Source organism: Hordeum vulgare, chromosome 1H, assembly GCF_904849725.1.
Source record: "Hordeum vulgare subsp. vulgare chromosome 1H, MorexV3_pseudomolecules_assembly, whole genome shotgun sequence".
NCBI classification, from domain to species: Eukaryota; Viridiplantae; Streptophyta; class Magnoliopsida; order Poales; family Poaceae; genus Hordeum; species Hordeum vulgare.
In genome coordinates, this window is record NC_058518.1 from 356,382,209 (window position 1) to 356,454,297 (window position 72,089).

The window sequence follows — 72,089 nt, forward strand, 5'->3', positions numbered from 1 at the left end:
ATCTTTTACTCCTTTCCTATACTCTGGGTTCTACTCTCTCTTCTCTTTTGGGATAAATATTTTGCTAACTCTAACATTAGGTTCTCATAAATATTTCCTCCCGGAGAGCCCCGTATTCCAGACGATGGATTTATCCCTCAGAAGAACTGCATTTACTCTTCGTTGTTCTCTTGAGTTGTTGTGCTCATTGCTTCTGCAATTTTCCCTTCGTCAACCACTACGGATGACTACATACAAATGTCGTTCATAATTTCTTCTCCAATTGATCTTGTTTTACGCGATGCAACGAACTATCTTATCGGGGATTCGTCCATCATCACTTGTCATGGGTTTCGAAAGTTCTTCGACTTACTATTCGTTCTTCCGAAATCCTCCGTAGCCTAATGTTCATGGCCTTTCTCACCTGCTTACATTATGGTTAAATCCATATGACTAGCCGCATTCATTAAAATTCCGTGGTGAATTTTCCTGTGATCTTATTGATTCTGCCTTTGGGTGAATGCACACAATCATCTGATGATACTCATGAATTATCTTTCGGCTCAGACGTCCTTTCAGACGGAGCGGGTTCTCGACAAACCAACTTTGGTTGGCTGTCCATCTAAGTCCATTCAACCAACTGGTATTTGACTAGAGCATCTGTATATGATACACCAATCTGGAAATCTTAATTCCTTTGGTAGTTAAGTATCGATATTTTTCAGATGTTCTATAATCCGATGCCTTGCGTTTTACCCCCTATGACTGAGTACCGATACTCACATCAGATCATTTGTGGATTGCCAGACTCATTTGAGTTATTATCCGACGGCATCCTTTGCTTTAGAAAATTCTTGTGATTGTTTCCCCTGACACATGATGCCATTGGTAAATTCTGACTTCTCCCTCTGATAAGTTGTACCATACGCTTTGTCAGCCATGCCCTTCAAGCATGTGTTATTTATTCTTGAAGTTTGTGGTATATGTTCCTAAGATCCCCCGATGGGTTGAACCTGTGCCTTCCTAAATCAATATGACCCGAAGAGTTTTCACGAGTCTTACTCTTCTGGTGTTATGGCGGATATTCTTTCAAAGCTACAACCTGATCAAAGGCGAGGAATAAATGGCAGGTGATGCATTGATGAAGTGGGAGTCGACCTTGAACTCTGTGTTCATGCCCATGGAAACGACGTTGATCCTACCATAGAAACTTCTCGTATCAATAATCATTCATTCTGTGGTTTGAATCTGGTATCGGTGATCTTGTCCTTTGCAATCATGGTTCCGAACATGTTCTCCTACCTTGATTTCATTCTCAGACGAGTTGAAGTACTTGTCTTCTTCAGGCCAACACGCCGGTCCAAACCTTAAAGTTGATCTACCTCTGAGTATTATTCCTTGTAGCTCGAGGATATCGCAGAGCTATGGAACTTCTTGTGAGCTCCTCATCAACTATGATATTTTCCTTAATTCCAGTTGCCTCGTGTTTGAGTTGTTGGACACGCGAGTACATCGATAGCTGAATCGAGTACACATTGCGATTCAACAATTTTTAGTAATCTTCTTTGTTTACGAGTTTGTACTCGATCGTGTCATTCCAAGCTGTTAAGCTACATCATCATCGTCATGTTGGAGCTCGACCATGCTATCTATACCCTTCATCCCTGGAACACCATTCCAACTGTGCGTTAAGCTTGCATCGAGCTTTCCACATCATGTTCGTTGTCTTGAAAGGCAATCTCAATTCTAAGCTAGCAGTCTTATCTGTGTTTCCGACAACCTCTTGCTTCATCATTCCCTTGCTTGATGTCGTCGCTAAACGATTACATCTTCATGATATTTCTCGACAAATGTGTCGTGATCATCATCGGCATTCTGAGCTCTTGCAGGGTATCAATCGAATGCATGTTGAAAAATACCATCCTTGCCCCTCGATGATTGTATTATCATCGGCATCATTGTTTACCTTCCCTCCAACACAAACGTGTTCATGTTTTGTGTTGTCCCTTAAGTCCCTTACTATTCAGCTTACGTTATCTTCTACCTTGGAGTATTATTATCTTTTCTGTCAAGAATGTGGTGAGCATCATTGCACCTCTTAAGAATTCTTGATATAGTGATACTTCTCGACATCACCATTCATTTCTTGGTCCCGTGTTGTTTCAAACCGGAATACCAACAAGTGAACTCTGATGTGTGATTCCAATACTTCTGGCAACCTTGTTGCCTTGAGGTTAACAACTGATTGTTTCATTCTTAGTGTGTTGGGTGTTGACTAATAATTTTATCATTTGTCGTGCTACTCACTCAGTAATTGCACCCTTTTACCAATGTTTAATTGTTGTTGTTCCCTCGAGCATACGACATTATACCATTTGATTTGACAAATGCTATCTCTTTGATATTATAATTTTTGGCTGTCAAAATTTTGAGGGATTGTTGTTGAGCCCATCAGCCACACCCTCAACTTCTTTATGTTCCACGATGAAGCTCTTGAAATCATTATCCTTGTGCCTAGCTCATGAAGAATATGTGGATAGTAGAAGTGTATTTACCAAAGTTCACGTGCACTCTTTCCGCCGTGAATATGTGAAAGTTTTGTTTCGCTTCCTCTCGTGAAATACCAAATCATTCACGCATGTGCGAAGTGTTATATGTTTTGAAGATTTACTATCCTCACTCCATATAATTTCTCTTAGCACGCCAAGCTACTCACTGATTTGATCAAGGAAAAGAAGTTCTTTCATAAGAGCTAATCCAGACTTACACATGGAACCTTGTCATCCTCGATGATGGTTCCCAAAATGAGAACCCAGTTGCCTTTTGAGATAATAATTTCACGTGGGCACGAATGTATTGACATGGTGTTCATGTGTCTTACAATCGAACTCATGATTCAAGGATTGCTTGTGAAGTTCATACCCTGAGAATCTTGCATCTTCATTTTTCTTCTCAGGCATCTTGAGCCTGAGGTGTCTTGACACCAATCAGATCTGAATCTCAGGCAGATATGACGTTTGGGACATTTTCCCAATAATTATAACTTTGGCCTTTATGTAACCGGTACGGTGATGTCTTGTCTGGCACACCGGGCCGAAGGACCTATTGTTAGAAACTCTCCCATATGTAAGATTCGCCATCCTTTCATGTGGAAACTATATGACTTATTTCATAAGTTGACCCTCATGAATCCTCTTTGTGTGCCCATTGGCCCGACCTTTATCGGATGACCGTGTCGATGCTACCTCGAAGCATGTATGTGGTACTCCAAATTTCAACAGGAACATTGGAAGCGCGACGCTAAATTGTTCCTGATCAATTATCCAAACCGCATGGTATGGATAAACATGATGATTCTTCTTGCCTCTTTATCTAAATGGTTAAGTACTTGATGACATATCATGTATACCATACTTTATGTTTTCCTCGGGAATGGTATACTTTAATACTTGTGTGTGTGAACACATTCTCATTCCCATTGGTCTGTTTGACATTTCTTGTGGCATAACTTATCTAAGTAGTGTTAATTCCCAGTTTAGGTAGAAACCTTGGTGTACAACTCTGTCACTAAGACCGTGTTACTATTGTGGATAACATTCCGGTAGACGCCGCTGGACGAGAACTTTGCCTATTGGTCCGCCTCGTTTCAACGAGTAGGAAAATGGTTCTATTCGTCCCCCGCCCTTGGTACTGATGTTGTTGCAACATAACAGACAGGTTATCCTCTGGAAAGTCTTGCTACCAAGACAGTATAATATGTGACCCCTCTGCCTACTCTCGGCCCACATGGTGGACCCATAACCCAAAGTTCCACAGGATTGAAACCTGACTCTCCTGTACGTCTTTTGACTCCAAAGTATCCTTTGCACTTGGCTTTATATGGCATTCCAGGGCCACCGTTCAATGTATTGATCACTCTTCCGTCTAGATGTTGTCCAACATGCTGAAGATCAAGTCTACATTATCCATAAGAATCTGAAGACTGCTCAATCTCGTCAGAAGGGTCAGTATGACCGTCATCATCAAGATATGGTCTAACAACCTGGCAAAAAGGCTTATCTTCGTGTCACGCCAATGACAGGTGCAGATCATTTTGAGATCAACTGCAAGTTAGCTCCTCGCTATATTGGTCCTTTCACTGTTCTCGAAAGGCGTGGAAAGGTAGCTTATCAATTTGAACTGTCGGCGAACCTTTCTCAGGTTCACGATGTCTTCCATGTGTCTCAGCTCCGTCGTTGCTTCAGTGATCCTATTCGAGCAGTGGATCATGATATGCTGAGCTGCAATAAGGCCTCTCTTATAGAGAACATCCGGTCCGCATTCTCGACCGGGGTGAACGTCACACTCGTCGTAAAGTCACCAAGTTCCTTAAGGTGTTGTGGTCTAATCATTCTGAAGATGAAGCCACTTGGGAACCCGAGGATCATCTTTGTGATGAATACCCCGAGCTCTTTCCTTCTACATTTAATTCTTGGGACGAGAATTCTTGTTAGTAGGGGAGAGTTGTGACATCCTCGGATTAGGCTACAATAATCCCGGTAATTGAACTCCAGTAAACCTATGCAAAGGATGCCACGTCACCGTGTTTTCTATCGTTGATCTCGCGATTGTTTGACTCAGTTCAAATTTAAGACTTAAGTTTAAAATAAAACGAGAAAAGTTATAGGGTTGAAATAAAAATGTCGGGGGAGTTATATAAAATTTTTCCTAATGAATTATATAACTCAACCGGGCTTCTTAAGATTTATTTCAATAACCATATAATTAAAACAAGAAGCTATATATATTTATATAAAAAAAATAGAATAAAAGAAAGTATTAAATAAATATAATAAATGGTAAGATAATAATAAAAAAAAAGATAAAAAAAGAAACAACAACAAAAAACAAAAAAAGGGACCAACCCCCCCCCCCCCCCCTGGCCCAGCTCGCCACCACCCACCGGCCCAACAAGGGGGTCGAACCCTAGCGAGGACCCCCTGGCTCCCCTCGCTCCCCTTAGCCGCCACCAACCCCCCTCCTGCTCGCCTCCCACCCCGCCGCCAACTCCCCTCGTGGGGTGCCCTCCCGCCCCACCTAACCTGCTCGATCCAGCCCTTCCCCACCGAGAGGAACCTTCCTCTCTCCCTTTCGGTACGAATCCGCACGAGAGCCGGACCCCCCAGCCCGATTCCCCATCTCTCTCGGCCTCTCCCCCGCATCATCCCATTCTTCCCCCACGACATCCCTCCCTGGTCGAGCCCTCCTCTCTCTCTCGGTGCTCCACCCACCAACCCCCGAGACCAGGGCTCCCTCCCCTCGGAACCCCACTCCACCGCCCGATCCCCACCTGCACCTCCCTCGCCCCAGGTTCCCACCCAGAGCCCCCATCAATCACACCGGCGGGCCCCTGGTCACCCCGCCGATCAGCCCTCCCCCCTCACTCCCGTTGGCCCCAACTCCCGGGGACCAAGCCCCTTCCCGTCGGCCTCCTACCGCGGAACCACCCCCTGGCGGCCGACCGCCTCAGCCCCGTCGACCCCTTACTCCCGCTCGGTCCATGAGGGACCGGACAGGGAGATCCCCCTCCTCCTCGTCATGCCGGTTAGCCACCTCCGGGAGGCCTCTCCGGCAACGACCATCCTCACCGGCATCATCACAACTGCGCAGTCACCACCGTCACCGCATCGTCTGCCTCCTCGTCGTCACCTCCACCTCATGAGAACTCCGGCTTCACCGGGCCCTCTCGTCAATGTCGGTAAGCCCCTCCTCCGGCTCCTCCCACCATCTTCTTCCTCTCGCCGTCCCGGTTCCGTTCCGGCAGACGGCACTCCGATCCGACGTCGTTAGGTTCGTGTAGGAGATCGTGGAGATGTAGCTCTCTCTGTGTGAAGTTCTCTGTTAACACAGAGGTGAGAGTTGTGAGATGTGAAAAAGAGGAATAAAAATAAACAATGTATTTGCGTATGTATGTACGTATAAATGTCGTACGCATTTTGTATGTATGAGATGCACGATGTATGTATTTGTGTATATAGGTATATGAAGAATACGTTATTTGTATGGATATGTATCTGTGAGTAAAAAGGTGTATTTGGCCTAAAGCCACTTACCGATGGGGCCAACACACCCCGCTGTCTAGGACAAGGAGGCCCCACAACCTCTTTTAAAGACAATTGAAAATTAAAATATAAAAATAAAAATAATATTTTATTAAATAAATAGATATATTAGTTAATTAATTAATTGGGTAATTAGAATAGTTAGAGTATGACACGTGGGTACCCCACTAAATTAATCTGTTTAATTAATATTTAATTTTAATTAAAACTTGTGCCTATGACGTTGGGGACCCACTGGTCAGTTGACCAATCAACTGTTGATGTTAGCATGACATCATGTTGATGTCATAATTGCTTTTATTTAAATTATTTAAATCTGTTTTTAATTCCTAAATAATTATTAAAACTTTAAAAATTAATATAAAATAATCCATAAGTCAGATCAAAATATTTTCAACATGAAACCTGATCAACAGAACGAGGCGAACCCGGATACACGGTCCATTCGTCTGTCAGGCGTCCCTAGCATAGCAAACGTGGAACATTTCCATCATTTTCAGTCTGACCGGTAGTAGCCCGAGACCCGGAAAATATCGTCAGATATTCTTCCGACCCGTCTATGACGGATGTTGCTGCGTTAGCTCATGTCTAGCCTGCATCTTGCCATGTCATGCATTGTGTTGCACCGTTGCTATTATTTATTGTTTCTTCCCCCTCTTCTTACCGGTAGACCCCGAGACTGACGTTGTTGCCGGGTACATCTAAGACCCTACCGATCAGTCCTTTGCCGCAGAGCAGCAAGGCAAGCAAACCCCCTTGATCATTCCTATATCGCCTATGTCTTTCTTCCTCCTGCTTGCATTAGTATTTTGCTACTGTTGTAGTTAGCTCCTATATCTGATGCATAGCCTATTTTTTATGAACTGCTACTTTCAGTCATGTACCTTTAATATGCTTAGTATAGGTGGAGCAGTCATCCCCTCTGACCCCGTAGTACAGATGCCCCGCTTGTTTTCAAATCTCGATCCCTGATCGACGAGCCAGACCCGACACATCACACCCCCCCCCTTAGTTGTACGACGCTACAAGGATACTATCGGGTACCAAGGGTGACACCTCGCTAAGTACTCCTGATGATATCTCTGTAGTATAGCTAGTCAGTCGTGGTTATCGAGGGTGATTCCTCTTTCACCATTCCCGATGATGCCTCTGTCGTACAACCCTCAAGTGTGGGACCCCTGAGGGTGATTCCTCTAAGCCCACCTTGACGGATACATCGTTCGGAATCCAACGAGGGTGATACCTCGGATTCCCCCCGATGTTACAACCACACAGTTACTCGACCATGTTACTGGGATCATTGGTGATTAGATGTAAGACGGGTGGATTCCCGCGAGACTGTGTTGATGGCCGAATTAAAATGTTAATGGATTTGGGTATTTGATCTAGGTTGGTCGGAGACCTTTTTGCACTAACCGGCTATGCAGAAAGAGTTATGGGTACTCGGCCTCGCGGTATCAGCCGAAGCTTTTCAGATGTCAGCAATGTAGCGGCGCGCGCCCGAGTGGTCCCGAGATGCATCGTGCTTGTGATTAAGGGATGCTAGGACTGACGTCGGCCGCCCACGCCACGTGCAGGAGCGCGAAGGGGAACTGGGCGCACGAACCCTTTGTGCTTAGGAGTTAGACCGGCGGGCTGGCCTCTCTGATTAGTCATAGGTGGGGCTGCGACGTGTCGATATTCCAAGGCCGGGCAGGACCCAGAAAAGTGTGTCCGACCAGAGTGTTATCGAGCATGACGGGACATGTGGTGCACCCCTGCAGGGATGAAAATTAACTATTCGAATAGCCGTGTCCACGGTTACAGGACGACTTGGAGTTGTGCCCTGATCTTATACAACTACAATTGTTACTTAACTGGATATTTAGTTTGCCTCGGGATTGCTTCCTCGTAGGGAGTCGAGGGAGGATCTTTGGGCGTGACCTTACTTTAATATTGCTACAACAATAGGACTATTAATATTTTACCCCTGTTCTACTCTCGTCTATTGCTGCAAGACCCTGAAGATGCTAGTCTTCGATAGGACTAGGCCTTCTCTCTCTATTCTCGCATTGCTGCAGTCAGTCCACATATAACCCCCCTTCTTTGATACTGATGCATACTTAGAATAGATCTGATGTAAGACTTGCGAGTACTTTGGATGAGTACTCACCGCTGCTTTGCTCCCCCCTTGTCCCCTTGATCCATTTGTTGCGACCAGATGATGGAGCCCAGGAGATGGAGGTCCCCGCCGACGACGACTGCTACCACGACGGTTCCTACTACTACGTGGAGGCCGCTGATGATCAGGAGTAGTTAGGAGGTTCCCAGGCAGGAGGCCTCGCCTCGTTCGATCGATGTATCTTTTGTGCTAGCCTTCTCTAAGGCACCCCATGTTTTATATCTGTACTCAGATATTGTTGCTTCCGCTGACTCGTGTGTTTATCGAGCTTCCATATTCTAGCCCTCGAGGCCCCTGGCTTGTAATATGAAGCTGATATTGTTTTATTTCTATCTAGAGTTGTGTTGTGATATCTTCCCGTGGGTCCTTGGGTTTGATCGTACGCATTTGCGTGTATGATTAGCGTACGATTAAACCGAGGGCGTCACACCTCTAGCTGACACGTGCTTCCTGGCCGATCAGAGAGTTGGCTGCCTCGCCCCCAGTCGGTAGGTGTTTCCTAGCCAACCAGGGGACTTGGGCCTTGTAGAATTGTTTTGGTCATTCCTTCTGGGTTGAAGGTAAAGGAGCAGGCTCGTTGAGCCTACCCCGGGGTTATCCCCCCGACAATGAAGAAACCCAAGGTTGAATGCAAACCCGAGACTGAGTGCTTCCGTTGTGAGGGAAAAGGTCACTGAGAGCAGAACTACCCGAGATGCTTGGCAGATACGGAGGCTAGCAATGTCAACAAAAGTATATTTGATATACATGTTATTGATGTCTGCCTTACTAGTGCTCGTTGTAGCTCCTGGGTATTTAATACCGGTTCAATTGCTAATATTAGTAACTCGAAACAACAGTTGCGGAATAAAAGGAGACTAGCTAAGGGCGAGGTGTCGATGTGTGTTGGAAGTGTTTCCAAGGATGATGTGATCACCATCGCACAATCCATCTACCTTCGGGATTAGCGGTAAACCTAAATAAATGTTATTTGGTGTCTCCGTTGAGTATGAACATTATATTGATTTTGTTTATTGTGACATGACTATTCACGTAAGTTAGAGAATAATGGCTTATTATGTTTACATGAATAATATGTTTTATGATCATGCACCCAATGTGAATGGTTTATTGAATCTCGATCGTAGTGGTACACATGTTCATAATATTGATGCCAAAAGATGTAAAGTTAGTAATGATAGTACCGCTTACTTGTGGCACTGCTCCTTAGGTCATATTGGTGTAAAACGCATGAAGAAATTCCATGTTGATGGATCTTTGGACTCACTCTATTTTTGAATCAACTGAGACATGCAAACCATGCCTCTTGGGCAATATGACTAAAACCCGTTTTCCAGTGAGATGGAGCGGGCAAGTGACTTATTGGAAATAATACATTTTGATGTATGCAGTCCAATGAGTGTTAAAGCATGTAGTGGATATCGTTATTTTCTTGCTTCGCGGATGATTTGAGTAGATACGGGTATATTTACTTGATGAATCACAAGTTTGAAATGTTGAAAAGTTCAAGCAACTTCCGAGTGAAGTTGAAGATCATCGTGACAAGAGGATAAAATGTCTACATTGTGACCTTGGAGGTGAATATCTGAGTTACGAGTTTGGCATAAATGTAAGATAATGTGGAAATTGTTTCACAACTCATGCCACCTAGAACACCATAGTGTGATGGTGTGTCTGTATGTCGTAGTCGTGCCCTATTAGGTATGGTGCATACTATGATGTCTCTTACCGATTTGCCACTATCGTTTTGGGGTTATGCATTAGAGACAACCACATTCACTTTAAATAGGTCACCATAAAATTCCATTGAGATGACATCGTATGAACTATGGTTTGGCAAGAAACCTAAGCTACAATTTCCTAAAGTTTGGGGTTGCAATGCTTATGTCAAAAGGCTTGAGTTTGATAAGCACGAACCAAAAGCGGATACATGCATCTTCATAATATACCCAAAGGAACAGCTGGGTATACCTCTTATCTCAGATCTGAAAGCAAAGTGTTTTTGCTAAGAATAGGTCATTTCTCGAGAAAAAGTTTCTCTCAAAAGAATTGAGTGGTCGGATGGTTGAACTTGATGAGGTTATTGAACCATCACTTCAACCAGAGAGTAGTAGGGCGTAGGAAGATGTTACTGTGGCGCCTTTGCCAGTTGAAGAGGAAGCTAATGATGGTGATCATAAAGCTTCAGATCAAGTTACTACCAAACCTCATAGGTCGACAAGGACACATACTGCTCCAGAGTAGTACTGTAATCCTGACTTGGAGGTCATGTTGTTCGACAACAATGAACCTACGAGCTATGGAGAAGCGATGGTGGGCTCGGATTCTGACAAATGGCTGGAGGCCATGAAATCCAAGATAGGATCCATGTATGAAAACAAAGTGTGGACTTTGGAAGAACTACTTGATGGTCGTGAGGCTGTTAAGTACAAATGGATCTTTAGAAGGAAGACAAACAATAATGGTAAATGTCACCATTTAGAAAGCTCGACTTGTCGCAAAGAGGTTTTCTACATGATCAAGGAGTGATGAGACTTTCTCACTCGTAGCGATGCTAAAGTGTGTTGGAATTATGTTAGCAGTTGCTACATTTTTCAATTATGAAAACTAGCACATGGATGTCAAAACATTCTTTCTTTAATGGCTTCCTTGAGGAAAAGGTTGTATGTGATACAACCAGAAGGTTTTGTCGATCCTAAGGATGCTAAAAGGCATGCGAGCTCCAGCGACCAATTTAAGGACTGGTGCAATCCTCTTGGAGTTGGAATAGCGCTTTGATGAGTGATCAAAGCTTTTGGTTTATACAAATTTTATGAAGAAAGTGAGTGCGAGCACTATAGAATTTCTGATAAGTATATGTGGTTGACATATTGTTGATCGGAAATGATGTATAATTTCTAGAAATCATAAAGGGTCGTTTGAAAGGAGTTTTTCAAAGGAAAACCTGGCTAAATCTACTTAAAATATTGGGCATCAAGATCTATAGAGATAAAACAAGACGCTTGATAAAACTTTTAATAAAGACATGCCTTGACAAGATTTTGAAGGAGTTCAAAAGGGATCAGTCAAAGAAGGAGTTCTTGACTATATTGTAAGGTCTGAGTTTGAGTAGGAATCAAAGCCCGACCATGGCAGAAGAAAGAAACGGGACGAAGGTCATCCCCTATGCCTTAGCTATAGGCTCTATAGTATGCTATGTTGTGTACCGCACCTCGTGCGTGCCTTGCCATGTGTCTGTCAAGGGGTACAAGAGTGATCTAGGAGTGGATCACTGGACGGGATCAAAGTTATACTTAGTAACTAGTTGACTAAGGAAATGTTCCTCTATTATGGAGGTGATAAAAGAGTTCATCGTAAAGGGTTACGTCCATGCAAGCTTTGGCACCAATCCGGATGACTCTAAGTAGCAAACCAGATTCGTATAGTGGAGCAGTCATTTGGAATAGCTCCAAGTGTAGCGTGGTAGCAGCATCTACATTATGACATAGAGATTTGAAAAGTACACACGAATCTGAATGTTGTAGATTCGTTGACTAAAACCTCTCTCACAAGCAAAACATGATCAAACCCCAAAACTCATTGGGTGTTAATCACATGGTAATGTAAACTAGATTATTGACTCTAGTGCAAGTGGGAGACTGTTAGAAATATGCCCTAGAGGCAATAATAAATTGTTTATTATCATATTTCCTTGTTCATGATAATCGATCATTGTCTGTGCTATAATTGTATTGGATGGAAACTCAAATACATGTGTGGATACATAGACAACAAAGTGTCCCTGGTGCGGTCCACCGGCCAGCTCCTCGAGGACCCCCCAAATCCAGGACACCCTCAACAGTAGCAATCTTCCCTCAAGTGAATGACCTAAGGTTTATCAATCCGTGGGAGGTGTAGGATGAAGATGGTCTTTCTCAAACAACCCTACAATGAAATACAAAAAATCTCTTGTGTCCCCAACACATCCAATACAATGATAAATTGTATAGATGCACTAGTTCGGCGAAGTGATGGTGATACAAGTGCAATATGGATAGTAGATATAGGTTTTTGTAATATGAAAATATAAAAACACCAAGGTATAGAAAGTGTAAAACAGCGAGCAAAACGTTGTATAAATGCTTGGTAATAAGGCCTAGGGTTCATACTTTCACTAGTGCAATCTCTGAATAATGCAAACATAGTAGAATCATATGATCATCGATCAACGTGCAACAAAGAATCACTCCAAAGTTCCTATCTAGCAGAGAACAATAAGATGAAATTGATGTAGGTAGTTGATAACCCACAAGTGTAGGGGATCGCAACAGTTTTCGAGGGTAGAGTATTCAACCCAAATTTATTGATTCGACTCAAGGGGAAGCGAAAGAATATTCTCAAGTATTAGCAGCTGAGTTGTCAATTCAACCACACCTGAAAGATTAGTGTCTGCAAGCAAAGTATCAGTAGCAAAGTGGTATGATAGCAACGGTGCCAGAAAAAGGTCTGTTGACGGCAGACTATTCCTAACTTGTTGTATCAATGGCACCAGAAAAGTCTTGCAACAGGTAACAGCAAAGTAGCAAGTAACAGCAGTAGTGACAACAGTAGCGAGGAACAACAGTAGTGACAGCAGTAGCAAGTAACAGCAGTAGTGACGGCAGTAGCAGCAAAGTAACGTAGCAAGGACCAGTAGTAAAAGACTCATAGGCATTGGATCGGTGATGGATGATTATGCCGGATGTGATTCATCATGTAATAGCTATAACACGGAGAGATAAGTAACTAGCTCCCGTTCGTCAATCTAATGTAGGCATGTATTCCGTATGTAGTCATACGTGCTTAGGGAAAAGAACTTGCATGACATCTATTGTCCATACCTCCCGTGGCAGCGGGGTCCTAATGGAAACTACGGGATATTAAGGTTCTCCTTTTAATAAAGAACCGGACCAACGCATTAACACTTGGTCAATACATGAACTCCTCATACTATGGTCATCTCCGGAAGTGGTTCCGGCTATTGTCACTCCGGGGTTGCCGGGTCATAACACATAGTAGGTGACTACAACTTGCAAGATAGGATCTAAAACACACATATATTGGCGACAACATAATAGGCTCAGATCTCAAATCATGGCACTCGGGCCCTAGTGACAAGCATTAAGCATGGCAAAGTAGTAGCAACATCAATCTCAGAACATAGTGGATACTAGGAATCAATCCCCGTCAAAACTAACTCGATTACATGATAGATCTCATCCAACTCATCACCGTCCAGCAAGCCTACAATGAGATTACTCACGAACGATGAAGAGCATCATGGAATTGGCGATGGAGGAAGGTTGATGATGACGATGGCGACGATTTCCCCTCTCCGGAGCCCAGAACGGACTCCAGATCTGCCCTCCAGATGAAGAACAGGAGGTGGCGGCGCCTCCGTATCGTAAAATGCGATGAATCCTTCTCTCTATTTTTTTTCCGGGCAAAACGGAATATATAGAGCTGAGATTGGAGGCGGTGGAGCCTCGTGGGTCCCACAAGCCCTCATGGCGCGGCCTGGGGGTGGCCGCGCCGCCTGGGCTTATGGCCCAGTGGCTCACCCCCTCCAGTGGATCTTTGCACAGCTATTTTTCATTAATTCCAGAAAAATTCTCCGTAAATATTCAGGTCATTCCGAGAACTTTTATTTCTGCACAAAAACAACACCATGGCAATTCTGCTGAAAACAGCGTTAGTCCGGGTTAGTTCCATTCAAATCATGCAAATTAGAGTCCAAAACAAGGGCAAAAGAGTTCGAAAAAGTAGATACGACGGAGGCGTATCAACTCCCCCAAGCTTAAAGCCTTGCTTGTCCTCAAGCAATTCAGTTGACAAACTGAAAGAGACAAAAGAAAAACTTTGACGAACTCTGTTTGATCTTGTTGTTGCAACTATGTCTAACTCATATCCAGAGTTTCAACAAGATCACAAGCAAATCACATAAGCAAATGACATCTAGGTCTCACGGTAAACTCATATCAATGACATAATCAACTAGCGAGCAAATAATAATAAGCCTCAAATGTCAACACTTCAATCAAAACAACATGAAGCAGTACGAATAGATGGTATCTCGCTAGCTCTTTCTGAGACCGCAAAACATAAATGTAGAGCATGTTCAAAGACCAAGGGCTGACTAAACATTGTAACTCATGGCAAAGAAGATACAGTCACAGTCATACTCAACACAGTTAAAAGCAAAGCATAAAAATGACAAAGGTGCTCTCTGATTGGTGCTTTTGTAAGAGGAGGATGACTCAACAGGAACATAAATAGACAGGCCCTTCGCAGAGGGAAGCATTGATTTGCAGAGGTGCCATAGCTCAAGCTTTGAAAACAGAGATAATAATTTTGGGTGGCATGCTTTCATTGTCAACACAATGACTAAGAGTTCTCAACATCTTCCATGCTACACATGCTATAGGCGGTTCCCAAACAGAAAAGTAAAGTTTTGACTCCCCCACCACCAATCAATCACACTCCACGGCTAGCCGAATCCTCGGGTACCGTCCATACCAACATCAATCCTGGGGGAGTTTTGTTTGCAATTATCTTTTCGATTTGAGCATGGAACTGGGAATTCCAATTACCAGCCCCTTTCTCGTGATTGATAGTGAATAAACACATATCGAGGATAACACGCCTAGCATGGAAGATACTAATAGCCCCCGGTCACTACATGAGCGGTTCGGGCATGCAAAACAGATTATTTCTTGAAGGTTTAGAGAGTGGCACATGCAAATTTACTTGGAACGACAGGTAGATACCGCACATAGGTAGGTATGGTGGACTCATATGGAACAACTTTGGGTTTATGGAAGTGGATGCACAAGCAGTATTCTCGCTTAGTACAAGTGAAGGCTAGCAAAAGACTGGGAAGCGACCAACTAGAGAGCGACAACAGTCATAAAAATGCATTGAGATAAACCAACATTGAGTGCAAGCATGAGTAGGACATAAATCACCATGAACATGAATATCATAGAGGCTATGTTGATTTTGTTTCAACTACATGCGTAAACATGCGCCAAGTCAAGCCACCTGAATCATTCAAAGGAGGATACCATCCTATCATACTACATCATAGTCATCTCAAAAATCATGTTGGCAACCAAGGCAAACCATTATAAGCTCCTAGCTAAGTAAGCATGGCATAAGCAACTATGATCTCTAAGTTGTCATTGCAAACATGTTTCTCTCACAACGAAGCTGAACTAGGAACAGTGAGCTAGTCATATTTACAAAAACAAAATAGATCGAGTTCATACCAGCTTTTCCAGGCTCAGTCACTTCATCATATATCGTCATTATTGCCTTTCACTTGCACGCCCGAATGATGTGAACAATAATAGGAGTGCTCGTGCATTGGACTAAAGTTGGAATCTGCAGGCAAACACAAAGGAGAAGACAAAGTAATATGGCTCTTTGAAAGCTAAACAGGTATGCATGCAAGAGCCACTAAACATTGTAAGCATTATCTTCTACCTTGGCCCAAAGAAAAAGAAAACTATTTACATGGGAAAGCTCCCAACAAGCAAAAGAAGAAAAAGAAAATCTTTTTGGTTTTTCTCAAACTAGACAGACACACGAAAATAAAACGAGAAAAAGAAAATAAACTAGCATGGATGATACAGTGCAAAGTGTGAACACCGACGAACAAAGTGAAAGCATAAGCAAGAATGTAAAGTTGGTGAGAAACACGTACTCCCCCAAGCTTAGGATTTTGGCCTAAGTTGGTCTACTCCCAAGGAGGGAAATAACCAGCTCTGGGGTACTCCGGAGTGGACTGAGGATGCCATTGCTGTGTGAGCTCCTCTGGCTCCCACTGATAAACCGGCGTCTGGTACTCGACTGGTGGCTCTGGCACAGGCACCTGTAGTTGGGCTAAGCCCCAATATGCGTAGATGTCCGAGGGCATAATAATGTACCTGCCTGCATGAAGATTGAACAAAGAAGGAGAAGGCAAAGTAATAGTCTCACGAGTACCCTGACTAAATACCAGGTTATAAATCATCCTTTTATTTATATCTCTATCAAGAAAGTCATGGCGAACCATGCTATCGTAATCTAGATATCTCTCGGGAAGAAGAATCTCTTCTTCCTCGTCCAGTCTAATAAGTATCTCAAAGTGTCTAGCAAGACGAGTAGCATAGATACCTCCATAGACAACACCTTTAGAACGGTTCAGGTTCAACCTTTGAGCTACTATAGCGCCCAAGCTATAAGTTTTATCGTTATAAAGGGCTTCGCGCAGGACCGCAAGATCTGGGGAACTAAGTGACCCAGCTTTCCCACGGCCAATCAAACATTTTCCCACAAATAATGAGAAGTATCGAAGCACGGGAAAATGTATGCTAGCAGCTCTAGCGCAAGACACTCCTATCTCCTCTCCTACAACAATTATATCGATGAAAGCTTCCAAGTCCCCTCGACGAGGTTCATGAATATCCCCAACAAAAGGCAATTTGCAAACATTGCAAAAATCCTGGAGGGACATGCGCTGGGGGATATCATAAAGTTTAAACTCAACCATAGGAGGATTCTTCCTTGGATAGAAGTTAAAGCTTTGTACGAAGATATTAGTGACGAGGAGGTATTGCGGACACTTATCTTCAACGAAGGCGGTAAGGCTTGCGTTCTCCACCAAGTGATAAAAGTCCTCATAAATTCCAGCAGCGCGTAAGAACACGTCGCTTGGCCACTCGCACGCTCGAACTTCTGCAACTCGAGGGACCAGATACTTGGGCTTCTTCCCATCATCCTTGGGTTCACGGCTTGACGAGCCTCTTAAGAACCTCCTCATCTTTTACCTTTTCCTATCTCTGAAAATTTCTGAAATTTTTAGTGACTCTAAGGAAAAGTGAATAAGGCTCAACAAAACTCATAGCAACTACTCCCACAGGTGCCTGGAGGCCATATTACGCATCAAAACTACTTGGAACCAGCTAAAATTAGCATGCAAAGCTCAAGAACATGGTCACCAAGGCAGCAAAAATACGCAAAGTATAAGGCACTGCAGCAAAAACTAATTGGACCAATGGAGGAGTCACTTACCAAGGAGTAATTTCCCCAAAACAGTTCGGAGAATGGTGCTTTGAGCAAAGAGATCGAAAATCCCATCAAGAGGAGCAAGAACACGGGTTTGAGCTGCGAAACGATTTTTTCTGGAGGTAGGAGAACCAAATGAGAGCAAGAATGAGTGGAGGGGGTTCCTGTGGGCCCCACAAGCCTGGGTGGTGCGACCAGGGGGTGCTCGCGCCCCGGGCTTGTGGCCCACTGGTGCAGCCCCCAGACAAGCTCTTCGTCTCAGAATTTTTCAAAAATTCCAGAAAAAAACATACTTGATTTTCAGGACGTTCGGAGAACTTTTATTTTCGGGGTACTTTTCTACCGGACGCTAAAACAGAAAACAAGGAAAACTAAACTAAATCTATCATTTTTCTTCTAAGAAACCTAAAGTGAAAGCTCAAAACAGAGGTTTGTGACTCATTGATTCATCCATCTCATGGTCATAAAAAATTCATCAATGGGGTTGATCAAATCCCCTCGACAAAACTTTCTCGAATCGCAAAAGAAGACGAAGAATTTTCGAATAGTCACTAGGTCACCTCAATGGGGATGTGTATTTCCCCAACAAGCAAATCATACTTCATCTTAACAGGGGGAATAGGGCATTCAAAGCTCCCAATAAGAATCGATGAAGTTTTTTTGATAGCATTGATGCAATGTACTCGATATTGTTTCTTCGGAAAGTGCACCGCATGCTCATTACCATTGACATGGAAAGTGACATTGCCTTTGTTGCAATCTATAACAGCCCCTGCAATGTTTAAAAAGGGTCTTCCGAGGATGACAATCATGGCATCGTCCTCGGGAATATCCAAGATAACAAAGTCTGTTAAGATAGTGACGTTAGCAGCCACAACACGCACATCCTCGCAAATGCCGATAGGGAAAGTAGTTGATTTGTCGGCCATTTGCAGATAGATTTCAGTGGGTGTCAACTTATCCAGTTCAAGCCTACGATAAAGAGAGAGAGGCATAACACTAACACCGGCTCCAAGGCCGCATAAAGCAGTTCTAACATAGTTGCCTTTAATGGAGCAAGGTATAGTGGGCACACTGGGATCACCTAGTTTCTTAGGAGTTCCACCCTTGAAGGTATAATTAGCGATCATGGTGGAAATCTCAACCTCAGGTATCCTCCTCTTATTAGTCACAATATCTTTCATGTACTTAGCATACGGAGACATCTTGAGCATATCTGTCAAACGCATTTGCAGAAAGACAGGTCTGATCATTTCAACGAATCGCTCAAAATCCTCATCATCCTTTTTCTTGGATGGTTTGGGAGGAAAGGGCATGGGTTTCTGAACCCATGGTTCCCTTTCTTTACCATGCTTCCTAGCAGCGAAGTCATTCTTATCGTATCTTCTATTCTTAGGCTGTGGGTTATCAAGATCAACTGGTTCAATCTCCACATCCTTATCATTGTTAGGTTCGGCATCATCATGAACATCACTATTGATATTATCATTAGGCTCATGTTCATCCGAGATTGTGTTTCAGCATCAGAGACAGAGACATCGTTTGGACTCTCAGGGGTAACAACATCTGGGTTGCTAGCGTGCAAGTTCCTATCATCTTTCTTCTTTCTAGGATGACTAGGTGCATCAGTGCTAACTCCTTGAGAATCTTTTTTAATTCTCTTCGGATGACCCTCAGGATACAAGGGTTCCTGGGTCATTCTACCGCCTCTAGTGATGACTCTGACGGAATTGTCATTCAACTCATTGAGCAAGTGATTCTGAGCTTTAAGTACTTGTTCTACCTGAGTAGTAACCATAGAGGCATGTTTACTCGGGAGCTTAAGATCATTGACGTTTGTGTCCACACAAGCACTTAAATGACTAAGCATACGAGCATTCTGTTCCAATTGTCTGCTAACATAATCATTGAAACTCTTTTGTTTGGCAACAAAGTTATCAAATTCATCCAGGCATAGGCTAGCAGGTTTATCAAAAGGAATATCACTCTCATCAAACCTACGTAGAGAATTTACTTCTACTACCTGTATCGGGTTATCAAGACCATGGATCTCTTCAATAGGTGGTAAATTTTTGACATCTTCAGATTTAATGTCTTTCTCTCACATAGATTTCTTGGCTTCTTGCATATCTTCAGGACTGAGGGATAGAATACCTCTTTTCTTCGGAGTTGGCTTAGGAGGTGGTTCTGGAATAGTCCAAGCATTCTCATTGCACAAGATATTATTCAATAGGATCTCAGCTTGTTCTACACTTCGTTCCCTAAAAACACAACCGGCACAACTATCTAGGTGGTCTTTGGAAGCATGAGTAAGTCCATTATAGAAGATATCAAGTATTTCATTCTTCTCAAGAGGGTGATCAGGCAAAGCATTCAACAGCTGGACGAGCCTCCCCCAAGCTTGTGGGAGACTCTCTTCTTCAGCTTGAGCAAAGTTGTATATTTCCTGCAAGGCAGCTTGCTTCTTATGGGCAGGGAAATATTTTTCAGAGAAGTAGTAGACCATATCCTGGGGACTACGCACACAACGAGGAGCAAGAGAAGTGAACCAGGTCTTAGCATCATCCTTTAGCGAGAAAGGAAACAACTTGAGGATATAGTAGTGGCAGATCTTTTCCTCACTAGTGAATAGGGTGGCTATATCGTGCAGTTTGGTAAGATGGGCTACAACTGTTTCAGACTCATAACCGTGAAAAGGATCAGATTCGACTAGAGTGATTAACTCAGGGTCGACAGAGAATTCATAATCCTTATCGGTCACAAAGATAGGCAAAGTAGCAAACTTCGGGTCGTATTTCATCCTAGCGTTCAGAGATTTTTCTTTCCACTTGCGTAGTAATTTCTCAACATCATAGTTATCCTTACACACAAGAAACTCCTCAGCTATCTCTCCCTCCATAGCATAACGTTCAGGCATAACAGGCATATCAGGTCTAGGAGAGCTAGTTCTAGCAGGCAAAATAGCAGGTTCTACTTCAATAGTATCAGCAGTTTCAGAAGTATCATCACATCTAGCAGCGACTCTAGCAATTTGTGCATCAAGGATTGCACCTAGTGGCAAAGGAGTATCAGGCATAGCATCATAAGGCAAAGTAGTATCAAGCATAGCACCATCAGGCATAGTATCAAGCATAGCATCATCAGGCATAGTATCAAGCATAGCATCATCGGGCATAGGCGACATATCAAGATTTCTAGCGGGAGGTGATGTCGCAAACTTACTCATAACTGAAGGTGAATCAAGTGCAGAGCTAGATGGAAGTTCCTTACCTGTCCTCGTAGTGGAAGGCAAGACTTTAGTTCTTGGATCTATCGGATTCCTCATAGTGATCAGCAGACGTAAATCCCAAGTGACTCAGAGAATATAGCTGTGCTTCCCCGGCAACGGCACCAGAAAATAGTCTTGATAACCCACAAGTGTAAGGGATCGCAACAGTTTTCGAGGGTAGAGTATTCAACCCAAATTTATTGATTCGACTCAAGGGGAAGCGAAAGAATATTCTCAAGTATTAGCAGTTGAGTTGTCAATTCAACCACACCTGAAAGATTAGTGTCTGCAAGCAAAGTATCAGTAGCAAAGTGGTATGATAGCAACGGTGCTAGAAAAAGGTCTGTTGACGGCAGACTATTCCTAACTTGTTGTATCAATGGCACCAGAAAAGTCTTGCAACAGGTAACAGCAAAGTAGCAAGTAACAGCAGTAGTGACAACAGTAGCGAGGAACAACAGTAGTGACAGCAGTAGCAAGTAACAGCAGTAGTGACGGCAGTAGCAGCAAAGTAACGTAGCAAGGACCAGTAGTAAAAGACTCATAGGCATTGGATCGGTGATGGATGATTATGCCGGATGTGATTCATCATGTAATAGCTATAACACGGAGAGATAAGTAACTAGCTCCCGTTCGTCAATCTAATGTAGGCATGTATTCCGTATGTAGTCATACGTGCTTAGGGAAAAGAACTTGCATGACATCTATTGTCCATCCCTCCCGTGGCAGCGGGGTCCTAATGGAAACTACGGGATATTAAGGTTCTCCTTGTAATAAAGAACCGGACCAACGCATTAACACTTGGTCAATACATGAACTCCTCATACTATGGTCATCTCCGGAAGTGGTTCCGGCTATTGTCACTCCGGGGTTGCCGGGTCATAACACATAGTAGGTGACTACAACTTGCAAGATAGGATCTAAAACACACATATATTGGCGACAACATAATAGATTCAGATCTCAAATCATGGCACTCGGGCCCTAGTGACAAGCATTAAGCATGGCAAAGTAGTAGCAACATCGATCTCAGAACATAGTGGATACTAGGAATCAATCCCCGTCAAAACTAACTCGATTACATGATAGATCTCATCCAACTCATCATCGTCCAGCAAGCCTACAATGAGATTACTCACGAACGATGAAGAGCATCATGGAATTGGCGATGGAGGAAGGTTGATGATGACGATGGCGACGATTTCCCCTCTCCGGAGCCCAGAACGGACTCCAGATCTGCCCTCCAGATGAAGAACAGGAGGTGGCGGCGCCTCCGTATCGTAAAATGCGATGAATCCTTCTCTCTGATTTTCTGGGCAAAACGGAATATATAGAGCTGATATTGGAGGCGGTGGAGCCTCGTGGGCCCCACAAGCCCTCATGGCGCGGCCTGGGAGGGTGGTCGCGCCGCCTGGGCTTGTGGCCCACTGGCTCACCCCCTCTGGTGGATCTTTGCACAGCTATTTTTCATTAATTCTAGAAAAATTCTCCGTAAATATTCAGGTCATTCCGAGAACTTTTATTTCTGCACAAAAACAACACCATGGCAATTCTGCTGAAAACAGCGTTAGTCCGGGTTAGTTCCATTCAAATCATGCAAATTAGAGTCCAAAACAAGGGCAAAAGAGTTCGAAAAAGTAGATACGACGGAGGCGTATCAGTAGTAGAACCACCTCAAAGTTATTTTTTTGATCAATCTTTTGAGCTATTTCTATAAGTGCCATAAACATCCCTAGAGTTCGTAATAGAATAACACCCATGATACATATCAATCATCCCTAATGTCACCTAGATATTCCCATGTCACCTCAAGTTTCCGTGGGTAAATTATGCGACATGCATTAAAAAATTTCAGATCTATCATATTCAATCCAACACAAAGAACTTCATGGAGCACCCCAAGATTTCTATCGAGAACATAGTATGAAAACGTGCAATCAACCCCTATGCATAGATCCCCAAGGTCACTGGAATCCGCAAATTGATGCCATAACATATATCAAGTGAATCAGTTGAATACCCCAATGTCACTAAGGGTATCTGCATGCAAGACATACATTAAGTGTTTTCAAACCAAAATATTTAATCCAACATAACGAGATCTTAAAAGCAAAGATTCAATTCATCACAACAAGGTAGAAAGGGAATAATGTCATATGATCCAACTAGATTAACAAGGCCCGTGATACATCAAGATCGTGCCATCTCAAGAACATGAGAGAGAAAGATACTGAACACATAGTTACTCGTACATACCCTCAGCCTCGAGGGTGAACTACTCCCTCCTCATCATGGCCTCCGCCTAGATGATGAAAATGGCCACCGGAGATGATTTCCCCTCTCCGGCAGTTACTAGAAAGGCTCCATATGGGTTTTTCGTCGATACAAAGAGTTGCAGCGGCGAAGCAAGAGTTCTCTCTTTATTTCTGGGGTTTCTAGTATATATAGGATTTTTCAGCGTTGGAACCACATGGGCCCCACAAGCCATCAGGGCACGGCCTAGGAAGGGCGCCCTGTTGGCTTGTGGCCCATATGTGGCTCCCCTCCGGTGGTTCTTCAATCCAACATTGCTTATTTCCTCCTGGGGAAAAAAGTTTCAGACGATTCCGACAACTTTTATTTTCTTCATAAAAAACAACCCCGTTATAATTCTGTTGAAAACAGTGTGAGTGCGGGTTAGTTATAAATAAATCATATAAAGTGCATCAAAATCATATAAAAGTTTTGTAAACATAGACAAACATGGCATGAATACTTCATAAATTATCGACACGTTGGAGACGTATCAACATCCCAAGCTTAACTCCTACTCATCCTCAAGTAGGTTAATGATAAAAGAAATAATTTATGAAGTGTGAATACTAGCATAGTACCTTCAAGGAGCCGCCAAGATTTCTGTCGGAGAACATAGTATAAAAACTTGCAATCAACCCTTTGCATAGATCTCCAAGGTTACCGGAATGTGCAAGTTGATGTCATAATATATATCAAGTGAATTAATTGAATACCTCAATGTTTCTGTGGGTACCTGCATGCAAGAGATACATCAATTTTTCTCATATCTTGAAATACGATCTGCACAAAAAAGATAAATTCATGGCCTCGGACGATGAATAGCATCATGTGTTAAAAAGTCTCGGATTTATCTTTTTGTACGAGCCTCATTTCAATGTACTTCCTGTGACCCGATGCGTGAATCATCTTACGAAAATCAAATAATCTCAAAACACTTAAGCGTGGTTTATTAACTTCCACCTCGTTTCTTAATTTTTTGACATGGATAAAGTAATCAACCAATAAGAGACGTGAGACGTTTATGTTTTTAATGACTTGAGACTACCTAACAAAGCATGACATGGTTAGTTCATTGCATGCAATGATATTAATTAGCAAATGAACATTAAATTCTCTCGTTTTACTCTCCGTCTTAGGTCACGGTGTACACCGTAAGATAACTTATAAACCGAAGTAGATGAAGTATTTTTTCTAAAAATTTACACACATGTGTGTTACGTCCTTATTTATCTCTGTATTTGTTTTCAGATTTTTTTAAAATATAGAAATATGAATTATCATGAATTTTTGATTTCAAATTTAAAGACCATCATGAAGGCGGAGCTCGTCCGGTTTTAGCCGTGCTTCACAAAGGGGGTGGAGTAATAAACGGGAAAGCCACGCTGTCATTTCTGCTGTGAACATCTCTCATCTCAATCCCCGCGGATAAATACGCCCGCGTACAACTCACCTTCCCGTTCCCCTGTTAAACCCCACCGCACCGCACCTATCCCCGCATCGTAGCAACAGAAGAAAGAAAAAAAAAATCTCCTCCTCCTCCTCCTCCGCCGCCGCCGCCGCCGCCGCCGCAATGCAGCGCCTCTCCATCGGATCGCCGGGCTCGAGACCCAGCCTGGATGCCGCCCCCGCTGCGGCGGCGGACGAGGCGGACGAGAAGGCGACGGGGAAGGCGGCGAGGGCGGCCGCGCCGGACAAGTCCATCCACCTCGTCCCCCTCCTCACGCTCCTCTGCTTCCTCGTCCTCTTCCTCTTCTCCCACGACCCGGCCTCCTCCCCCGCCATCGCCGGTAAGCAGCCAGCCAAGCCTTCGCCCCGCTCCCTTTCCCTTTCCTTCGCCGGCCCTGCTCCTAACGCCGCTCGCGCGCCCGTGCAGATTCGCCGCCGGTCCTGGCCGTCACCGCCCGCTCCCTCGAGGCCACAGGTAGGCGATAAGACTCGCGACGAACCTCGCAGTCTCCGTCTTCCTCCTATTCCCCATCTCTTCCGTCGTTTGATTTTCTCTCTCTCTCATCTGTTCGTTCCTGCAGCGGAGACGACGCCGTCGATGGCGCGCGGCGGCGCGCACGAGCGGATGAAGGCGGACCCGACGCCGCGCCGCGGGCGAAGGCTGGGGGCGCCGCGGCGGTGACGGCGACGGCGACGGCGACGGCGCAGAATCGGGGGAACACGGGAAGTGCTAAGGCTGGCCCACGTCCGCGCAAGCAGCTAGCCGTTGGAACGTACGACGCGGTCCTCAGCGCGCGTCTCTTTCCCTTGACCCCCGTGCCGCGTCGCTGGTGGAGCTTGAATGGCCGCGAGCGTTCGTCTTCCTGTGGCCTCTAGAAATTGGATTGGTTTGGATTGGATTAGGTTACCAGCCATCGCAATCGTGAATCAAACCATGTGTTCATACCCCGTCGTCATTCTTCCCCCTTCGGTTGTTCACCTGCTATATTGATTCTGTAATTCTTTTCCGTACTATTGCTACTACTGATGATCACGAAATTGACGGATGGAATTCTGGTTCAGGTGCGTCGGATTGTCCAGTCGCTTTTGAACTTTCTCTTTTCCTTTTTTGCATTTTGGATTGAAATGGGACGGGGCAGGTAACGAGCGAATGAATGAGCTGGTCCCAGCTTTCGTCTTCGGGGCCAAAGCTGCCGCAGGAGATCACGAGGAAATTTATTGCTCGACAGCATACTGGACACTGGTACATTCACGTTGCTGCTGCTAGCGCAACTAGGGCCTGGCTGGATCGCCTTGGATTGGATTGGGCACACTGGCTCGACTTGAAGATGCACACAACTCGAGGCCTCAGGTGTAACGATGATATCCAAGGTGGGTACCACCGGCGGAGCTACAGTGGAGGCCAATGCCCTCCGTCTATCACTTTTACCACATTCTTAGAGACATTTAAGGCTATGTTTGGATTGTCGTTTCGGTTTCTAATACGTGTCTAGAAGATACAGACCTCGAATGGTCGTTTTGTTTTCAGCCCAAAATTGTTCAGCCACCGGTAAAATACAAGTGTAAACTAAATACCTTCGTATTTCAATACGACCATCTAAGCGCGGCCTAAGTGATTAAACTATAAATAATAAGTATCATAATATAAGAAAGTTTCTGACACGGGACAGAGGGAGGAGTAGCATTTAAGTAATTAAACTTGAAAATGATCATTCGATAACTATAAGTATGTGCATCTTTTACATGATTGTTTTTGGTGTAAGTAGGCGATAGCCCCGGTCACATTTGCAAATACTCCCTTCGTTCTTTCTAAAGGTTTTACTACAAAATTACGTAACGATGTATATAGACACACTTTAAAGTATACATTTAGGGCCTTTTTGATTCGTAGGATTCTTAAAATGCAGGAATAGAAAAAACGTAGGAATAGAGTGACATGTCCTTTTTTACACTACAGGATTTGAAAGTGTGTTTGATAGTACAGAAAAAACAAAGGAATTCTACAAAGAGGTTTGAGTGGATGAAAATTTTCGTCCAAAATGTAGTACAAACGAATCCTATGGAAAAAATTCCAAAGGATTTCAATCCTACGAATCAAACGATCATCGTAGGAAAAAATCCTAAGGATCCAAATCCTTCAAAAATCCAATGAAATTCCTTTGTATCAAAGGAGCCCTTATTCATTTTATTCTGTCATGTAGTCTATATTTAAAGATGGGCAAGTAGTTTTTACCATCACGGACCGAGGGTAGTAGGCAGGCAGGTGAGAATGCAAGCGGGGCGGGCTAGCAGACAATAGCATACTAGTACAAATGCAGTGTCAATTTTAGGCGAGTGATGAGCAAATTTTGGACTAATTGATGACTTCCGCGGGACAAAGCAGGCTGCCGCTTTGCCCCCCTACACGCACGGGTCCACGGATTAACGGCATCTCCATGAACACTAGTACTGCAAAGCTTCATCCGAAGCAAAAGCAAGCAAGAAAATGCAAAGGAATACGGCAAGTAACAGAAGCATGAAGAGATGCGAGTGGCAAAATCGTCGGTGGCGCCGGGGAGCACAGGCAACTGAGCAGTAGCCACACCACCAGATCCATACACAAGTGCTATCATCGGCGGCAGCAGCAGCAGCAGCGCACCCCATCCCCCCGGCAAGTCACATCCACCGACAAGGAGCTTTAAACATAAGAATGCTGGCTGCCGCTAGCTCAGGGAAACAACAACTTACAAATGGTGAATATATGGCACTAGGACCTACATGTGCATGGTAAACACAGAGAGCACGCATCAACCTAACACAACTGACCAATGAAAATGTGAACAAAAAATGGGGAAGGCTCCTCAAAATCTAAACACAACTGACCAATGAAATCAGCAAAATACGATTTATCTACGTTTTAGTGCGGCTTGCTATTATCTTCACTTGCCAAGCACTTTCGAACTACTGTTTACTCGTGATGACAGCCACATTCGCAAAAGGCACTTTCAGGTTCACACTGACATCGAACACCACCACTGGAAAAATTAAGACCGGCGCAAAACCAAGATCTTTTGACTTTTGTGGGCACTAGCAGAAAAGTTATTCTTCTGAAGTTTCAACTTTCAAATCATTACCTCTGGAATAAAATTATAGTCAGACCGTACATCCTCTGGAGTATCATGCTTGCCAATATATTAACAGAGCAATTATATCCTTTCCCTTACATTACTAAGCCGTGGGCCATGGAATCGCTCATACAGTATATTAAGAATAGCACCGCAAATTTGTGTTCAACAGGCTACAGAGGAAACAGAGGTCGATGGACAGGGGACATTGGTGACTACCACAGAACACTGATAATTTATAGCAATACCCCAGAAGTATCAGGGGTGCAAAGATAGCTTTAATGCGCGGCTCTGAGTAGAAAAACGGCCTACATTATTCTAAATTTCCAACTTTCAAATCATTACCTCTGGAAAAATCTTAGTTAGGTCGTACATTCTTATATCATGCTTGTCAATATGTTATCAATGCAATTTGTATCCTTCCCCTCACATTACTAAGTTGTGGGGCACAGAATAGATCATACTATGATTGGAAGATTGGTAATGGTAGGAACATTAGATTTTGGCATGACAAATGGGCTGGGGATTGTTCCCTTAAAGTTAGATTTTGGGACTTGTTTGATATTTGTAATCAACAAGATTGTGTGGTGTCCCATGTTTGGGATGGTACTGACCTGAGACTTACATTTAGAAGATGTGTAGGTAGGGATTTGATGAATCAGTGGGAGAGTCTCATTGATTATATTAAAAATTACCCCCTATCTAATAATCCTGATATACCTGTGTGGGTATTAGAGAAAAATGGGGAGTACTCAGTTAAGTCTTTTTATAAATGTATCAATTTTGGTGGTGTGGGGTCTCTATATGGAGATGGCTTATGGAAGGTTCTGTGTCCTCAGAATATCCATGTTTTTCTTTGGTTGTGTCTTTATAACAAAGTTCTGACTAGAGATAATGTGGCTAAGAGGAAAAGCATGGATGACCTCACCTGTCTGTTCTGTAATGAAGAGGAATCTATACAACATCTGTTTTTTAACTGCATCAATGCTGGGCATATTTGGTCTATTATTTCTGATTTTTTTAAGATTAGAAAGATTCAATGTTTTGATGATGTTTCTTCTATGTGGAAAGACAAAAAGAAAAGAACTATGCTTAATATGATCACTGCTGCCTCCTTGTGGAGTATATGGACTTTGAGAAATGATTTCTGTTTCCAGGGAAGATCATGGAGGGGTCTGGGCTGCGGCCTTGCCAAATTAAAAGGGAACTTGCAAAAATGGATGGTGCTCTGCGACGCTGCTCAAGTGGAGGTGCTGAGAAGGTTTATTTTGCTCCTGGACAAGCATCGAGGCGAGCTGCTTCGGATTGCCTGGAGGGATGAGTGATCTTGGCTGTAATAAATAGCGTTATTTCCTTGCAGACTTGTCCTTTGTTTTCAGTTTGTGGTAGTTCTTTGTATGGTCTGGCCGCCGTTCAGGACTTTACCTGTGTGTATCGCCTGATGTGTGGTGTGGTAGTGGAGCCTGGTTTTAGGCGTCTTTGAACTGTGTTCTATCTGCTTCATTATAAAGATGGGGCAGGGGGGGCAACCCCTTTCATTCAAAAAAATAGATCATACTAGTATGTATAGAATAACACTGCAAGTCTGCATTCAACAAGCCGCGGAGACGATATAGAGGCAGATGTACAGGGTGGGCGGTGATTACTCAAGAACACTGGCCATTTACTAGCAATATACAACAACAACAACAACAACAACAGCCAAGCCTTTTAGTCCCAAACAAGTTGGAGTAGGCTACAGTTGAAACCCATAAGATCTCGAAGCCAAGTCATGGCTCTGGAACGTGGATAGCTAACTTCCACGCACCCCTGTCCATGGCTAAGTCTTTGTCGATATTCCAAACCTTCAGGTCTCTCTTAACGGACTCCTCCCATGTCAAGTTTGGTCTACCACGGCCCCTCTTAACATTCTCAGCACGCTTTATCCGTCCGCTATGCACCGGCGCTTCCGGTGGCCTCCGTTGAATATGTCCAAACCATCTGAGACGATGCTGGACCAGCTTCTCTTCAATCGGTGCTACCCCAAGTCTCTCTCGTATATCGCCATTCCGTATCCGATCCTTCCTTGTGTGGCCACATATCCATCTCAACATGCGCATCTCTGCTACACCTAACTGTTGGATATGTCGTCTCTTGGTTGGCCAACACTCCGCGCCATACAACATCGCATGTCGGATAGCTGTCCTATAAAACCTGCCTTTTAGCTTGTGGCACTCTCTTGTCACAGAGTACGCCAGAAGCTTGGCGCCACTTCATCCACCCAGCCTTGATTCAGTGGCCCACGTCTTCATCGATATCGCCATCCTTCTGCAACATGGACCCCAAATATCGAAACGTGTCTCTCTCCGGTACCACCTGCCCACCAAGGCTAACCTCTCCATCCTCATGCCTAGTAGCACTAAAACTGCACCTCATGTATTCAGTTTTAGTTCTACTAAGCCTAAAACCTTTCGATTCTAGAGTCCGCCTCCATAACTCTAACTTTCTATTAACCCCCGTTCGGCTATCATCGACTAGCACCACATCATCCGCAAAGAGCATACACCATGGGATATCTCCTTGTATACTTGGGAGAAAAACAAAAGCCTGCTGTTATGGCAAAACCCCAGAAATATCATGGGTGCAAAGATATTTTTCAACCGTCTAGCTTTGAGTAGAAAACCGACCTATATTCTTCATTTGGGTCAAAAGTTAATCCGCTGCAACATCAAAGTGTACCGTGTTGGGCTATCAGATTGAAGATCAACTCAGAAGTGTTCAGGTAATAATGTGTTTTTAGGACATTCTCTTGTTTGAAGGATGAACAAAGAATTAGCAATTGGAATCACGTATTAGATGCATATAAGAGGAAGCCGCCAGCCAGGCATGAATAAGATCACAAACAGCTATGAAACAATCCCATACAAAAAGGATGACCAAGTTGACCAAGAAGAAAATATACCTTGCATTTTTTCTACTACCAGTCTATTGTATTCTAGGACAAAATGCCACAGTTAATCTCTTTTCTAAAGTTCAACTCACAGGCGATAAAATAGATATTGATACCACTATATATTGCTGGTCAAGACTGAAGATCAAAGATAATGAAAGTGTATGTGCTTATCAATATTTTACATTTTCACCTACAAAGTCAACACACTGTATCTCAAGATTTATCTGAGAAAAATTTTTGGGATCAATTTGCAAGGATTTGGTGCAAAAGGCACAAGTCATGAACATCATCATAACAATTGGATTACTTAAATGTAAAGCATAGCATGTACCTGAAACTGATTTAAATAAGTTATGACTTATGAGCAACAGCAGCACACTTGGGTCACCTAAATATCCTAGCATGTACTTGGAAATGATTTAGATGAATGCAACTCCAGGTGTCTGGAATCAGATGACAGCCCCTAGGAGCACAGCCTGGATGGAAAATCCTATAATCCCTAGCAGTTCCTTGTCTTCTTGGCCGCTTGATCCAACTCCGCAATTTTCCCCTGTTGCTGGGGCAGGTAACCACCTGAAAAGCTCATCCCAAGCCGGAAACAAACATAAACTCTTGTGACCGTATCACACACAATATCAATTCGAACAGTAATCCATAATCAACCATAAAATCTTATGCTGATTTTGAATTTGAGTGAGATTTATGGTGCTGTTACCTCGCTTGGAAACGAGGTTGATGCGGGAGCGCGGGGCGGCGAACATCCAGCTGTTGTCGTCGAGCGACCTGACCTCCTTTTGCAGCGCCTCCATGACCTCCGACTTGAGCTCTGCGGGGGAAGCAGCCAGACCAATTCCACTGCTTAACTGAGCGGAGGAGGTCTAAAAGGGGAAGGGGACTAGGGCTTGGGAGGTGCCGAGGGGGATGGATTTACCGGTCATGGCCTCGTCCTTGCGGTAGAGCGCGTCAATCGAGTCGGCGAGGTCGTCGGCAGCGGAGAGCGCGATCCCGCCTCCCGCGCTCGCCGCCGAGACGGTCGACCTCGCCGGAGAGCTCATCGGAGATCGGCCTCGTTTGAAACGCGGCGCCCTTCCGTGCGGGTGGGTCACTTGGTCAGGCAACGAATTATACGGCCCCGCGAAGTGGGCCGTGTGGATGGGCCATATAAATGGGCCGGGTTGCTACTGTAAGTGGGAAGCCATCTGTTCGTCTCACTCTCTCCATCCATTCCCCAATCCCCACGACGAGATCCACCCCAGGCAAGGAGAGAAGGGAGGAGAGAGGCCGGCGGCGGAGGCGGAGCAGGAGACGACCGGAGATGGTGCGGAAGGCGAAGGTCGAGTTCGACGAGAGGCCGCCGGATGACTTCGACCCGAAGAACCCGTATGGGGACCCGGTGGCGATGCTGGAGTACAGGGAGCACCTGGTGCGGGAGAAGTGGATCCAGATCGAGACCGCCAAGATCATCCGCGACCGCCTCCGCTGGTGCTACCGGATCGAGGGCGTCAACCACCACCAGAAGTGCCGCCACCTCGTCGACCAGTACCTCGAGTCCACCCGCGGCGTCGGATGGGGCAAGGACCACCGCCCGGCGGACCTCCACGGTACTCTACTCCCACCCGAGTCCTCCTCTGCCTGCAGGCTATGGTCTCGTCTGTTCCACTGGCTGATATGGTTTGGTTGTTTGGTGTCGCGCAGAGCCCAAGAAGGTGGTCGAGGTCGAGGAGTAGCTCGGCTGCTTCTCCTGCTGTTCCTGGAATGGACAGGTCAGGCTGCTTGCTTGTTATGCTAAGAAGAATCCTAGTTATTTTGTATGTGCGATGCAGCTTTCGGTGCCGATTAATCTTAAATAAATGTGTACATCACCCTGTTACATGCACTAACTTCAGATTTTTGTCTGGAACTCTGGATTGGTCACATTACCATGCTTAGATGGTTGGGAACCTGGGAATGGTGTAGTAGTAGAACAACAAACATTAGCACATGCATAGGAATCATTTTTGGTTTATAAGGGGTTTGAACAACTGGAAGGGTGTTTGTCTTGACAGCACGACTGGGCGTGCAAACTGTTCTTTCCAACTAGGGCTTGGGAGTACTCTGCTACTGTTCTTTCCAACTTGTATCGAAGTGGATGTTTTCCTCTTGACGGACAACAACTACTATGCTTTTCATGAAACGGAAATGAGGGGTATTAAATCGTAAAACTTCCCAGTGAAGTATCCCTCATTCAAACGCCTAGTTAATCGACTAAAGCCACATCCCAGAACAAACGTGGGTCAGAAAAGCGGATATGTGTGAAAGTGCAAGCATAGCCTCTCAACCTTATGTGTCCCCTCACCTCTCAGCCTCTCTCTACTGCTGTTGGCCTATTTCTTGCCTTGCCTGAACCTAATATCGAATCAAGACCTACATGAAGTCTGAAATTGAAAAACACGGGATTTTGACTTATTAAGGAAAGGTCTTGACCCTGGATGAACTTTCTCGGAAATAGTCTTGATAGTAGTGTGTGTAGTGATAGCTAGACAACTATTACCTCCGTCTCAAATTACTTGTCTTAGATTTATCTAAATCTAAGACAAGTAATTCGGGACGGAGGGAGTATTATTTTTGGTTCTTGTGATCATACTCCCCTGGATCAGATTATGATAGGTTCATAATTTTATGAGCCCTTGTCATAATTCATTGTTCACCAGAATAGTTGGTAAGCTGGATTGCTGTGGCACACTCTGCTACTTGGTCTGGGTAAATGAGTACACTTAATGTCTGAAAACACTTACAGGTTACTTTGTAACAGTTGAAACAACTAGAAAGCTTACTTCATCCCAAATTTGCCCACACATTATTAGGGGTGGGCAAAAAAAAACAAGAACTGGAGAAAGAAACTTCGGTTGCTACTTTGGCTAGCAAATGTCATGAACCGAATTTAGTTCGATGAGATCGGTTATCGAGCTCGGTTGACTGAACTAACTTAATTGGTGCACAAAGGCCCACGCAACTAAGCCCAGTAGACTTTCTAGTAGCAGCTCTACACATCCACGTGCCCGCTCAAAAACAGAATGTGACCACTTATCCCTTTTCCAGCCACACATCCCTTTGCCAGCTACACATCAATCCAAACATACGCCGCCTCCTAACCCTGATACACTCCAGTTATCAACCCGCCGCCGCAGCCACCATTTGCCCATGCACCTCGTGCATTACCGGCAATCGGCGGCTGGGCGACCCCCATGGTGCGGACGGCAGCCGCCAGCGACCATGACTACCTACGACAATCCTCCTTCATATTCGGCGACGATATCTTGCTCCTACTGTTCCTCCCCCAACCCCTTTGTGCTTTGGATATCCTGATTGATTCCTATTCGGCTGTTCCATTTTTTTGCTTATGATTTTACTCCAGTTTCTTCGAATAGATTGGATCCTCTTCGGTTAAAACCGATGACCAAACCGAATCATCGGTGCCAAAAACATTCGGTTTCGCATCTCTGGAGAAACCAATCGGTCATCAGTTATGGCAGTATCGAATTTCTTTGATGCCCGAAGAACCGGACCGATTGGTACGGTTAGACCGAACACCCAGTCCTACACATTATCCTGTTATCTAACTTACTTGAAGGACTGCTGTCTGAGTTCATTTGTTACCGATTCTTAAAGTCAATGTAAGAGACAGTAAGAGGATGTATCTGATTTTATACTGAGAGCATCATCTTCCACAGCTCAAGCCTCTGGCATATTCTCATGCAAGGAATTAATAAAGAAAATTGCAGAGCATAAGATGTTTTCTATATTTTGTTACCATCAGAATATTTTGTTGCACATATTATTGTTGCACATATTATTTTATCAGAGCATATTCTCATGCCTTTATTAAATATAGTTTTGTTACCATCAGAATGCAAGAAATTTTGTTGCACATATTATTTGTTATTCCCTCCGTTCACAAGTATAAGATGTTTTCTATATTTCAATATGGACTATATACGGACTGAAATGAGTGATCAAACACACTAAAATGCGTCTATACATCCGAATCAAAAAAAAGTTAAACATCTTATATTTGTGAACGTGAAAAAACATCTCCCTGGCTTTGCTGACCATATTTGAAATTTATCAAATGTTATCTATGCCGATTAATTTACCTCATCTGTTGGTAATTAATTTTATTTATTTTCTTCCTTGCAAATGCATTGGAACAAAGTGGAGCCGTGTCAGTATATTATTGTAGACCATAACACTGACCCTTCAATTTTTGTGCGCAGGTCTTCTCTCCATCGGAACTAAAAGGAGTAACTTGAACTGCTGCAGCTCTTCTCTTACCTCTGAAGTTGCTGATAGACCTTTAATAAATGATTATGTTGAAGGAAACATTGCTGTGTGGTGTCTGTATTTTTATTTTTTTGACGCTTTGAGGATTTAAGCAAATCCTTACTTGGACTTTCCCGCCTTGTTTCCAATTTCGTTCATACAAAAATTGTGTTTAGTTGTCCTTGCCTTTGCATCTTGATTTACAAGTGTACCAAAGACGGCTTTTGTTGTGCTGTACAAGTTCTTTCTATTTTGTCACTGTGCTGCTTTTCTATATCAAAGGGGCTGCACATTACAGTATTCACTACACGTCAAGTACAACAGTCGCAAAAAAAGAGAAATGGGTAGGCAACAGAAATTCATGTGCCTTGGTAGAATGCAAACCAAAGATTCCTGTAACTCGAGCTTCTAAAACAGAAGAATCATAAACAGACTTAACAATGCTGATTAACTGGTACTGATTCTGATGCAATAGGGAAGTACATTTTCCTTGACAATGCTTGATATAACTATTTCAGGTTAAGTATGTACATAGTGAAATGCTGAAAAAAGTTGATCACAACATGTGTTTCGTGCCAGCAACACAGAGAGGACATCATCTACGATAGGCCAAACAACGAAGCAAGCACCATTGCTCCGGCGGCATCTATCGGATTTGTTTACCCCAGTAGAAGTTGAATTTTCAGATGAACTCGAAGATGATACTGCATCATGTGTTATGTGTGCTCCAAATTCTAACCTCAAAACAAAATTGTACCTTATCCATATTATGAAATCATGAACGCCACTATTTCTACAGAGTGCAAAGGACAAAAAGAAGACCACAGTCCCAGTATTGATCAAATCTCTAGTGAAGGAAAATAGGACATCATTCAAAACATGTAGTTAGAGCGGCAGAAAAATGAAATATACAGTTGCAATGCAAAATGCTTATGCTATCCTGCTCACTTTTCCAACTGAAGCGGATGAAGATAGCAACCAAATACAGTACTTCCCTACTGTTTCCACACCCTCTAAAGGAAGTTAAGGCACTCGATCACAAAACATGAAGGATGCAGCTTGACCTGACGATAAGGAAAAAAGGGCATGCCAACAATCCCATGTTGCAGAGTGCAGATAAAACATTTAAGCACACTCAACTTAAAACATCTCACATTAGGAAGGAATAAGCAGAAAGCTTGCCCTCAGTGCAACTTTCTAACGCTTCAAATTGTATTACTCCCTCCGTTCCAAAATTTTGAACTAAAACACGCCAAGTACTTTGGAACGGAGGGAGTATTAAGCAGGAACTCATGTTTACATAGGATATCATATATGCAAATGATAACTTCTCCAGTAAACCAACTTTCAGAAACAGATAGTCAAGCATAGGGCAAATGACATCATTGCAGGTGTGTGTATATATATTTAACTCTGTGATCACATACGTAAAATTCAGTTTTGGATGATAGAATGAACTGGTTCCACAGACAGGAGTAACTCAAGTTTGCATTTCAAATGCTAAAAGTGAAGAGAATTGCATCACCCCTTTCTTTCGAGGAGGCGATAAAACTTTCAGAGCCCCGGTATCATTGCAAACATATTCATCATCCCGGTACCACTAAGATTTTGGGTTGCCATTCATCCAGTACTCATCAAGAAGAAAAGATTTGCACATCCAGAACAAATATCTTCTTCAGAACTTGGCTCCCGTTCCCCCACTTTTGTTCTAACTAAACCGGGTGAAGCAAATTACGAAGAACAGAAAGATACCTAAACAACCGGTATGACAGGAGCAAGGAGAGAGGATTTACATTGCAGGTCCTCCGCTTGCGGCAGGTTGAAACCCAAGTAAATCCAGAACCTGTTGATCCCCATCTCCCCATCCTAATTGGTTGCTCGTTATTCCCCTCAAGTCTTGTAACCATCCTGCCACCCCTCACATTTCCCCCAGACATGAAAGAATTGCAGGTCTGCGAGCAAGCTATGCCGGCCAAATCCATCTCATTTCACAACAGCATGATTGCTCTGCTCCTCCTCCTCCTTGAGGGCCACATCGTCCTTGTGAACCATATCCCAGAAGAAATCGGTGAGGACAATCTCGTAGCCAGGCATCTTTGCGTAGCCCGGGAAGTAGTTGATGTCAATGACGAGATACCGGTCCCCGGCACGAACATCCCGGATCATGTCGAAGTTGAAGAGCTGCAGGCCCAGGGCACGGCGGAGCCCGCCTGCGATCTCGTTGACGAAATCGGTGGGCGGCATGACGGCGTCCTCTAGCCGCATGTCCTCGTAGTACTCCTCGGCAGTGCGCTGATTGGGGAGATTGGATACCTGGGAGAAGGAGATGGTGCCCTCGGCGGCGGCGTCCTCGAGGATCTCCTTGGAAACGTCGGGCAGGCTGCGGCGCTTGACGCAGGTGACGTGGCCGCCGACGACGTAAACCTTGAAGATGACGCCGCCGTGGTTGACGAACTCCTGCAGGACGAGCGGCGGGCGGAGCTTGCGGAGCCCCTCTCGGTGGTAGACGAGGGACATCTTGTGCGACTTGGCGCTGCCGTCGGCGACGAGGGGCTTGGCGATGAGCGGGAAGCGGAGCGCGGCGAGGAGGCCCGAGTCGGCGAGCGCGGCGGCGTCGTAGACGACGACCTGGCTTGGGATGCCGAAGGTGTCGCGGCGGTCGGCGTCGCCGGGCGGGACGTCGAGCTCGGAGACGACCTGGAGCATGGAGATGCGGTTGTGGAGGCGGTCGATGGCGTGGGGCGGGTCGACGACGGGGACGGAGGGGTAGCGGGCGGAGAAGGCCTGGAGCTGGGCGCGCCAGTCGTGGCCGTAGAGCTTGTGGATGACGAGGTCGAAGGGGCCCTGGTCGGCGAGGGGCCGCGCGTCGTCGACAGGGACGAGGTCGACGCCGCGCGCCGCCGCGCGGGAGATGAGCGAGGGCTTGATGAAGCTGTTCTGCTTCTTGGGCGCGAGCGCGTAGCCGACGACGTAGCGGCGGCTGTCGGCGGAGGAGGCCTCGGCGGCGGCGGCGGCGGCGGCGGCCATTGCGGTCTGGGAGGGTTGGGAGGAATCGGGGGATTTGGATGGGATGGATAACTAAAGGTAGGGGAGGGATGTGATGCCCTCTCTTTTATAAACAGATCGATTCGATCTAATTCTCAGGTCAGGTCCAAAGAATCCTCTTCGTCTCCTCTCCGTGGACCGGGTCTACGCCCGAGGGGATGGCTGCATTTGTTAACATCGTACGATGCTAAGAGGGTGATTGGATACGTTTTAGTTTCATGACTAAAAGTAATGAGACTAAAACTTGCTAGCCTCATCCATGCTTGGATCTAAGTACTAAAGAGACTAAAATCAAGTTAATGAGCATTTATTATCCTTCAAACTCTTCAATCCAGAACTTGCATGAAGAGTTAAATGAGGAGAGAGAGGACTAATGCACATTTTAGTAGGGGTACCCCTGACTAAAAGATTTTAGCCTCAAGACTAGTTTTAGCCTCTCTTTATTCAGGGATGCTTGGAACTTTAGCCTTTTAAAAAGATTAGTTTTAGTCAGACTAGTTTTAGTCTCTTGGATCCAAACATTGCTGTTCTAGTTTTAGTCTTTTAAAAAGACTAAACCCTCATGGACCATCTCATCTCCTCTTTCTTTTGGGTGTTGGTTTGGTTAACCATTGTTGTTCTAGTTTTTTCCTTTCCAGGGCCTGTTATAGTCTCTTTCATGACAAGATGTCTTTCTTAGCACGACTAGATGTATACATACATATACTCATCTCTATAAACACATATGTATTTTATTTTTATGAAAGCATTAAGAAATTGAACTGACATATTTTGTCTTAAGATTGAAGAACTCACCACGGCTTAGACGCATACGCACATACAATGGTCCCAATGAAGGCACTTCATAGTCGATGAGAACATATCCTTCCACTAAACGAGCATTAGTATGAAATAAATCCATCAAAATGAAATCTCAATTCACAATGAGATGTTCATAGTTGCGCAAGAGAGAATTGTTAACATAGTAAGTTACTTATTTGCACAAGAGAGGATTGTTAACATAGTAAGTTACTTATTTGATCTAACTTTAGTAAAATAATAATTGTTTCTAGGTTATTTCAGCATTTCTAGGTGTCCAAATGAGACCTTGATTTAAATACATGGCTTTTCTTACTCTTTTCTAAAATAGTTTGGGCGCAATAATAATCTCAGCTTGGCTCCTTTGCATCCGAATCTTTGAAAAGGTTCACAAAAAGTACAAAACATTCCAAACATGATAATAATTACATCAAAGCTTCTCGACCACTGAATGACCACTATCGTCGTCAGAACGAGCCACGGATGCGGCGTTGTCGTTGCTCCCCTATCGAAGCGGGCATGAACTTGTCAATGACATTCGGTAAGTCTTCATGACGTGTCCCTAAGGACTAGTGTCGTGAAGCCGTAGTCATCATCGTTGAACCCTTGGATCCATGTGAAGTGTCTCACATTAGATCTCTGTCGTCGCACACGCACAGCAAAAAATCCTAACCCCACGGCTCCAAAAAATATGGCAGCCTTCTTTAGGCATTAATCAACTCAAACTTAAATGACATCACAAATAGTGTGAAACACATGACAAGGAAATACCTCCGGACCCGTCTACTTACTAATGTACACAACCACGACAACAGTGACATGTGGTAATTTTGCACAATTAGAATGGAAAATTTGAATGATACGAGCAATCATTTTAACAAACACTCCTTCCATTCTATACATAGGACCTATATGGGGTTTCATTAAGAAAATTATGCAATAAAGAATTACACCAATATATGCTTTAGAAGGTATAAATTTACCCCTAAAAAGGATGGTATAGGTTTAAAATGTTAATGAAGTAGTTTTGGAACTGCACTGACACCAAATTCAACATAAAAATATACTCATTTTGATTTATATTAATTGCCATTGAATTACATTGGAAAAATGTTTCTATTATCAAAAAACAATACACTCTATATAAAAGATTTCGAGAGAAAAAATGTATCTATACGACTAAGCGGCCGTCTCTTATCCCAGCAATAAAGTTTAGGTTCCTCATCATCCCATTGGCGCCCTCCCCGGTAAGCCTCATGTTCTATGGCCCTAGGGCCATGGAGGCGCGCGGTGGACCCCGGTTGTGCCGATGGGAAGGATCCCGCTTTTTAGTTCGTTAGGTATGTGTCATGCTCACAAAGGCGATGCGGGGATGACTCTGGGAGGATGGAATAAAGTTCTACCGCCTAGGCCTTGCCCTGATGATGCATCTAGAATCTAGAGTCATTGAAGGACGTGTCGATGGGAAGAAAGTGCATTCATGTGTTTCTAGGTTATTTCAGTATTTCTAGGTGTCCAAATGAGACCTCAATTTGAATACATGGCTTTTCTTGCTCTTTTCTAAAATAGTGTGGGCGCAATAATAATCTCAGCTTGGCTCCTTTGCATCTGAATCTTTAAAAAGGTTCACAAGAAGTACAAAACATTCCAAACATAATAATAATTACATCAAAGCCTCTAGACCACCGAATGACCACTTTCGTCGTCCAGAACAAGCCACGGATGTGGCGTTGTTGTTGCTCCCCTATCGAAGCCGGCATGAACTTGTCAATGTCATTCGGTAAGTCTTCATGCACGTGTCCATAAGGACCAGCGTCCTCAAGCCGTAGTCATCATCGTTGAACCCTTGGATCAATCTGAAGTGTCTGACATCAGATCTCTTCGTTGCACTCGCACAAAAAAAATCCTAACTTCACGGCTCCAAAAAAATGGCAGGCTTCTTTGGGCATTAATCAACTCAAACTTAAATGACATCACAAATAGTGTGAAACACATGAAAAGGAAATACCCCCAAACTCGTCTACTTACCAATGTACACAATCACGACAATAGTGACATCACTACACCACGGTAGAGCTTTCGTGACACACCTATGTGTCGGCATAGGGTACCTTTGCCGACACATAAGTTGTCGCTAACATCAATGCTGACAGAAGACGGAACAGTCGGAGGACTTGCTGTGAGCAAAAGTATTACCGACGGCTATTCACTTCCGAACACATTTTCAGTCGGCATACACCCTACCTATGCCGATAGAAAACCTGTCAATGTACACCCTACATCCGCTGACAGTGGGTCTGTCTGTACACACCCTACCTATGCTGACATATGATCACCACCTATGATGTCACTTACCATGTCTAGCAAGGTCTTGATGACGAGTTGATGGATATACTTCTCGTCCCTCGTTGGATACCCCAAGTGGAAGGTGGAGATGTAGTCAGCAGAAAATTTCCCTCACACGAAGACTGTAAGGTTTATCGAACCAGGAGGACTCTTAGGATCAACAAGTAGGTGTCTTCCACCCTGGCGCTAGCAGAAGACGTCGAACTTCACACACAACAAATAACTTTGCTTCCAACGAGTACAGAGAGGTTGTCAATCTCTCCGGCCTTGTAGTTTGCAAAGGATCAAAACACAAGCGGGAAGGTAATAGTGATTGCAATGGAAAAGTAAATGAAAGCGGTAAATGATGAAGGTGTAAACAATGATGGTGATATGGACCAGAGTCACATGATGTTCACTAGTGATGTCTCTCTCCCAAAAGACGATAAAAAACTATGCTTGGGTAAACAAATCACAGTTGGGCAATTGACAGAATTACGATCGCACCGTAATGCTAATTATGCTCCTTGATAGTTAGAGGTTCAATAGTAATGGGCAGTATGCCAAGACAAGTAGACCATTTATTCATCATCATCTACTTACTAATCATCCACCTTGCGATATATATCCAGAACATCTCTTCGATATTAAGTTGCGAGCCCCATCCAAAGTGTAAACTCAAAGCAACGGACAACTGCATTAACGAACTATACGTAAGGTAAACAATCCTTGCAACCCTGGTCACAAGCACCGTTGTTTTCTCCCTGGTGGCAACAAGCACATCCCATAGTCTCATGTTTTTGTCACTCAAGCTAGACATCGAGGGGCCCGAACCCACAATCATGCATAACGCTCTCTCTTGGAGTTACAATCTACTACTTGGCCAAAGCAATAAAAAGCAACGGAGAACATGCATGAATCACTAAGGAACATAATATAAAAGGATAATCAAATATATAACTCATAACAATCCGAACATAATCTCATAATCCATCGGATCCCAACAAACCGAGCATAGCAAAAGCAAGAGAATTACATAGATGCCTTGATCATGTAGGGCAGCTCACAAGGACTAACCATTGAAGCACGAGATTGGAGAGAAGACATCACATAGCTACTGGTCATGGACTCATGGTCCAAGGAGGACTACTCACGGCACGTTCATGAAGCGTCCATGGAGGTGGAGAAGCTCCCGGAGGTCAATCCTCCATCTGGCAGGGTGTCGGGAAGAGGTCTCCGGACGCTCCTGATCTTGGAAGCACTGCGGCGGCGGAACGATGGAGAAATTCACGTTTCCAGAAAGTTTGCGAGGGTTTCCTCTCGGGACCCTAAATATAGGCCAAAGGAGGGCACCAGAGGAGGTGGGACACACCCAGGCGACCTCCTGGCGCGGCCTAGGGCCTGGCTGCGCCAGCAAGCCGCCTGGGAGGCCCCTGGCCCCCCTCTGCCCCCCCTTCGGTGATCCGTAAGCTTCTCTTTTGCTGATTTTTTATATATTTTTTCTGGATTTTTTCGGGCTTCAGAAAATTGGGTAAAAGCCCGTGCAAAATAGACATCAGCAGACAAAAACTAGCACCGGGTGCACTGAGTTAGTAGGTTAGTCCAAATATGTGTAAAATGGTATAAAAGTGTAGCAAAACATATAACAATGTCACCCAAAAGATCATGGAACAATCAGAAATTATAGATACGTTTGGGACGTATCAACATCCCCAAACTTAATTTCTGCTCGTCCTCGAGTAGATAAATGATAACACAATAATTTTTGTGGTGACATGCTAACACACATATAAGAACTTCGAAGTAAAGCAATTCAAGTCAAGACAATAACAAGCAAGATTTTATATCTAGTATTGAATTTAGAAAAGTAAGAACATAAAGGTGCAAGAGCTCTCGCTGTCCGTGACTCGAATGTCTCCAAATGGTGTTTGCGTGCAAGAAGTGGGAGATGGGTTGAGATCATAAAATATATATTTTTAATTGAGAACTCAATCTACTAAAATTTCACACTTGGTCTCCTTTGAAATCTTATTTTGGCTCATCCCCAGACCACTAGTGAGGCACAAGTCAAAATGATCCTCTCCCTTTCGGTTTTGAGCACTCATGTAATGGATGAGCGTAAGCAAGATATGTTGGCACTTAGGATGGCAAATAGAATAATGATGGGGAAGGAAGACAAAAAGGTGTGAAAGTATCACATCAATGAGGACAACCATAGGCGAGAGAAAGCCAAATGATAGATATGATGTGAGGAGTAGGGATTGCTATGTAACGGATGCACATATGAGATAAGGTAAGCTCTCCAGTGGAACTAGTGGGGGTGCATCCAACTTGTTTGCTCATGAAGACCTAGAGCTCATTTGAGGAGGCTCATCATTGGAATATGCAAACGAAGTTCTATAGTGTAAGGGTCCCCACATAGTTATGCATGAATGATAATCTCTATGTAGTACCAATATAGCAATGGAGTACGAGTGTGGATCCTTCAAAAGGAATAGTAGTGTTGCCCCTTCTCTCTTCGTATTTTTTTTCTTATTCTTTTTCTCTTTTTATTTTTATTTTTGTGGCCTCTTTGGCTCTTTCTTTTTATCTCTCATTTGTCCTCTTTGGGATCTTTTGTTTTGTCCACTTTAGGATATTTTCCTTACTTAAGGGCAACACTCTATGTTTTACATGAATAAAAATAAAAATCATCACACTTTATAAGAAGTACTCAACATAAAGACAAGTGAAAATTATCATGATGTATGCAAATGTATGCCTCTGCCAGTGTAGCAGGATATCCAATGATACTAGCGTGTCATGTAGCAGTAATAAGGGCAAGGCCCAACTAGCATGAGGCTCTACGATCAAGAAAAAGCATGTATGACATGAAGATCAAGTCATGAGATGGTGGATGTTGCATGGCAATGTATCTCAGAAAGGTTATGGAAATGCCTTAATAGGTAGGTATGGTGGTTGTTTTGAGGAAAGATATAATGAGGCTTATGTATGACAAAGCATATCATGTCATGGGTTTGGATGCACCGGCGGAGTTTGCACCAACTCTCAATGTGAGAAATGGCAATGCACGGCACCGAAGAGGCTAGCAAAATATGGATGGTGGAAGTGCCAACAATCGAATACTCACATTAGTCCGAAGAACTCATACACTTATTATCGGTAACTCTCTATCTAGTTAGGAAATTCACAAAGAGACAAGTACTCCGAGGAGGAGTGTTTGGGGGTTTGGTTTTCCTTACGCATCCTTGACTCATGGTAACGTGAGGGTACTCCATATATTCCAACCCCTCCAGAGGTTAGCGATCAATTTAGTAGCTAGAGTTCTCAACTAATTTTTAGTTTTTGAAAAACACACAGATTTCCCAAAATACGACACTTATCACTAATAGGCTCAAGCTCTTGGCACCAATAGTCCAAACATTACTCAAATCAATACCTCAAAACTATTGCAAGTTACTACTATAGTTAAATAACAACCTCAATTACCTACTCATGCAAGACACACAACTCAGTGCAACGAGCCAACTCTCTAAACAAGACAAGCATGATAACTCAATAGAGTTCCAAAGTCAACCTAATTAATAGCTCTTAAAAATATAAGCATGAAAACTAAGAGCTAAGCATGGCAGTAGCTACGAAAAGATGAAGAACACACGAAAAAGATAAGCATGAAAACCTATGTTGTGTTCTAGAGTGGAATGGAGCGTGTATCTCTCCCAAACAAGGTAGGCTAGGTTCTGAATTGTTATTAACAGCAAGAAAAACTAAAACAAACTAAAAAGTAAAGAGCGAGATGCTCCAAGCATGGCACATATCATATGAAGTGATAAAAATATAGCATGGAGATGGACGAACTGATGATTGTTGATAGAGAAGGGGATGCACGTGGGGCATACCCAAGCTTAGACGCTTGAGTCTCCTTGAATATTTCTTGGGGTGCATGGGGGCATCCCCAAGCTTGAGAACTTGGCACTCCTGTATCTTCTTTCATCATCTCTCCATCACAGACTTGAAAACTCCCTTCATACAAAACTCATCATAAGCTGATTAGAGTGGTTAGTTCCCTTAATAAAACAATTCATTACCTGCTGTAAATAAAGATTTTCATGAAAAGCTACTGCTTCTTATGAATGCCAACAGGTTTTTGCAAATAAAAAGTAAGCTTAGGATTTGCAAAACAATGAAAACGCAAAATATGGCAGAATCTGTGAAAAACAGAACAACAGGAAGTAAATAATTTATTCGGGGCACTTATGCAACTCAAATAAAAAAAACTCACAGAGGATGCCAGAAATACAATTATATAGAGCATGTTGTCAAAACAATTCAGATCAAAAAGATGATCTGGTGCGTTTTGGCGATTTTTTTTCGTCAAGCAGACAGAATCTGTTTCTTGACAGCATGTCACAATTTTTGAACTTTCTTGCAATCAGAGGCTATAACTTGGCACAAAGCTTAAAAATAAAGATACAATGATGTTGCTACAGTAGTAACACACATCAAGACCACTAAAACAGAAAGCAAAAACAAATTGGGTTGTCACCCAACAAGCGCTTTCTTTTATGCCTTTGAGCTAGGCATAATGCAAGAAGATCAAGTGTTCTCAACTCCAAAAGAATGACTTGCCCGTGTAACGGACTCATAAGGTAACTTAATCGTATTTATAGGGAAGTGTTCCATTCCCTTTTTAAGAGGAAAATGGAATTCAATAATTCCCTCTTTCATGTCAATGATAGCACCGACGGTGAGGAGAAAAGGACGTCCCAAAATAATTGGACATGAAGGATTACATTCAATGTCCATAATAAGAAAATCAACGGGCTCATAATTATCATTGACAATAATAAGAACATCATCAATTCTCCCTAAAGGTTTCTTTATGGAAGAATCAACGAGACAAACACCAAAAGAACATGGATCAAAAGGTTTCCAATCAAGCATATCATACATTCTTTTGGGCATAACGGAAGCACTAGCTCCAACATCACACAAAGCAAAGTAAGAGATATTATTCATTTTAATTTTGACCATAGGATCCCAACCATCTTCTAGTTTTCTAGGAGTAGAAGTCTCTAGCTTGAGCTTCTCCTCCCTAGCTTTGATAAGAGCATTGGTAATATGCTCGGTGAAGGAAATATTGAGTGTACTAGTGTGGGGGTCCTTGGCCATTCTTTGAAAAAAGGTGATGACTTCGAAAAGACTACAATTGTCAAAGTCAAGGTTACTACCATTAATTAAAGTGGTAGTAATATCATCTAAGCTCATTCTTTTAGTAGTCTCTAAATTCATAGGACCTTCTTGTACTATAGTTGAGGTATTAGCATCACCATTAATAGGTCCATTGGGACTAGGAGTGCAATGGGTGCTAAAAGTTTTGAGATCCTCAACAACTAGTATAGTAGCAGTGGTAGTGTGTGTAGGAAGGCTCTCAATTATCTCTTCCTCTACCTTTTCTCTAGCCCATCTCTCTTTAAGTTTGGCTAGCATTCTTATGTTCTCATTAATTTGTACTTTGATAGCATTCATGGGTGTGGTGTTCCTTTCCTCAAGTGGGGAAGTTCTAATTTTAAGCATCTCTACATCATGAGCTATGTTGTCCACCTTCAAAGAGAGACTATCTGTTTTTCTAATTTCTCTTCTACACTCTTGTTGGAGGCTTTTTGAGAAGTGATAAAATCCTTAAGCATGCCTTCTAATTCAGAAGTGGAGTTTTTGGTGCTAGGATAATTGTTATTGTTCCCATAGTTGTTGGATGGGAACGGTCTAGGATTGCTACCAAAATTACTCCTATAAGCATTGTTGTTAAAGTTGTTCCTAGAGATAAAATTAACATCCACTTGCTCTCTTTCTTGAGCAACCAAAGAATTTAAAGGAACATCATGAGGATCAATAGGAGCTTGCTTAGTAAGTAGAGTCATGATCATGTCAACCTTATCATTAAGGGAGGAGATCACCTCAACAGAGTTTACCTTCCTACCTGTTGGAGCTCTCTCGGTGTGCCATTGAGAATAATTTGTCATCATCTCATCCAATAGCTTTGTGGCAGCACCAAGTGTAGTTGACATAAAGGTTCCTCCTGCGGCCGAGTCTAACGGATTCCGCGAGGTAAAGTTCAATCTTGCATAGAAATTTTGGATAACCATCCAAGTAGTCAAACCATGAGCAGGGCAATTCTTAACAAGAGATTTCATACGTTCCCAAGCTTGAGCAACATGTTCATTATCCAATTGCCTAAAATTCATAACGTTACTTCTCAACTATATAATCTTAGCAGACGGGTAATACTTCCCAATAAAAGCATATTTGCACTTATCTCAAGAATCTATGCTATTCCTAGGCAAAGATTGAAGCCACACTTTGGCTCCTCCTCTCAAGGAGAAAGGAAAAAAGCTTAAGTTTAACAATATCACCATCTACTTACTTATATTTTTGCATATCACAGAGCTCAACAAAAATGTTCAAGTGCAAGGCGGCATCATCTCCAGCACCGGAGAATTGATCTTTCATAACAAGGTTTAGTAAAGCAGGTTTAATCTCATAGGACGTGGCCTCAGTGGCAGGAGCAGCAATAGGAGTGCAGATAAAGTCATTGTTGTTGTGACTAGTGAAGTCACACAACTTGGTGTTTTCAGTGGAACCCATAGTAGCAGCAACAAGCAAGGACAAAGCAACTATTTTTTGTGGTTTTTGGTATAGGACTCTAAAGCAAAAACTAAAAAGCAAACGAACAAGACTAAAAAGCAAAGGTAAAAGATAGTGTACAATCTCATAGGAGTCCCCGGCAACGGCGCCATAAATTCGCTTGATGACGAGTTGATGGATATACTTATCGCCCCTCGTTGGATACCCCAAGTGGAAGGTGGAGATGTAGTTCGTAGCAAATTTCCCTCACACGGAGACTGTAAGGTTTATCGAACCAGGAGGACTCCTAGGATCAACAAGTAGGTGTCTTCCACCCTCGCGCTAGCAGAAGATGTGGACCTGCACACACAATAAATAACTTTGCTTCCCACAAGTACAAAGAGGTTGTCAATCTCTTCGCCCTTGTAGTTTGCAAAGGATCAAAACACAAGCGGGAAGGTAATAGTGATTGCAACGGAAAAGTAAATGAAAGCGGTAAATGATGGAGGTGTAAATAATGATGGTGTTATGGACCGGAGTCACATGATGTTCACTAGTGATGTCTCTCTCGCAAAAGACAATAAACAACTATGCTTGGGTAAACAAATCACACTTGGGCAATTGACAGAATTATGATCGCACCGCAATGCTAATTATGCTCCTTGATAGTTAGAGGTTCAATAGTAATGGGCAGTACGCCAAGACAAGTAGACCGTTTATTCATCAACATCTACTTACTGATCATCCACCTTGATGAAAAGGACGTGGATGTCGCCTAGAGGGGGGGGGGTGAATAGGCGCTTTAAAATAGTTAAGGTTTAGGCTTGAACAAATGCGGAATAAAACTAACGTTTAATATGTCAAGCACAAAACCTACAAACAACTAGGCTCACCTATGTGCACCAACAACTTATGCTAAGCAAGATAAACAACTAAGTGATAGCAAGATATATTACAATAAACAATATGTCTATCACAAAGTAAAGTGCATAAGTAAAGGGTTCGGGTAAGAGATAACCGAGGCACGGGGAGACGATGATGTATCCCGAAGTTCACACCCTTGCGGATGCTAATCTCCGTTAGAGCGGTGTGGAGGCATAATGCTCCCCAAGATGCCACTAAGGCCACCGTAATCTCCTCACGCCCTCGCACAATGCAAGATGCCGTGATTCTACTAAGGGACCCTTGAGGGCGGTCACCGAACCCGTACAAATGGCAACCCTTGGGGGCGGTCACCGAACCCGTACAAATGGCAACCCTTGGGGGCGGTCACCGAACCCGTACACGTGGAAACCCTTGGGGGCGGTCACCGAACCCGTACACGTGGCAACCCTTGGGGGCGGTCACCGAACCCGTACACGTGGCAACCCTTGGGGCGGTTACCGGTACCCGTACAAATTGCTCGGGGCAATCTCCACAACCTAATTGGAGACCCCGACGCTTCCCGGAGCTTCACACCACAATGATTGAGCTCCGAGACACCACCAAGCTTCTAGGACGCCAAAGCATCCACGAAGAACAATATCAAGGGTACTAAGTACCAAAGGTAGTAAGCTTCTCAACTTCTCACTTCCACGTATCACCGTGGAGAACTCAAACCGATGCAACTAATGCAATGGCAAGAACACACGAAGTGGTCAAGTCCCTCACACTCAAATCCCTCCACAACAACAAAAGCTATGGAGAAATATGAGAGGAAGAACAAGGAGCTCACAAAGAACTCCAAGATCAAGATCCAAGGGGTTCCCCTCACATAGAGGAGAAAGTGATTGGTGGAGATGTGGATCTAGATCTCCTCTCTCTTTTCCCTCAAGAACAAGCAAGAATCATTGGAGGGATTGAGAGTAATCAAGCTCTAAGAATGTCAACAATGGAGGTAGAACAAGAGCTCAACGGATGGATAAGACCAAGGGGGAAGAAGACCCCCTTTATATAGTGGGGGAAGGAATCAGACCGTTACCCCCACTTTCTGCCCGAGCTCCAGCGGTACTACCACTGGCTGCAGCGGTACTACCGCTGGCACTCGAGCGGTACTACCACCAGCTAGCGGTACTACCGCTCGCACTCCATCGGTACTACCGCTGGGCCCCTGGTAGTGCAACGGCACTACCACCGCCAAGAAAGTCTTCGCAAAAAGGTCCGTCCACGAACAACCGCTAGGCAGGCGGTACTAAGCTCCTGGAGCGGTACTACCGCTGACCAGGGGCGGTACTACCGCCAGCCAGCGGTACTACCGCTAGGCCCAGCGGTACTACCGCCAACTCTAGCGGTACTACCGCTAGGTCCAGCGGTACTACCGCTCGCCACTGAAACAACCATAACTTTCGCATACGAGCTCCGAATCGAGCAAACCCAAGCTTGTTGGATTCAGGACGACAAGGACGACAAGGGAAATCTTAAGACCATGCGGTTATGAAAATGCCAAAGATATAGAGATGTGAGTCCTCTATGAATCAAGAACCGGCAAAAACTCCAACATCGAAACCATCATAGTAGATGCATATGGACTCCGTTTTCGATGAACTCGAGCTTGTCACGAAGATGACCATAAGCTCTAAAACTCACAAAGAGAAACACCAAACAAGAACCAGGAAGTATGATGCAAGGATGCAAATGGTTTGAGCTCTCAACAAACGATATGATCAAGCTACTCACTTGAGAGCCCCCCTTGATAGTACAGCAATCTATCCTAACCAGAAAACCTATCAAGGGCAAACCTATACCTCGCACCTCGTCCTCTTAAGCTAGATGATGATGATCTTGGCTTCCTCAAGATGGACCACCTTTATTGATTGCGTTGGCTTGATGAAGACTAGTTGATTGCTCCCCCATACTCACTATGGGTGAGCCACTCTTCAGCATATCTTCACAAGTCCATTGCCACCACAATGGACAGCAAGCTTCAAATATGATATCTTCGTGCTGATCCACTTGAACTTGAACATCGCAATCTTGATGACGATCACAACTTGACGTCATACTTCATGGGTTGTATGAGATCTTCTCTTTGACGCAAGCCCATGGACACACACCTAACCCCCACATAGAACTCTCACGAAGACCATGGGTTAGTACACAAATACGTAATGGACAATGCTTACCATACCATGGGATCACTTGATCCCTCTCGGTATATCTTGTATGCTTTGTGTGTCGATCATCTTGATTTACTCTTTGTCAATGGACGGCAAGCTTCAAGCATGATATCTTCGTGCTGATCCACTTGAACTTGCACATCGCAATCTTGATGACGATCATAACTTGTCGTCATACTTCATGGGTTGTATGAGATCTTCCCTTTGACGCAAGCCCATGGAAACACACCTAATCCCCACATAGAACTCTCACGAAGACCATGGGTTAGTACACAAATACGTAATGGACAATGCTTACCATACCATGGGATCACTTGATCCCTCTCGGTACATCTTGTACGCTTTGTGTGTTGATCATCTTGACTTACTCTTTGTCAGAGATCTTGATCAACCATGTGTCTCTATGACCATTCTTTGGATAATACCTTGAATACCATCTTGGTCATCATATAAACTCCTTGAACCCAACAAATGGACTTCAAGAAGTGCCTATGGACAAATCCTATAAATGTAACTTAAGGCAACCATTAGTCCATAGGAATTGTCATCAATTACCAAAACCACATATGGAGATATATGCTCTAACACTTTAGATATCTATCCAGAACATCTCTCCGGTATTAAGTTGCGAGCCCCATCCAAAGTGTAAACTCAAAGCAACGAACAACTGCATTAACGAACTATGCGTAAGGTAAACAATCCTTGCAACCGTGGTCATAAGCACCGTTGTTTTCTCCCTGGTGGCAACAATCACATCCCCTAGTCTCATGTTTCTGTCACTCAAGCTAGACATCGAGGGGCCCGAACCCACAATCATGCATAACGCTCCCTCTTGGAGTTACAATATACTGGTTGGCCAAAGCAATAAAAAGCAATGGAGAACATCCATGAATCACTAAGGAACATAATATAAACGGATAATCAAATATATAACTCATAACAATCCGAACATAATCTCATAATCCATCGGATCCCAACAAACCGAGCATAGCAAAAGAAAGATAATTACATAGATGCCTTGATCATGTAGGGCAGCTCACAAGGACTAACCATTGAAGCACAAGATTGGAGAGAAGACATCACATAGCTACTGGTCATTGACTCATGGTCCAAGAAGGACTACTCACGGCACGTCCGGGAAGCGTCCATGGCAGTGGAGAAGCTCCCGGAGGTCAATCCTCCCTCCGGCAGGGTGCCGGGAAGAGGTCTCGTGACGCTCCCGATCTTGGAAGAGCTGCGGCGGCGAAACGATGGAGAAATTCACGATTCCAGAAAGTCTGCGTGGGTTTCCTCTCGGGACCCTAAATATAGGCCAAAGGAGGGCACTGGAGGAGGTGGGACCCACCCAGGCGACCTCCTGGCGCGGCCTAGGACCTGGCCACGTCAGGAGGCCGCCTAGGAGGCCCCTGGCCCCCCCTGTGGCCCTCCTTTGGTGATCCGGAAGCTTCTTTTTCGTTGATTTTTTATATATATATTTTGGATTTTTTCGGGCTTTGGAAAATTGGGTAAAAGCCCGTGCAAAATAGACATCAGCAGACAGAAATTGGCACTGGGTGCACTTAGTTAGTAGGTTAATCCAAATATGTGTAAAATGATATAAAAGTGTAACAAAACATATAACAATGTCACCCAAAAGGTCATGGAACAAGCATAAATTATAGTTACGTTTGGGACGTATCAGGTCTTCACCACTGCCGACACTTACCTTGTCTAGCAAATTATTCACCATTGACGACACTTACTCTACATGGCTAGGGGTGTACATTTGGTGTCACAATCTCAGTTGGAATGTTTTTTCCAACGGATAAATTATTGCGAAGATGGTGTACAGCCATAACAACAATTGGATATTGTTTCAATTCAAATAGTATACAATGCTCAAATTTTACCCACAAACAAGATGAATATGAACACACACTACATAAGCATAGATAATATGTTCACAAACATATATATTGATCACAAGTTCAAAAAATGGACAACCTTGACAAAGGAAAGTTTGTCCATCTTGACTACCATCCAGAAAACACAAGTCGCATAAAGGAACCACTATTTGCTGTTCTAAAAGAGTTTAAACACTAAATGGTCCAAAACACTTAAGTTACACCCATGACCACAAGATTTCTACTACATTTGAAGCACCAAATGGTCCAGAACACAAATAAGTTTCATGATCACAAGTTGGCTGGTCCAAAATACTGCAAAGAGGAAAATGCCACCTAACACTGTGATCACATCCATGCGCACTAGGTGGGTGAGTACGTGGAAATATTCCATATGATGTTAATGATAAGAGAATAATGAAAACATGCCCACTTGTAATCAGGCACTAGATCACTCATGTCGTGCGTTGCCACGCCCGTCAATTTGTACAATGAAATGATTAGAAATTTCAGAAATATATAATCACATGATACATTTTAAATTTCCATAAAAAGTATTGCAAACTTCGTTGACATGAGACTAATGCAAATAAATACGCATAATAGTAATAGTAAAAAATACGAACATAGTTGAGATGAGACTAATGCAAAAAAATTATTGCAAACTTCCTGCTTACTTGCCGACATGCAATCTCATAGCACAGAGCATTGTACATCACCTATCAACTGAGAAAACAGAATTTCAGAGACCGCATTATGAATTAAGAGGTGGGACTTATGATCAATATCTTATTTTCCAACTGTAGTTAAAAAACATCTTATTGTCCAACTCAAGATAAAAAATCAACTCCAAGAAACATCATATGTATGCTCATTTTCTTTGATTAAGAAGTAATATTTATATGCTTTCAAATATGCAGATGATATGGACAACCTACCATACTCGTGAATACTCGTTGTTGTCACAATGAGCCAATATGCTGCTAAGGATCCTAATAGACTTTCATTCGCGACCAATAAACTTCAAACCTAACAAAACAGTCACAGAAGTAGATACCAATATTAGCAGCAAATTACAAAACAGCCACACAAGTTTATATTTCTCGTTTGACTGCGCGTCATCCTGTGTGTTGATTATATATTTTCCCAATTATATGAAGTATAAAAAATGTTTTCACTGACATATTGGTATCTACCACGAACCATAAAATAGCGGTTTCTAAAATTTGCATACACCATACTAAGTATCTGATTAGTCTCTGCGCATTGCTTTCAGTTGTAATCAACTCGCATCTCATTACTGAGATAACAGGACACATTATTTGCGTCCATGCCTTTAGGGTGCAATACGAAAATGCTGGCCAACAGAAAACATGTTTCTACCCAAATATAGACTATATGAGCACAACAACAAATGCTACTACCAGAAGTAATTTCTAAACCCATTAGCCTATTACAAAGTACGGATCAACACTCAAATCATCATGCCAAAAATGTATACGTATAGTAAATTATTATAATTCATGGTGATCTATCAGCTGAATGCATCCTTTCCTCTTTGTATTGAGTTAACACACACGTACCAGAACTACCAAGCTAGAGGTCATCACAAGCTCTTGTACGAACCTTCATTCTCCAAGTTCATGGTCACCTGCCAAGACTCGACATAGATGCATGTTAAACTCCAAATCAACATGTCAATCTAACAAACAACCCAGATCAGTGGCGGAGCCAGGATTGAAGCAAACCCCAGTCCTAAAAGAACTTTGAGATGGAAGCTCTTTATACCAACAATAAATACCCTCAATTTACCTCATATCTACCAAAATACCACATGTGAAGACATACAATGTGGCTCAATTACACAGTAGATCTAGAATTTAAACCCAATTCTTATGGATCCTTAAATATGCAAAGCTACATGCTACATAGTATGAATTAATGTTTTGCATTAAGAGAAAAACACTCTTTCTGTCAAAAGAAAACATACTTCACTTGGATATGTAAAAAAATATTAGTAATGCTTTACTTGATAGAAATAGGTAAGTTCTTCTAGTGTCTATCGATTTCCTCTAACGAAAAAGCGAGCCGCTATAGCTTTTTGGCACCGTGCATAAGGTCAAGCAAACAACCCCTGTGAGCAAATTGAACATACTAAATACATCAAATCTGCATCTATTTATTTTAAAGTGGCAAAAATGAGTAGATCACAGATGTCGTTGTGTGCACATCAGTTTGAACCAGCAAATGCATTGTATGAAGTGGTCAGCAACTGTTTGAACTAGAAAATTTGTGTGCCTACATGTACTTTTTAGATATTGCAACAACTAATGACGTAATTATACCACTTATGAGTTGGCAAAAAAAGAAACTTGATATACCTAGGCTTAGACAACCACGTCTTGTCCGTGATGCAACCTTAATATCAAATTGGCCAATATCTGAATTTGGCCAGTGCGTTCATGTTAGCTTTGCATAGGTGATTGACAATCATTATTCAAGCAACCAATACACATTCTTGTCCGATTGTCAATTATAACAAGCAAGTGCATATGATTTAGGTGCATATAAAGTAATCTCATAAGGAGTTGATGCTTACTCAGGGTACATAAGCGGAGCTATGGGCGTGAAGTCCGGTGATGGGGCCCGGTAATAGCAGGTACGGCAGCGGCATGTTTGGACGGAGAGAGGGAGCCCTGCAGCAACAGGGTAGATGTGTCAAAAAAGGCAACATCAGAAACTGGAAGATGAACCTCCGACAACAGCAGGAGCCCGTGGAGATGGAGCCCGGGCAGCAACAAAAGCGGGAACCGGAAGATGAAGATTCGGCAGCAGCAGCAAGAGCCCGTGGAGATGGAGCGGGTGGGGAAGAGGGTGGGGCAGCCACCAATGGGTGGGGAAGGGGGTGGGGCGGCTGGGTTGTGCTGCTGTCATCTCGGGCGCGGGGCGGCTGGGTTGTGCTGCTGTCATCTCGGGCGCGGGGCTGGGTGCGAGGACGACGCTCAGGCTGGAGTCGTGGTGCTGCACGGCTTGCTGGCCGTCGCGGTGGGGGGCTGGGCGCGGGGACGATGGGCGGGGTGTGCTGGAATCGCCCCGAGGGGGCGCTGACTGCCGCGGCTGGCCTAATAGCGTCGCGGCTCTCGGGGTCCCTTGCGGGCTGCGCAACTGGCCGGGGGCGGGGGGAAGCTTGCGGGCGGGGGAGCGCTTACTCAGAGGCGGCGGCGGGCAGATTGGAGCGGGCGCGAGGGCAGCGGCGGCGACAGACGGATTGGATCGGGCGCGAGGGTAGCGCGACGGTAGGGAGGGCTTCAGATTTGGGAATTTTGCACGGGAAGGGCTATTTTGCACGAGGGATATTTTACACAAACAAGCGAAAATTTCGCGAGCACGCCGAAATCGCGCGCCATTTTTTTAAATCTTTGGACGATTGACACGTGTCCACCTACGCAGACACTTAACCCGTGTTCATACACCCTACATACGCCCACACATGTTAGGTTGCTATATATGTACCTACACCGACAGAAAATCTGTTAAGGCCAACGCCTATGCCGACACATAGCATGTCATTAAGCAATTGCTGACACACACATTGTCGCTTCGTGGTTCCTCACACTTAGTGTGTCAACAATATAGTACCTGTACCAACACTTGATATGAAGACAAAAGCTAAAAGTTACGCCGACGGTTACTTTGTGAAGATTAGTAGATATTTGCCCACAGAAGCGTGTCACATAAGCTCTACCGTAGTGTAGTGCATGTGGTAATTTTGCACAATAAAAATGGAAAATTTGAATGATACCAGCAATCATTTTAACAAACACTCCTTCCATTCTACACATAGGACCAATATGGGGTTTCATTAAGAAAATTATGCAATAAAAAATTACACCAATATATGCTTTAGATGGTATAAATTTACCCGTAAAAAGGATGGCATATGTTTAAAATGTTAACGAAGTAGTTTGGAAGTGCATTGAAACCAAATTCAACATAAAAATATACTCCTTTTGATTTATATTAATTGCCATTGATTTACATTGGAAAAATGTTTCTATTATCACAAAACAACACACTCTATATAAAAGAATTCAAGAAAAAATGCATCTATTCGACGCAGCCGCCCCCTCTTATCCCAAGAATAAAGTTTAGGTTCCTCTTCATCCCATTGGCGCCCTCCCCGGTACGCCTCATGTTCTATGGCCCTAGAGCCATGGAGACGCGCGGTGGACCCCGGTTGTGTCTCTGGGAAGGATCCCGCTTTTTAGTTCGTTAGGTGATGACTCTCACAAAGGCGATGCGGGGATGACTCTCACAAGATGGAATAAACTTCTACCGCCTAGCCCTTACCTCGATGATGCATCTAGAATCTAGTCATTGAAGGACGTGCATTGATATGTTTTCGGTGGATCTCACAGGATTTAGTCGATGCTGGTCTTCGATGATATGTTTGGATCCAGTTTTCGTTGATGTGTCTACAGGTTGGGTTATTCTTATCTACACTTTTCTTCATCGACACAGTTGATGTTATGGTGCGTCGGCCCCGTGGGCCTTAGCATGACGACCTTTTTATTGTGTAGTACAACAAGTTTTATCCGGCTTTGATGACAAAATGTCAAATGGGAAGCTCTATGGAGGCACACATCGTGTCGTTTGTCATCGAAATGGGGATGATGACGATGGCACGCCTTCGGTTTGTTCAAGTGTTTATAGTAATTGCCACATGTTCTCTGAACGTGATTGTAATTTCTTTTAATTTTAGTGTTCTTTTATACTGCCACGGCACATGCTCAATAGATTGGGTGTTTTTGGGTAAAGAGAATAGCTAAAAATATCTTTATACTTTTTCTGAACTTTATTACCTTGGAATTCTGTAGGGCCCGAACATTGAAAATGATGTTTGGCAGGTGGTGGCAATATGCCAGTAGATGTATGGATTTGTTGGATCTACTCCCTCTGTTCTAAATATTTGTTTTTTACAGATTTTATTATAAACTACATATGTATATAAACATAATTTAAAATATATATTCATTTGTTTTGATTTGTATGTAGCTTAGAGTTGAATCTCTAAAAAGACAAATATTTATAAACGGACGGAGTACCTTTTAGCATGATTGGCTCGATCATTAGACAGAAATCCTAAAACAAAAATGCTAGCGGAGTGGTTTGATTAGTCAAGCGAGGTCACTAGCACCACATGGAGGAGCAGGGGACTGGTCCAGTGGTGCACGAGGACGATTAAAGATGGAGCCGGTGCGCGTGGTCCTGGTCTACCTGAACCCCTCGTGGGGGTGCGCGACAGCTTGAGGCCGTTGGGAGACGTGGGACGCGCCGGGCTGACACGTGTCCTGGACGGACGTCTCCCAGCGCGGGCCTTAGGGTCCACGTCAGTGTTGACCTTTTCCTCCCTCGTGGGCCGCGCTGGCGCAGCCGTCCAGATGGCCACGGAGGGACGGGAACGAGGCCACGCGTGCGTCCCGCACCAGCCCTACGCGCCAGATCAGCGAGATCACGTGGGCTTCCTGCCTGGCCTGGCCCACGGGAATCCGCAGTGCAGATTCCGCGCTGATGACGAGGAGACCTGCAGCTGCAAGCAAAATTACCGAGAGGAAAGAGAGAGGGAGATCCCCCTCAAAAAAAAAAAAGAGAGAGAGAGAGAGGGAGATTTGCGCATGCATTGTCATTCGGAATCTTCTCGCATGTGTGTCAAATCGATTGCGTTTGAGTTGTTTACATCACCCAACAATGGCCCTCGGACGTACTGTAGCAGCGTCGTTTCGTAGAGAAGGAAGAACAATTCAAGACAAATAAAGAAGTATGGTAAGGAGTAAGGAGTATCTCGTCAAGTTGGGTAGGGAATCTTGAGCTAACCCATTTTCCTCTTTTTTGGCGGCTAGGGACTTTGACGCCCCAATCAAAATCAAAATGGAAATGCTGGGCACTTTTAGTTTAGCGCTCGTGGTTGCAGCTTGCGTCCACTGCGCTTTATTCCTCTCCCATTTCCTTTTGAAATTCCATTGAAGCCCACTGTGCCTTAGAATATATTCATTTTCCATCACTTTTTGAAACTCGATGTGCTTTGCATCAGAACTCCATCCGTTTCTAAATATAAATTCTTTTATAGATTTCAAAATGAAATATATAAAAAGTAAAATGACTGAATTTATGCTTCAAATTATATTTATGTGCATTTGTATGTTGTTTTTATTAAAAAAAATAAAAGACTTATATTTAGAAACGGAGGGTGTAAATGATTATTGGATAGTTGGAGCAGTCGACTGTTGATGTGTAGTGGATTGTGTCACTCACCGCCATAAAATAGTTTTTTTTTGCCGAAAAGCTTTCAATCTATTCATGACTATCATGGTAGTACAAAGAAGGGAGAGAATTTATGACGCATAAGTGCGGAGGCATTCATGTCGCGGTTGTCCGCTTTTTATTTTAGTTTTTGATATTCAAAGTTCTATATTTTCTAAACAAAAATTCCAAATTAAGTTACGTTTTTAAATTCATGTTTCTCATGACCAACGCTTTCAAATGAGATATATTTTAAATGTAATTGGAAGACTTTTGAAAAAATATGTTAAGTTTCATTGCTTAAAATTTAGTACGAGCGACCGATAAAAAACCATTATTTTATGTTTACGACTTACAGGAAATGTTGCTTATAATTATATCTCTGAAAGTGGTTAAAACTTGGCATTTAGATGCAAAAATCATATGTTTTAAATGTTGAAACTTAAAACTTATTGTGCCCTCGTGCGGGATTGAACTACCGCGGAATCATGAAGTAAAACGAGTGGGCGGCAGGACTTGGCAGTTGTGTGGCCCTACAAATTTCCGATACAAAAACACCAGAAATTGTAGACTATCTAACGACAACTACACACACTAGAGCGAGTCGGATGTGCGCCACTGTCATGGCCCTTCATCACAGGAGTCGGGCAACCCTTGTTTGTTGTAGTAGGCAGTTAAAAATCATCATGCTGACCCGAAAAGACCAACGCACCAGGACAATAATCATCAGCGGTGAAGAAAAATATAGATCGAAAAAATCCAACATGTAGACAGACAAATGAAAACAAGATCCAAGTGGATCCATCAAAGAAACACGCCGATCGAATCCCACGAAATCCGTCTGAGACAAATCCTTACATACTCTTCGACGATGCTAGAAGCACCATTAAGATAGAGGCTAGTTAGGAAGAACCTCATTCCATCTTGAGGAAGCCGCCGCTGCCTCGCCTTTCTCAGTCAGACACAAACCATACCAAAACTAAAAAAATACCTACACATAGATCCCTCCCGCCGGCAAGGATCGGGGTTCGCCGCGCCCCCATGGCCTTATGTCACGGGAGATGAGGCAACCGGAGGGAGGGAGTGAAAAGCCTAGCGTTAAGTGCCCTTGTGTTTGTGAATTGTTGATTTCTTTTGTAATAAATGCTTTTTTGTCAAGGTCCTAGAGCACCTACGATTGTTCTGTTGGAAATATGCCCTAGAGTCAATGATAAAATAGTTATTATTATATTTCCTGTTTCAAGATAATCGTTTATTATCCATGCTATAATTATATTGAATGAAAGCATAGATACATGTGTGGATATATAGACAAAACAATGTCCCTAGTATGTCTCTAGTTGGCTAGCCAGTTGATCAAGGATGGTTAAGGTTTTCTGACCATATGCAAGTGTTGTCACTTGGTAACTGGATCACATCATTAGGAGAATGATGTGATGGACGAGACCCAAATTATAAACGTAGCATGTGATCGTGTCATTTTGTTGCTATTGTTTTCTGCGTGTCAAGTATTCATTCCTATGACCATGAGATCATGTAACTCACTGACACCGGAGGAATACCTTGTGTGTATCAAACGTCACAACGTTACTGGGTGACTATAAAGGTGCTCTACAGGTATCTCCGAAGATGTCCGTTGAGTTAGCATGGATCAAGACTGGGATTTGTCACTCCGTGCGACGGAGGGGTATCTCGGGGCCCACTCGGTAATACAACATCACATATAAGCCTTGCAAGCAATGTGACTCAAGTGTAAGTCACGGAATCTTGTATTACGGAACGAGTAAAGAGACTTGCCGGTAACGAGATTAAAATATGTATAGAGATACGATGATCAAATCTCGGGCAAGTAACATACCGAAGGACAAAGGTATTGTTATACGGGATTATATGAATCCTTGGCACAGAGGTTCAACCGATAAGATCTTCGTAGAATATGTAGGATCTAATATGGACATCCATGTCCCACTATCGGATATTTACCGGGGAGTGTCTCGGGTCATGTCTCTATAGTTCTCGAACCTGCAGGGTCTGCACACTTAAGGTTCGATGACGTTTTAGTACAGTTGAGTTATAGGTGTTGGTAACCGATGGTTGTTTGGAGTCCCGGATGAGATCACAGATGTCACGAGGGTTTCCGGAATGGCACGGAAACAAAGATTGATATAGAGGATGGGTTCATTTGGTCACCGGAAAGATTTCGGGCATTACCGGGAGTGTACCGGGAGTGAAGAATGGGTTCCGGGTTTTCACCGGGAGGGGCCCACTCACCCGAGAGTGAGCCTAATAGTCCTAGCGTGGCGCACCAGCCCTTAGTGGGCTGGTGAGGCCAGCCCAAGTGGGCTATGGCGCCACAAGGAGAAAACCAAAGAAAAGAAAAAAAAAAGAGAGGGAGGTGGGAAGGAAGGAGTGGACTCCTCCTCCTCCAAACCGAATTGGAGTGGGAGTCCATTTCCTCCTTCGTCCGGCGCCCTTGGGGCTCTCTTGAGCCCCAAGTCTAGCCCCTCCCCTCCTCCTATATATACTAGATGTTTTAGGGTTTTTGAGACATAACTTTTCCACGTGCAACTCAAACCTATACCTCGTAGTTCTTCCTCTAGATCGGATTTCTGCGGAGCTCGGGCGTAGCCCTGCAGGAATAGATCATCACCATCACCGGCACGCCGTCACGCTGCCGGAGAACTCATCTACTTCCCCGTCTCTCTTGCTAGATCAAGAAGGCGGAGATCGTCATCGAGCTGTACGTGTGCTGAAATTGGAGGTGCCGTTCGTTCGGTGCTAGATCGGGACAGGTCATGGGACGACGGTGACTTGAATCACGAAGCTGTACCACTACATCAACCGCGTTTCTTAACGCTTCCCGCTTAGCGATCTACAAGGGTATGTGGATCCGATCTCCCTCTCGTAGATGAACATCACCATGATAGGTCTTCGTGTGCGTAGGAATTTTTTTGTTTCCCATGCAACGTTCCCCAACAAGTTATACTATTTTATGGCACTAAAATGTACATGGAATAAAATTTATAACATCTAAGAGTGTTTTTTAGAGTATCAAAATGCATATCTCCAACGGTTGCCCTAAAAGAGGGCATTTCTTCTCTAACAAGTGCCCTAAAAGAGGCAAGCTGCACGACATCCACACCACAATTGCATACCCAATCAAATAATATCAAACTCATCTCAAATCAATCTAAAACAAAATTAAAAATAATTTCATCAATCCACAACATTAAATTATTACATAATTCATCAAATCCATAACACAAATGCAACACAAATACAATAAAGTTCAACACATAATACAATAAAGTTCATCCACAATACAACAAATAGGAGATGTAACGAGGGGTGTTATTGCCCATATGACATGGCTAAACCTGGGCAAAAGTCGGGTCGGTCTTGTAAAGGCCCGACCTTCATTTTTCAAACCCGAGCCTGGCCCGAAGCCCGAAATACTCTCTTGAAATTCGAGCCCGCCCCAAACATTGTTTTGGGGTGTACACACATGCAAGCCCAACTTGAAGCCTGAAAGCCCAGCCCGAAACACAAAAAAAGAAGGTTGAGCCCGGCTCGGATTACCTTTCGAGTTCTAAAACAAGGTCCGAGCTCGGCCCGAATGGTAAGACCGACCCGGCTAACCCTGGTTTTGTGAGTCGGGATCGGGGCGGGCTGTCCATGCCCTGGTCTAGACATGCGAGCTGCTTCTGATATTTTCTTGAAGATTATTATGCATATGAGACTCTCTAATGTCATCGTACACTTGAATAAAACACTCGATTTGGCATGCCTTCTAGTCGACTCCACACATTGTCCTATGAGGTGAAAGGTGTAATTTAAATCTTGTCATCGATCGTTCTCAATGATCATGTTGTAGAAAATCACGCAAACTGTGACGATGCACCAAAGGACCCGATTAGAATTGTAAAGTCTCGAAAACCCTCTTCGCATCTTTTCTAGCTGCCGCTTAAGCATTATGTATTCCACTAGAATGCCATAGGCCATCATGCGCATTGCGCTAATGACCTTTTGAATAGTGGTATGCTCAAGCAATCCGGTGCAATCATGTTGCTAAAAGGACCAATCATGTTGCTTCATACAATTGTAAATGTGAAAAAAACAATACATAGACATTACAAACCGCCATCTACCTCTCTGGATAAACTAGATTTGGACAAAAATAGTTACGTATCAATCTTGTGTGAGCCCCTAGTCGTTCTCTACTCATAGCCAGAAACAAAAACGCCATGCTTCGACGTGTTGTTCTTGAGCATAATCACGAGTAAAGCAATATCCTCCTTCTCAACCAAATCATAATCCTCAATCAAGGAGGAACAACCCCAAAGAAAAGAGTCACATGGGTTCATCTGAAATACGAGAATCTTTATCAAACTATGTTTACGTGCATAACAAAAAAAAGCAATATAGTTAGCAAAATTTATCGTGTACAAATTTCGTCGAACACCTTGTGCGCGAGCAGGATGAAACCGGCCGAGTGCCCGTCGGAATCTAGATGGTAGTCATGCGAGCGATCAAATGCGTAGCGGGACCTCCTTGATGCGTATCGGTTAGGTGTTGCTCATAAATTCAACGACGCCGACCGAAGCAGTAGCCTCTCAGCTTGTTTGGTGCTCGCGAGCTTCGACTACCACTAATCCAGCTCCATAGGATGACAACAAGGTGTGGGGGCCATCAGGGACAAACACTCGTGTCGATAACTGAATCGGTCGAAAATTAGTACGCCAACAAATCCCAAATTGGTGTGGCGACGGGGACTCCGCTGGCTCTCCAGAGTCACGGGAAAGGAAGGGAGGGTGCGATGGGGTCGTGACGAAGTCAGGGGAGGGCGGATGAGCGCGTCCGTGATCTTCCCAATGAAACACATTGTTGACGATGGTCGGGTGAAGGTGCAGCCATGTCACATGAATTTTCTTGCGATGGTTGGCTGCTAACGCACAACTTGTTTGGTTTTACGGTAAAATCTCAAGTGTTGTCAAGCTGCACCACCTGATGTTCTATCTTGCAGCTGCCTTAAAATTAAAGATTTGTTTTTACATAAGGCAACTGTTGGAGTCATTTTTGCCCTCAGATTTTCAGAAAAAGTATGCCCTATTTTAGGGAAGCTATTGAAGATGCTCAAAGAGTTTTTAGCTTTTGGGGGCATTTTGAGTTTTTTTTTTTTCAAGTTCTGACCAGAATCCTATTTGGCGCCTCGTACATGGCGCACCTCACCCCGACTGGAACGGTTCGGCCCATTTAGCATCGTAGCGACAATTTTAGTCTTCTAGCTTTTTTGTTTCCGGTTTTAGTTACTTTTATCCGTTTAGGTTTATTTTGGTCATTTTCTCTTTTTATTTTACCATTATACCTTTATTAGTTTTTATTTTTCAAATTCTTTAACTTTTTCTAGATTCATGCACTTTTTTCTTCAATTTGTGAATGTTTTCAAGTTCATGAATTATTTTTAAAAGCATGATTTTCCCCGTACAATATGTGAAAAAAATCGGCGAACTTACTTTTAAATTTGCATATTTCTAAAAACTGTGTTTTTCTTAATCTGTGAATTTTTCAAACAAATTTGAAAAATTCATATTCATGGACCTTTTTTGCAAAGCATTGAGCTTTTCTTTTAGAGATCCATGATATTTTTCAAAATTTATGAACTAGTTTTCTAAATTTTGTGATTGTTTTTCTAAATTACTATCCCCAAAAGTCAAACCAGTCAACAAGTTGAAGAGTCACACGATCAAACGAAGGGCAGGAGCAATCAAGTGATCGAATTGCTCGCGTAGTTGGGCCGATCCTTGTGGGAGGCATGCGTTACCATTGGTTCGACCACCCGTCTCTCGAGTAGCAGAATGGGTTGCCTGTGCGGGGTAGGCTGCAGAACGGGAGTGCCTAGGTCTCACATTCAACGAGTCTAGCTTCTTACTTGCTGAAGGCGCGAGCGAGATGGATCAACCCACGCGTTTTTTTTGTTCTATGTTTTCTGTTTTCACATATTTATTTATTTTTTACTTTTGTTTATACCTAAAAAAAATCTCAATATATATATTGCAAAAAACATGCTATAAAACATTTAAAAATGTGGAACAAATATTTTCAAATGTTGAACAGGTATTTGAAAAATGTTATATGTGTACAGAAAAATTGTTGATCATTTATTAAAAAAATATGAATTTTTATATTGTATATAAATGTGTTAGCCGAGCATTTAAAAAATAACGTTAAAGAATTATTTGAAAAATATTAATCAAGTATTTGGGAAATGTTAAATGTGTATAGAAAAATGCTGATCATGTGTTAAAAATGATGATTTTTTTATCATGTATATAAAAATATTAACTAAGAGTTTGGAAAAAAGTATTCGAAAGATATTAATCAAGCATTTGGAGAATGTTAAATATGAAGAGAATTTTTTTGACCATGTATGAAAATGATATTCGAAATTATGTATTTAAAAATGTTAATTAAGCAATAAAAAATGACGAACAAGTGTTTGAAAAATGTTAATCAAGCATTTAAAAATGGGTATGGGGAAATATTGACCATGTATTAAAAAAATATATCTTTATTTGCGAACTGTTAATGAAGCATTTATAAATCTGTTAAATATGTATAGAAAAATTGTTGAAAATTTATTAAAATGTTAATCAAGCATTTGAAAATTTGAAAAATGTGTAGAGAAAAATGTTGATAATGTATTAGAAAATGTGAAATCGGTATCTTTTTAGCATTAATTAGAAAAATGTTGTTGAATAATACACAAACTGTAGAATGAAAACTAAAAGAAACAAAGAATACCCAGGAAAAAATAAACCAAAAAATAAAACCGAAGAAACATGTGCAGCGTTTTTTTCAAAAACCAATTCAAAAACCAATGAAGAAAAAACATAGAAAATAAATAAAAAAACAAAGATAAAAGATGTAATAAAATGGATGATAACAGAGAAAACTTGTGTAAAAACAAAGTAAAAAAAAAACAAAAACCCAGGAAAACATAGAAGGAACAGTGCAAAACCTGACTTTTTTTGCTTAAGTAATACCGTCGTGCTAGTCTACCATGAATCCAAGGCAACCCCAGTGGCTAGGGGCGCTCTTCCTCGAATAGGAGACAAGGGTTTGAATCCCCTCCGCGCTCCTTTTTCTTCTCCCCCCCTTTATTAACTCTCCATGAATCTGCCGACCCAAGTATTTTATATCCCCTTCAGCGAGAGACTGTCGGTCTCACTTAATGCGAGATATAGCGCGCTGCAGAACTTCATGCGCATTCACTACCGTAGATACGAACCCTCCATCGATCGATCGGGCTGCCACACCCACACCCACACAGAAATCAACACTCGATGTTTCCGACAACGACAAGCTCACTCCGCGCTCCTCCTTAGTTGAGCCCGGGGGCCTCCCTCGCTCCGCGCCGCTGGCCACTCCGGCCGCGGCGGCCACCATAACTAAGCCCACATGGGGAGCCGGTCGCCTTCTCGACTCGATGGATCCTCCCCTGCCCGTCGTCGCTTCCCCTCGCGCGGCCGCTCGCCTGGCGCCTCGGTGGCTCCTCTCCATTCGCATCGGCAGGTCTCATCCGCGTCCCGTTGTCCCGACGGCCTGTTCCCGCGCTCCACCAGCGGTCCGTTCGACGCCCTCGACTCCCCTTCGCGTGGGTCAACCCCGGATCCGGCTTCCCCGCCGCGGATCCGGCTGCGGGGGGAATGCTCCAGAGCTCGATCTGGAGGGGAACGGGATCCCTCCCCTGGTCCTTGCGATGAGCTCATGCCGCCTCACCGCGCAGTCTTCACGCCGCAATGCTCAGGGGATATTCCGGACTCTCCATTGCTGCGACCGACTACGAGGATTAAGTCCATAGTTATTGCTCCGGTCAGGATCGATTCTGCTGAGGGGGGGGGGGGGGGCTGGACCGAGGTCAGCTCCCGGAAGACGCGGCGACTGGGCGCTACCCTGCCGGTCCATGGTGAGCACTGCGAGAGGCTCTGCTCCGACCAAATGGTCCGGGACGCGCACCTGGAGAGACACGGCTCCGACCGACTCGCTGCTTTTACTGCTCACCGTGCTCGTCTCGCCTTCATCCGCAAATTGAGAGGGCGCTGCTTCCACTATCTTAGCTCTCGTCATAAAATAGCTCAATGCAGAGACCCAATCCACTGCCTTACCTACAAGAGAGCTGGGCACACTAGCCGCCACTGCCCGCAACACAAGAGCTTCAGGAGCGCGAGAAGCAGACTAGGCCCGTTGCCGCCCTCTAGGCCGTTGCAAGCAAGAGTCTGCTTCCCTCCTTCGCCGCCTGGAGCCATGCCGGCTAGCACCCCCGCGCTCCTGCTGCAGGCGGACCCGGCGCGCCGCCCCTGGGATAGCCGCTCGGTGACTGTCCCGTCGCCGGCCATCGAGCAGGCGGCTCAGTTCCTCCGCACCCACGCCATCACACTCCGGGCGGCCCACGGCGTGAATGCCACGTCCACAATGGCGGTGGGACGGGCGCTCGAGGGACAACTCTCCGTCCCGGTGCACTCGCTTCGCGTCACCGCCCACCACCCGGAGCACTACTTTGTAGTCTTCACCCAGCCGGCTCTTCAAGTGAACGCCGTTCGCCGCGGCTCCATCAGGGTAGATGGCACCATCTTCAACATCTTGTCGTGGCACGAGCACGACCACGCCGCCTTCGACACCTTTCTGCTCCACGTTCGCGTCGTCATCGAGGGAGTCCCGATGCACTTTTGGTCGATCGAGGGCGTGGAAGAGATTCTAGGCAGGAGAGTTCGCGTCGCCCGGATGGATAGCAGAACCCTCGAGCGCGGCCACACCAAGACCTTTGCATGCTGGGTGTGGACCAGCGACGTCGCCAACATCCCCACCAAGCACACTATGGCAGTGCTGCCACGCGGTGCAGGACGGGTGGAGGAGATGGAAGGCTTCTCGCCACCCGACCGTCGCGTAGCCCCACCGCCGGCAACGGCGGACTAATCCATGCTCATCCATGTGGACAGGATCGAGGATTGGACCCCTCCATCCCCGCGGTCTTCACACTCCGGGCAGAGTGGCTTGCCGTCGTCTGACTCCGACGCTGACGACCGCCCATTCCCGGCGGTGACCCCGGCGTCTTGGACCATGGGGGTTGAAGATGGACAGCGCGGTGCTCGGCCTCACCAACGCGCTCATGCCCCTGTCACCGGCATTGGCTGTAGCGGCATCCCTCGAGGAGGGCGTGGCCGAGATGGCCACGGCGGTGGAGGCTCGGGGGGTGCAAGCAACCGCACCTGGAAGGATGTGCTGATGCGGCGCAACCGCACCCCGCCAGCGAAGACTCGACCAGGCGCCTCACGGCAGCGCAGCCGGTCGCCTCGGCGACACACCAACACGTGCAGGCGTCACGAAGGCAGGAAGACAACAGCAACAACGGCTCCACCTCCTGTCGCACGTCACCATCGACACAGCACAGGCCGTACACCGGCACCACCAGAGCCATCGGCACCACCGGTGGGGATCGAGGGACACATCGACAATGGAAAGGACCCTGTAGAAGATTTTTTCAGAGCAGCAAAGAAGCACACTGTGGCTTCGGTGATAGCTGACCCAGGGGCGGCGGAAGTGCAGGCCGCGGCAGAAGCTGCTATCGCCACCCCGCTAGACTTCGGCGACACCTTCTTCAACGACGACATCGGTGCGGCTGAGCGTGTCCAGCTTGACGCGTTCAGTCCCACGCTCTCGGCCAACCGAGCAACACTATCGGCTGCACGTACCATGGAGGTTCAGCTTCGCGCCGTCACAAGCCGAGTGTGCCAGTTGGAGATCTCCGATGGGAGCAGCAACCACCAGCAGCATGGCGCGCTCTTCCGCGCCACCGAGCCACCGATTCTTGCAGCGCCAGCAAGGAGACTGTCCGCCCCGCCCAAGAGCCACAATGCGGCCACACCGCCACGACGCAGCGTCTGACAGGCTGCGAACACGACGATGATCCCGGTAGCGCAGCGTGCTTCCTTTCGCATCGTCAAGGAGCTAGGACTCCTAGGATCTAGAGAGAAGATGACAGAGGACGTCGCCAAGGCCCTGCTCCGGCGCTTCAAGGAGCCCGTGTCGGATAGCGACATTGCGGTCATAGCAAAGCTCACGCACCTAGACAGCGACGCGCTATGGGTCATGGCGCGCATGGCTGGACCTGACGGGAACGCCGCGGAGGCCAAAGTTTAGCATGTTAGCCTGCATTCAGCTTCAATGGCGGCCGACATGTAGCTGGTTTGAGTTAGGTTTTCATTTCATGTGTAACGATAGCGGTAGCGAAAATCTGCGTCAGCGTATTCTGGGGCCTATTGGTGGACGCTGGCGACCCCCTTGTATGTTAGTTGTGGTGTTCCTGTTGGGCCAGAGGCCATTTAGTTATGTCAGCTGATGGGGTTATAGTCCTAGGGTAGGGTCACAGGCCTGCCCTATAGGTCCTACCCAAAGACTACCCTTCATAAGGGACAAGGCCCTTAGTCAGTTCCGACTGAATTAAGGACTTCCCTTCATCCAGTCGGTGACGATTCCTCCATCATCCAGTCGGTGACGATTCCTCCATCATCCAGTCGGAAATGAGCATTCGGAGCGTATCAAACGTACCGACCGGATTCCACTCTGTACATCGTAACCCCCCCTGGTGGGCAACGGTCATACGCTTTCATGTACCTTTATTAGCATTTAAGGCATACGTTACCTGTAACGTAGACATTGAATCACCACTACTCTACCCCTGCGCACCGAACCGTTGTGAAGGGCAGCGCACTCTATATAAGTCGCCCTTCCCCACTGGTGCAGGGGTTAGCAATTCACTGTAATCCACATTCCACTCGACATCAAGCTCCCAAGAGCACTGAGACGTAGGGCTTTTACCTCCACCGTAGAGGGGCCTGAACTCATACAACCTCGCCGTAGCTAAGGCTCTGCCCATCCTTTCGTACCCTACACATTTACTGTCAGACTTATACCCACGACAGTTGACGCCCACCGTGGGGCAGGCGTCTAAGCGACTTTCGGCGAGTTTGCGACTACATCTTTTCATCATGTCGTCCGGTGGAGATTTGTGCTTGGGTCATGAGATCCTCTTCGGCGCTCTCTCCTTCATCGTCGACAATTCGGCATGGCTTCGGGATGCTCCTGTCGACGTCGAGGCGCTCCCCAGTCGCGGGGCTACGCACTTCCGTGCCGGCGCCCGCGGCATCCTTCTTCTCCAGCAGTCGGCTCCGATGTCGACTTTCGCCCCCGTCACGCGCCGCAACAAGCGGTCTCGCCGTCCGCGGCTCCAGCGTTGGATGCAACATGCCCAGGCGCGCCAGAGCGCGTCTTCACAAGTGGTGGTCCTCGAGTCGGTTGTAGTTGCGCCACCGTCCCAGCGCTCGGACTCAGTTCCGACTGAGTTTCCTTCCGAGTACGTGGGTCGCGGGCCTGCAGCCGAAGTGCACATGGCCAACTCCCATGAAAGCCCCCTCCAAACCGGCCGGGACGAGCATGAGGTTGGCGAAACCTCCGGCGCTCGCCAACAGCCCCGCCGTTCTGCCAGTCGGCACACTCGTCAGAGCAACGTGGAGGTGTTCCGCACACCCGTCCTCAACCTGGCTGCCGCTGCCAAAATAGCCGATTCCCTCCAGCCGACTGATTCAGAGGCTGGCAAAGGGATCGAGCAGATCCGTGCCATGCTGCACACGACGCAACAGCAAAATTCGGCGGTCTCCCAGTCGCACAACAGGATCCACAATAGTTCTGTTCGCGCGAACACGCATCGATCAGTTCATAGCCCCGGTTCTCATCAGCGACACACGGGAGGCAGCCGTTCCATGAATCCCAAAGATCGTCGCCGTTCACGCACCCCTCCGCGGGGTGGGCCCTACGGGCCCCGACATCATGATGATCGGCGTTCGGTCGGTGACACTTATGATCCAAGACCTGACGCAAGAGGATATATCGCCCAGAGGAGGGTCGACAGGGGCCGGGCCCACCGTGATGGACACGATATAGACCGTCCGAGTGGAAGCAGGACCATCATCTCTGGCCCCGAGTGTTTCAGTCGAGCCATCCGTTCGGCTGACATCCCTTCCAACTTCCGATTGGAGACGGGAATCAGCAAGTTTGCAGGAGAATCCAAGCCAGAAACGTGGCTGGACGACTACCGAGTGGCAGTCCAGATCGGCGGTGGAGACGACCAGGTCGCCATGAAACATCTCCCCCTGATGCTCGACGGCTCGGCACGAGCGTGGCTGAACCAGTTGGCTCCTTCAAGCATCTACAACTGGGAAGATCTGGCCCGAGTCTTCATCAGGACCTTCGAGGGGACGTGCAAACGCCCTGCTGGTCTCGTGGAGCTCCAGCACTGTGTCCAGAAGCAGAATGAGCCCCTACGCGATTTTATCCAGCGTTGGACAACCCTCTACCACACGGTGGAGAACGTCACAGAGCACCAAGCAGTCTGCGCCTTCAAGGCAGGCGTGCGGTACAGAGATCTGTACCTGAAGTTCGATCGAACGGGCGACATCTCCATGAGCAAGATGATGGAGATAGCGGCACGCTATGCAAATGGCGAAGAAGAGGACCACATTCGTAGCGGCAAGCACAAAGCAGTCGCCGATGGAGATGGGAACAACACTCGGAAGCAGAAGCAGAAAGCTCCGTCCACTCCGCAGGCAGAGGCCACAACGGTTACCAATGCCAAGTTCAAAGGCAAGGGGAAGGCTCAGTTCACCCTCAAGAAGAAGCAGTTCGGAAACCCCATCCTGGACCAGCCATGTCCAATCCACACAAAGATGGATGAAGAGGGCAACGCCATATTCCCGAAGCATACCACTCGGCAATGTGGCCTCCTGATCCAGGGGTTCGGCGAAACGCATCCGAGTGAAAGGGACAATGAACAGGATGAGGAGGGCAAGGAGGATCCGTTCCCCGAAGTCCATGCCACGCTGATGATTTTTGCTGACGTTGAAAGCAAGAGTCGACTGAAGTTGGTGAACAGGGAGGTGAACATGGCCACCCCGACCAACCCCACATTCCTCAAACGGTCTCAGACTACGATCACCTTTGACCAGTCGGATCATCCAGCACACGTACCCACCCCAGGGAGACAGGCCCTGGTCGTCGACCCGGTGGTGGAAGGAGTCCGACTGCGCAAAGTCCTCATGGACGGCGGCAGCGGCTTGAACATCATGTACGCTGACACTCTCAAGGGGGTGGGCATTCCGATGTCTAAACTTAGCGAGAGCAGCATGCAGTTCCATGGTGTCGTCCCCGGACGAAAGGCCAAGTCACTGGCCAGATCGCGTTGGACGTCGTCTTCGGCTCCGACAAGAACTTCCGCAAGGAGAAACTGACGTTCGAGGTGGTGGACTTCCAGAGTGC

The 72,089-nt window shown here is 44.7% G+C and overlaps 4 protein-coding genes across 4 annotated transcripts; 2 read left to right on the forward strand and 2 right to left on the reverse strand.

Annotated features, from left to right (window-relative positions):
• Window positions 1–24,246: 24,246 nt before the first annotated feature.
• LOC123436306 lies at window positions 24,247–25,377 on the forward strand. The gene is made up of 3 exons (XM_045115622.1): window positions 24,247–24,657; window positions 24,744–24,791; window positions 24,898–25,377. The coding sequence occupies exons 1-3, from the start codon at window positions 24,441–24,443 to the stop codon at window positions 24,996–24,998; spliced, it is 366 nt and encodes a 121-aa protein (XP_044971557.1). The 5' UTR covers window positions 24,247–24,440; the 3' UTR covers window positions 24,999–25,377.
• A 5,255-nt stretch (window positions 25,378–30,632) lies between these two features.
• LOC123436354 (protein SAMBA) lies at window positions 30,633–31,469 on the reverse strand. Its single transcript, XM_045115625.1, has 3 exons — window positions 31,284–31,469; window positions 31,068–31,178; window positions 30,633–30,925 (listed from the first exon to the last, which is right to left on the reverse strand). The coding sequence occupies exons 1-3, from the start codon at window positions 31,405–31,407 to the stop codon at window positions 30,852–30,854; spliced, it is 309 nt and encodes a 102-aa protein (XP_044971560.1). The 5' UTR covers window positions 31,408–31,469; the 3' UTR covers window positions 30,633–30,851.
• A 78-nt stretch (window positions 31,470–31,547) lies between these two features.
• On the forward strand, window positions 31,548–34,909 carry LOC123436338 (NADH dehydrogenase [ubiquinone] 1 beta subcomplex subunit 10-B-like). Its single transcript, XM_045115624.1, has 3 exons — window positions 31,548–31,953; window positions 32,048–32,115; window positions 34,606–34,909. The coding sequence occupies exons 1-2, from the start codon at window positions 31,668–31,670 to the stop codon at window positions 32,077–32,079; spliced, it is 318 nt and encodes a 105-aa protein (XP_044971559.1). The 5' UTR covers window positions 31,548–31,667; the 3' UTR covers window positions 32,080–32,115; window positions 34,606–34,909.
• Window positions 34,910–36,033: 1,124 nt separating this feature from the next.
• LOC123436322 (inositol-tetrakisphosphate 1-kinase 1) lies at window positions 36,034–37,727 on the reverse strand. Its single transcript, XM_045115623.1, has one exon. The coding sequence runs from the start codon at window positions 37,676–37,678 to the stop codon at window positions 36,635–36,637; it is 1,044 nt and encodes a 347-aa protein (XP_044971558.1). The 5' UTR covers window positions 37,679–37,727; the 3' UTR covers window positions 36,034–36,634.
• Between the last annotated feature and the right edge of the window lie 34,362 nt (window positions 37,728–72,089).

What these genes read in the sequence shown, in the direction of transcription:
- LOC123436306 (XM_045115622.1), top strand. Translation starts at nt 24,441, where the DNA reads ATGCAGCGCCTCTCCATCGGATCGCCGGGCTCGAGACCCAGCCTGGAT. An exon ending in CTCCTCCCCCGCCATCGCCG is followed by an intron (nt 24,658 to 24,743) that starts GTAAGCAGCCAG and finishes GCGCCCGTGCAG; the next exon opens with ATTCGCCGCCGGTCCTGGCC. An exon ending in CCGCTCCCTCGAGGCCACAG is followed by an intron (nt 24,792 to 24,897) that starts GTAGGCGATAAG and finishes TCGTTCCTGCAG; the next exon opens with CGGAGACGACGCCGTCGATG.
- LOC123436354 (XM_045115625.1), bottom strand. Translation starts at nt 31,407, where the DNA reads ATGAGCTCTCCGGCGAGGTCGACCGTCTCGGCGGCGAGCGCGGGAGGC. An exon ending in CAAGGACGAGGCCATGACCG is followed by an intron (nt 31,179 to 31,283) that starts GTAAATCCATCC and finishes CTTCCCCCGCAG; the next exon opens with AGCTCAAGTCGGAGGTCATG. An exon ending in CAACCTCGTTTCCAAGCGAG is followed by an intron (nt 30,926 to 31,067) that starts GTAACAGCACCA and finishes TGAGCTTTTCAG; the next exon opens with GTGGTTACCTGCCCCAGCAA.
- LOC123436338 (XM_045115624.1), top strand. Translation starts at nt 31,668, where the DNA reads ATGGTGCGGAAGGCGAAGGTCGAGTTCGACGAGAGGCCGCCGGATGAC. An exon ending in CCGCCCGGCGGACCTCCACG is followed by an intron (nt 31,954 to 32,047) that starts GTACTCTACTCC and finishes GGTGTCGCGCAG; the next exon opens with AGCCCAAGAAGGTGGTCGAG.
- LOC123436322 (XM_045115623.1), bottom strand. Translation starts at nt 37,678, where the DNA reads ATGGCCGCCGCCGCCGCCGCCGCCGCCGAGGCCTCCTCCGCCGACAGC.